We start from the raw sequence: 71215 nt of genomic DNA, 5'->3' as shown, positions 1-71215 counted from the left end.
AGAGACTCACAGGGGTCAATAACAATAGGCTTCATAGTTCTACAAAAATTATAACATGGCTTTGTATCCTGTGCTGACATGGTGTGAATATTTTTTACTATATGACTATTACCTTTCTAATAGATTTATTTTGTGTTGTTCTTTAACATAACTAAGTAGAGGTGTAAAAATGAAGCCTAATTCTGAACATCCAAATGGAATATACTGTTTACATGACCTGTATCCAATTCAGAATATTGTCATATTCACAGTAATTGTGGAAGATTAATGTGCATGTAAACATAGCCAGTATGTAGCAGCAATAAAAGAATAAGAACTGAATAATAGAAACTGAAATTATAGGGATCAGTTTGTGGACAAACAGTAAGAACGGGGTGAGTCACTATGTAACAAAACTGTGAAAATCATCAGTCTGGAAGAGCGCATAGAGCCAGCAGAGCTTCCAGATGTTCAGAGCACACACAAAAACAGGTAGACAGACAAATGTGACCCACCCTCTGAGCATCCATTCCCCAGCATGACCACCCACTCATTACTCCCACTGACTGGCTCTCTCCTTCTGTCTCAGCACTGTGTATGTGTGTGTGACTGGTGTGTTTGGTGGAGAGGGGACAGCTGTTTGGCCCTTACCTGTGTTCCTGTCTGGTAAGATACAGCAATGCTTCTGCAGAATGCCTGGCAACACCTTCCAAGAAACAACAAAGGAGGACGAGAGGAAGAGAGAAAGAAAGGGAGAGGAGAGGGAAAAGACGTTAATATCACAGCAGCTCAAAGCAGATAAACAAGGTGGAGCTCAGAGGAGAAGCACTGAGCCATGCTGTGACCTACAATTACAGAGTATGCAACAGACACCCATTTCTCACACCATTTGCATCAAAAGGAGCTGCTCCCGTATTTATCTGCGTCCTTTCTTCTGCACTGTGATCTGAGCAGTGGAGCACTAAATGATGGTTCCCGGTTGGAGTGGATATGTGTGTGGAAGGTTCATTTTCGACTGTGCAGCTCTGATTCAATCTACAAACAGTCAAAGGTGGGTTAAATGGTGTGTGAAAATATGATGCACTAACAATCCATTGGGATGGAGCGGCACAAAGATTAAAATATTGCTCTATTGAAATGGGAGGGGAGAGGTTGGCAATGTCATCAGTCAATCTGGGGTGGTCACGTCAATGGGCCAATTTTAGAAGCTTTCTCTGCTCCATCAGCAGCGTCGCCATGCCAGGAAGTTGTAGCAGCAAATACAACAGCCAATTATTGCACTATTCACAAGCCTGAGGTGGTCATACTAATCAATAATGCATGCTTTGCAATCTACTCTGTGAAGAGTCCTCTAAAAATTTAATCGATCCAAAGTTGCATCTTAGCTGCTAATATTTTGCTACTGTCACCTGCGAGTGAACAAAAGACAGGAGATGACAGGCAGGGGTCAAAATGTTTTTCCTCATTACATTTTCAACTGTCCCAGAATTAGCAACCCTTGTCCTAAATGTAAGTTCTTTTTTCATTCTACATGATAAATCTAGTTTAATAACTTTTTTCAGTAACTTGAATCAGTTCATTGACTCAGTCTGGTCTGCCTTGGAAGTCCTCCTAGCTGTTCAATGCACTTTGGCGAAAAAACAAAAAAACTAAATTTGAAATCACCCTAGATGTTTGGCCCTGGATGATCAGATGAGAACAGGTGAATTTTGGGACAGGGGAGGCACATCATGTAAGAAGGATTAAAACATCTAGAATACTTTAAAGTTATGTCAGACTCTAATTCTGATCATTTGTTATTAATATTATGAATAGAGCTGCAACAATTAGTAATTGACTATAAATTAATTATTAAATTATCACTATTTTTAAAATTATTTAATCGATTTGAATGCTTTTTTAAGAAACAAAATGTCCAATTTCTCTGATTCCAGCTTTATGAATGTGAATATTTCCTGGTTGCTTTACTTCTCTCTGACAGTAAACTGAATATCTTTGGGGTGTGGGCAAAACAAGACAATTGAGGATGTCATCTTTGGCTTTGGGAAACACTGATCAACATTTTTCACCATTTTGTGCCACTTTACACCGTATCTTTGTGCCCTGTGTGCTATTTTTACTGTCCCTGGGACAACAGGACATCCTTAATTTTGAGCACTGAACTATTCTGTTTTAATTTTTCTTAGTATGATAAGACTTTTGTTAAGCATAGTTATGACGCTGGATACCATTATGGGTGTTCACAAGGCACAAATATGCAGAGTTTCTACTAGAAAGAAGTGCAGAGGAACGGCAAAACAAAGGAGGAGATGCGGAGGTGGCTCAGCAGGTGCTATCAATGCCTCTTTGTCCTTGTATCTGACTGACGGGCTCATTGTTGTCCAAAATGACTTTCGCAACATAGACAGACCTCCTCCTCTTTCTCTCACTTCCTTTTTCATCATTACAGTGTTAAGATTCCTTTACATTAGCTACATCTGGTTATCTCACGCTGCTCTGTCTCTCAGAGCTATTTTACGTCTCTCTACGACTCAACTAGACTGATCAGATAAGTGTCCCTTTTAATTAAAGAGAGGAGCGTATATAAAGGTTCCTCTTGAAAAGAGAGCAGGAATAAAAAATAGAAGTGAACCCGACTGGCTCCTCTCTGGGGGACATTCAATGAGATATCAACCCACTACATCATTCATACAGGAGGAGGGCTTCAAGCACGTCGACTCTTGTCATCCAGTCTCATTTTCTACTTTTCCAGCTGCATATCAAGAGGTAATCCTGCCATAATTTAAAAACCTAATTAATGCATTTGTACTTGAATTTAGTCAACTGAATTCATATTTGACCGTTAAACTCAGTCTGAATGGACAAGTATGGACTCCCTTACTTTTATGTCTACTTAAGAGACTAATCAGCTTGTTCTGGTGCATGGCATGGTAGATTTGTATGATTGCTTAGACCACTGATTCCCAACTGGAGGATCCCCAGTAATAGTCATTAGTTTAACAAGGGGTCATAAGGCCTTCTTAATTTTAAGAGGTGTATAAAACCTTTAAAAAATATATACAGTAGGTCTGTACCTTCATTCATGTATATAAAGAAAATTAAATAAAATAGCTATTTTTAAAAAGTATTGATTATTATTTCTGACATAAAATTTAAATTAAAAATCTCACATAATAAGGACACAAGCTATACTCACAGAGCCTTCACTCTCTACTAAACAGCCGTGTCCTATTAGAAAAGTACCCAGTTAAAACAACAAAAGAGGCAGAAGAGCAATGACCAAGCATCAGGGAGAGGAAATCACTGAAAGAAGAAGCCTAAAATGATTGTATGAATGTATGATTAATGGAAATTATAAAAAAAAAAAAGTAACACAGACAGAGAATTGCATAGTTCCTAACAAATATCAGAAAAACTCATCTTTCATGCAACAGTCACAGAAAATAATATGCTCAAAATTCATCGCAATTGCTTGTTTTACCCAAAACCTTCAGTAGTTACTGCATTCAACATTTGAGTTAATTGTAGACTTGGTCAGTTGTTCTGTGCTGTTATTGTTATGCATTGAATTGCAATGAATGAAATATCCATAAAATATGTCATTTGGTCAGTTGTCAGTTTATTCAGTGATATTAAAGGGAAGGGTGTTGGGAACCACTGGCTTAGACTCACTGGGACACGAAATAAAACCAAAACTTTTTCTGAAAATTATTTTTCTGTGAGGTTTGCTTGTAGAAGAATTCCAAATCAAAATGCTCTCAACAGGTTTAACTTGTCAACTTGTTGTAAATTGCTAGTTTCAGCATGATGAATACCACCTGTTCATGCCCCTAAAATTGTTGCATAAGACCGGCTGTTCTGCTGTGTGTGTGGGCAAGTGTCATTCACAAAAAAATACCAAATGCAATAAAAAAAAAAGCCACAGAGCTTCTAGTCCTGCTTTTGAAAATCAGCAGACAAAAAGATAAAAAGTTTTGCAGGGTCAGCGGCTGTATTAGAAGACCTAAAACAATTACCTGAAAAAACAGTAACAATGTACCGTCAGACATGAAGATGGTTTGGCATCAAGTCAGATGCTAAAAGCATATTTCTAAAGCACAGCAGTGACACAGAAATATTAGGCTAGAGAATATTATTCTGTACAGTACATAGGACGATAATGGACAGAGACCTAAATGTTGCTGATGTGTCCGTGACCCGTGACATGGAAACAACATGTACACCACAAAAGATCAGGTTGTAGTTGTTATACTCGTTGAAGCATCTGGGTGATGGTTTGACTGACACTGGTGTTGCAATGAAGATTTATGCTGCTATCCAAGTATACAGTTTGAAGCTGTGTGAAAGTGATTTTGTCCCAGACTTGTTGCTGCGACATGTATTCCCTAAAACCACTAAAATGTCGCTTTAACTGGCTAATGCTAGTAAATAACCTTTTCTAACTAATCTAGGTGACTCAACAGGAACAGCAACTAATGGATACAACCCAATACCATATTACAAATAACAACAACAGCAAGATGTGTACCAAAATTTCCCAGTTGGGAATTCACATGAATGCAGTATAAGACCCTGAAGCAGCTTTCGGAGTGAGAGGATTTTTTTTTTTTTTACAAACCACGGCAGACTGAAATCAGTTGCTGTGCTAAAATATGCCAATAAAAAAATAATTACATCTAATAACAAACTCTCAGTAAATTAGCTTCCGCAATGATTGTAATATGGTAAACAGAATATTAATTATTTTTTCTCTTCACTAGCGAAGAGAAAATTGGTGAATGTCACAAATTCTCTTAAATCATATGTATGCGCCCCTTAAGAACAAATCTGTTCGGACGAGTGGTTCTTGCGTGAGGCCCTGTACCCCGTTGGACCATTATTAACACTTTTGGCCCAGCTTTATTTTTCAAACTGATTGTATCTGCAGTTGGCTACCCATCAGGCCAATGCCATTATTAGCAGAGACTACTCTATCAGTTGAGACTGCAGCCATTCATTCACTACTACATTAAAACTGTATCAGAAATACTTTGCCTTAGACACACTGAACATATTATCAGATTCCAGAGAAGCTGATTATGAAGTTGAGCTATTGGATCAGCAGTGACAGGATATGAAGGGCCCACAATTGCAGCCTGTACTGTACATATCATATAAGTACATATATTATAAATAAATGTATTCATTCAAATGATTTGCACAAAAAAAAGAGTAATTTTCTTATAATTTTATAGATAAGTATAGATCTAAAATGTCTGACTTGTAACCCTATTATAAAGAGAACTATGCTGAAGATAAGGACTATCATGATGACAAAACAAAGAATTCACATTTATTCCTATAGCGACTTCATTATGTGAAAATTTTGCTGGACAAAAGCACATCTTTGTGTCTCATCATTTTGCCTGTTTAACAGGAAAGCCCTCTCTGCATAAATGCCCTCTACTCCATGATATGTGACAAAATGCTATTCAGCATACAAGTGATGAAGAAATTGGTGTGATAGATTAAAAAAACAAGCCTGCAGAGATGAGAGATACAATGATCGCTTTGTAATGATTCAAACAGCTGCATGGTGTACAGTTATAATTGATGCTGGCTAGCTGGCTGTTTGGCAGAGGCTCGTAGTGGAGGAGTGTGGAAAACGAACTGTCAGGGACACTTTTCACTGTTTCTGTCACTTGCCTCTCATTTACGCTTTAAAAGGATTGGAGTCGGCAGGCAAGGCGTCTAATTTCACATGAGGAAATGCGTTAGGCATCCGTTTGTTTGTCTTTTTAAGCTTATCTTGGGATGAGAACAAGAGGGGATTTATGTCACCATGTTTTAACAAGACAGATTTACAAGACACACCAGGACAATCCCATGGACACTATAACTGGGACAACTGGAAATACAGGCAAGAAACTGTCTTAATATTTTGGGTATTTAAACAGATTTATTTTCTCAAACTATTCATAGATTTGAATAGCTGGTTTCATGAAATCACATTTTATAGCTAGCCTGATTTCATACAAAGACCAACCACATGAAATAAATGACCTTGATCATATCAAAACCTAATTAATTATAATAACTCATTAAACCAGTTATATAATTCAACAGTTTTGCTGTTTCTGTAGCATTCAATAGAGATTCTAAAGAAAAAACATAGATCCTTGAAGGCAATCCAAAGTAGCGTCCTTAGGACTAGAAGCCCAATCTTGTGAATGAGTCTTCAAACCCCATTGAGTCAGTGAGTTAATAAAAAGCTCCATTTGGCAATGTCGTCGCAGTTTACCATCATGCTCTTCCAATAGGACTGGTTGCCATTCTCCTGTAGCCTGAGGCTGTAACAAAAAGGAATCACTGGAGATATCATTAAACGCCCCTAAGTAGATGTTCCAGTCCATGTTATCACCCTCTTACATCTACATTTCTTGTGGCACTTGAGTTGGAAATGCATGAGATAATACTACAATAAAGTATGCTATTTTGGTCTTAAAGCAGGCTATAAAAATAAGCTGATGAAGCAATTCTTTACCTTTTTTTCTGTATTTCAAGTATATTTTTTTCAAGAATGCTTTGAGACAGATCTCATAACAGTCCCAGATTCCCAAAATATGACATAAGCCATCAACATTATTTTAACATATATATAGTAAATCATCCCACACTACAGTGTGGCGTCACATATTTCCACTCAACATCAGCAACAATCTGAGTCACCTTTAGAATGACTCATCATATAAAAATGCAGTAGCCCAACATTAGAGTAGCGAGTAGCACATGAAAATTCACAAGTGCATCCATTTGAGTGATTCAGGAGGGTTTTTTTCTGAGAATCAACAGAAAAACAAAATTTACGGATGTTTTTTGATTGTTTGTTTAAAAATAGTAAGACGTCTTGGACAAAGTAGGTACTGACCTACATGCCTCTTCTCACAGAGACATACTTTTCAGTATAAGAGCACTCAGGAGGGGTAAACAAAAAGAGGCAGAAGTCGAGGACGAGAGAAACAACCAAATGCATGCTCATTAACTGAGATGAACAATCAAATGGGATGACTTTGTCCATGAAGAAACTTGTCTGTTGGATGTCAGCTCTCTAAAAAAAAAAGGGCCCAGATATAAAAGAACTGATTACTTTCCCCACTGAAAGTCCATTTGACTGGAACTGGGAGATTTTTATCTAACGTTTGATGGAGTCTGCCTCATGAGACAGGAGAGTGAGGATCAGAAATAGCCTCTCTGATTTAACTTGAGCACAAACTGATGCCCATAAAAGAAAAGTTACAACATCAAAAAGTACAAGGAAATGAGTCTTTCTTGTTGTAGAACTTCTAATTTTGTTACCAGTGGTGTCCACGTTGAGATGTTCATGAACCCTGTCAGGGTTCAGCATTAACAATGGCCCATGGACACAAAGTTAGTTTGTGGCCATCAAATATTCTATGTAAATGGCCCCCTGTGGCCACCAAGTTTTATATACTTCAAGCTTTCGCCAACACAACAATTCCACAAACGTCCCAATTTCTTTGCGCCTCCCAGTTCAACCTTCTATGAAAAGAGCAAACAATACGGCAGCTAACTACTAATATGTCGGGACTACTTGGTGCTAACGCAGTCCTTTCAGACGAACCAAAAACACAAACAGCAGACTATTAAAAAACAAAATGGCAACAAAAATTTAGGAGTGAATAGAAGCAGGAGTTTAAGTGGCTAGAATTTAGCACATCTGAGGATGTAATGCAAGACGTGAGTCTGCCAGTGCATCTGCTGAGAAGAATAGCTAATTTTTCACTGGAAACAATGCCTTCTGGACACACAAATTGACAAGTGTCACAGTTAAGAAAGGTTATGTTAAGATTATGTCACATTAAATTACCATTTCTATATTGTTTTCACATGGATAGGTTTACAATTGTACCACCAAAAAAATGGGCCATCAACTTCACAGGCCTGGTGCTCCGTGGGGCCAGTGCTTAAAATTATTAGTGTCTATCCCTGCCTGTCACCCTATTTGTACTGGACTTTGGCGTGAATGCGTCAAAACAAGTTAGGCTCCAATGCACCACAATCATTTCTGTACATGATCTGAGGCTCAGGGCAACAGGGCGTCTAATTTGACCACAGCAGAGAGCCGTCAACAGGAACCACTTTTGTCCCAGTGGTCCTTCAGGATGCTCACAAAGCAAATACCTGTCTACATACCGGGCACATTAACGGACACAGACACATGCAAACGGACAGGCTCACCACCTATCCCCACACACTATTACTGCAGGGGGACAGACAATTATCACAAGTGGCGGTGTATAATAGGATATCTTGGCGCCTGCTGCTGAGGACCAGAGTGCAACTCTTGGTGAGCTAATGGAGATCTGAGAGGACGGACGGGAAGTGGAGTGACTCCAATGCATTTCAACGCTTTTCCCCTCTGCCTTAAGCACTCTCTGCTCCCTTCTTACCCAGGCAAGCTATCTAATGAAGGGTGTGCAGATTGAGCAGAAGATAAGATTTGAACTGTAACTCACCCCAGCAGTAGCTAGAAGAGATGTGACACACACAAGTGGACAAAATATCAGAAACACTGGCTTTTCAAAATAATGCAGTCAGAGAGTACAGCACCAATCTATAGGGCCTCAAAAATGACCAAAGAGTTCACTTGAATTCAGCTCCTTAATACTGTCAGGAACTGTAAGTGTCACACGACTTTGAGCACAAATGTATGTCTCCAAAACATGTAGCCTTCATCACATCCACATCCAGTACCCTCCACTATCATAGGAAATGTAGAAATATGAAATATGAACTTTACAGCAATCTCAGTCTGAGAAATAGCACTTTACTAAGCATTTGGTAGACATTTCTGCTAAAATACTCACAGTTTGTAGTTAGTTAGATCAGTGCTTGTGTGGGACACACCAAGGCAGCAAACTTTACTTGACTTATTCAGAACACCACCAGAGACATGGGTAGGCATGTAGATGAAAGGGATGAAAGTGTGCAGCTGAGATCCCCTCCAGATGTTTGGGCATGGAGGTGAAGGAAGTGGTGCATCTGGAAAGTGCAAAGATGTGTTTGCAGGGTTGGATGGGGGTCAAAATCTATCCTTAGAATCCAAGGGTGGAGCCTCTAAACAGGGCTCAAAATTAAGTATTGCCAAGGTTAAGTAAAATGTGACTTGGGCTATTAAATCTAGAAACTCACTTGCCCAAACAAAAAAGAATTAAACAGTTTTTTCTGGAGTTGATGATGGATGCAAGAGTGTTGTAGGGCCAGCAGTTTTTCAAATTTCAATGCTGAGCATGTTGTACAGAGATAGCTGTCACAACAGGGCAGAGACCAGTTATTTGTTAACTGCTAATAAATAAAACAATTTCTATAAAGACAAAGGAAAATTTACCCTGATTTCTGACCCTGACAAAAATTATATGTTGAACCCTGACCTATAAGAGTTGGGACTGAAACAATCTATTATAGGGTGCCAATACTGACATAACTCACTAGCCAAAATGCTGTCGTACAAATTAATTAGTAATTAAAGAGTTCTACAAAAATATCCTGTTCCTTTTTTTAGTTCAGCACCAGACTGAACTCCTCACTGTTTATCACTCTACGTGAGTACGTTTTACCAGCAAGACATGTTTTAATGCCTTTCACTCAGTCAGAGAGAGTAAAAGTGTGCATCTTGCTCATACTTCAGGTATAAAATCCCAAAGCATCATGAAGCATCTCTCCTGCCGTGCTGTTGAAAGCACTGCAGCCACTGTCCAGTGTCACGCTGCCCTCTGATTCTATCACACTTCTTCGCTTCTATCACAGTTTTGGTTTATGTTGTGCTGTGGTTTGTTCATTTTTACAGTCTGCCTTGCTTCCAATGAATTGTGTCATGTGGATTTTATTAAGTGTGCCAGCTAACATAAAAACACATTTATGAGTTCCTTTATTTATAATTCCTAATTGAAATGTTATCCCTGTGCATCTTTGTAAGTTTTTATCTGTTTTATCGTATCGCTGTGACGCACACAGACTAAACACATCAACAATAACACAAACAAACAACTTATGAGTCAACAATATCAGTCAGCTGAGGGCTGTACAACTGTTGATTTGACTCAGTGACTATCAGATGACAGCCCTGGTATTGTTAGATATCCAAACTCAGGTATCAGATATGGGTCAGAACTGTAAAAATGCAAAATGGTTCGTCGGTACCTATTATAACACCATATGTGCATAGTATGCTCAAAGTTGGACGGGGATTGTCAAAATGACCCATAGTTAGCTCTTCAAACTTGAAACCCACATAAATGCACTGTAATCATGGCAACATATAGCATTATGCTAAACATTTTGACCACATTAGAACAATTAAAGCACTAAGTAATTCTCTGGAGCCCAATCAAATCTCTTAGACCTGTCCCAATCAAAAATTCTGCTGCCTTGATGTCCTTCACTCGAGTGGGCGATTTTATTAGGCCGATATATTCAAGTTCATTGCTCAGTTTAAAGGGTCTGGTAAAGACTTGGTTGTAAAAGAGCTGGGCCCTTTGCCAACAGCAATGGTATTAGAACTTATGCGCTACAAGGGAGACCTCGAGCACACTTGGAGTTGTACGGGGTCTTGCACTTGCATTAGCATCAAATCTCACATTTTGATGGCGTGTTAAAATAGTGGGCCTTGAGGGACAAATTTATAATTCCTTTTAGACTATGAGATGATTTACCTTTGTATCCACTCAGACAGTTTCAAAGGCACACAGCTGACAGGAGACATGGGCAGTCTCTCTGTTGTGCCAGCTTTCAAAGGACAGCTGCTGTTGTGATGAAAATGTACTAGCCTGGCTGACATATGCTGCCTGGTGGAATCAACATAAATGATCATATTAAAAACAGGTATCAAATTGTCTGTATGTATGACTGTCCAATTAGAATAAAGAAGACATGTTACAGATATACCAGCTTGCTAATAGACCTCATAATGAGTCACATCTGACTTGGCTATGTGGCAGCTATTGCAGTAACAGTAACACTGGGAGAATGCAGTGACACCCTCCCACCTGCTTGGACGATCTGTGCCCACCGCAGCACAAAGGTGATTAACTGAGTAGTGCACAGGTATACACAGATGCACATGCTGTATATACAGAACACACACACTTGGCTCTCATGCATTATTAGATTCATAAAGCTCTGCCCAATCCATCCCCTCCGTTCCCTCTGCATCCCTCTACTGAAGCCAAGCTATTACAGATGTAGGGAGGCTTTCATCAGGGAATGAATAGACAGAGGTGGTAAAAGTACACACATTCTTTACTGAAACAGAAGTACAGATACTTTTGCTAAAAAGCCTCTAGTAAAGATAGAAGTACTGACTCAACTTCTTTTCAGAAGAAAAAGTGAAACAGCCTAAGTGTAAGTATAGCTGAAACATCGTTTTCATAACGTTATGTCTCTTTATGTTGTTTTAGTCTTGTGTCTTTTACATACTTGTTGTTGTTATGTCCTCTCCATTGTCAGCAGGGCAGAGTTCAGTTCAGTTATGTTGTTTTTGTCTTGCCATATCGTTTGATTTGTTTTGTCTTGTTGCATCATTTTCATGCTGTTACACTGTTTTCGTCTTTTGCATCGTTTTCATTTTGTTAAATTTTTTTATGTTGATTTTGTTCTGTCACATCTTGTTACATCATTTCCCTAATTTCTTCTTGTTACATCTTGTTATGTCTTTTACTTAGTTTTTGTCACGTTACGTCATTTTCATCTTATTACGTCTTGTCATGTCATTTTGTGTTGTTACGTCTGTCATGTGTGATAGACATTGATGGATACACCAAGGAATCTTTTCTATCTTTGTGTCCCATCTATTAAGGTTCAAAGCAGTCTTAATGTTGAAAAGGCAGCGCAGAATGATGCAAAATAAAAATAATCAATAATTTCCCATAAGTAAAATCAACTGCATTACATATTTCAGCACAGCAAGTAAGTATTTGCACTAAGTTATTTCACACCTCTGTGAATAGAGGCATAAAAGGAGAGGAAATACAGGAACGGGGGCGAGAGACAGAAAGAACGAAGGTAAATAAGACGCATTTACATGACTAGGTAAGGTGAGACAAAGTATCAAAGTGAGAGAGAAGAGACTGGGACATGGAGGGAAAAAGCAGAAACACATCTGCCACGGTGAGTAGATGAATAAAAAAAGAGCCTCCTGAATGTTTCAACATTGACTTTTAGTCAAACTAGTCTACATTCACCACCATTCCTCTCCCCCCGTGGACCAAAATGACATCACTGCACGCATTTATGTAGTGTTTCAAGTTTTCTATGCATCTTCAAAAAGATTATGAAAGCGTTATCGTGTCACTGCCAAGTAGGCAAAGTCCACACAAGCTTCCCTTTGACAACACTGCAAGAGTCTGTTTGTGTGGGCTTGTATGTGTGCATGCAAGCAATTTGACAGCAGCGTTGGAAATATCCTGAGACAAGCTGCTACCTTGAATTCCAAAGTGCTTCTGAGGGGGAATAGTGGCAGTTTCCAATTAGTTTTTTTCAGTCCTTTATTCTTTGTACACAGGTGGTGGCTTTTAATTAGGCTCTCATCTTTTTAAGTAAAGAAATTGCCTGGTAGGATGAGGAAAGATTTCTCCATTTCGCATGAATCATCAGGCTTTCATTGAATGACTGGCTTAAAGAAGACGGGGGTGATGCGGATGAGGTGAAAGGTGGGGCCCCCCTAAGGCTGGGAAGTGACAAGTAATTTATTTTTCAGTCACATAAGGACTTATAGAGGTGACATGAATTTCTCACCTGCCACCTGCCACCTGTCCACCCACAGGTTCCCTCTCTTTTTAGGTATTCACAAGCTACATATGCATACATATTCCACAAGCAGCTACTGTCAATTACCCTCCTTATTGATGAAAAGTAGTTACATTTGCTCCCTACCGCTTGCTGCCACTATCACTGCTCCATGCCACTTCTCACCACTTGCATAATGAATGATCGTAGGACACTTTTCTAGGAAAAAAAAAAAAAACATGCTTGTTACTATGGCAGAAAATGCAGTTTCCATGTATGAAATGTTGTGCAGTGCACGCTGAGAGTGCAAAAGACCATCACTTACACATCAAAGTTTCACCCTAGCAGCTGTGTGTCATTGAAGAAAGGCCAGCTGACCACGACTGTCTAAAAATAAAGGCTTTTTGTATTATTGAGCAAGGTAGGAGTACAGCATCGGGGAGTATCTTGGTAAAACTTCAAGTCGCGAAGGTGAACAGCAATAACTCCATTGAGCTTCTAAAGCATTGCAATGAATATGGTTCCCTATTTTTAGCACCTCTGTGATTATGATGTCTGACTATGTGAGTGCTGGCAGCCAGCATTTTGTCACTCACAGTGTGTGCTGAGAGCTGTGTATTTGCTGTGGATTCGGCAGCAGTGCTGAAGCAGACATTCTATACAACTTACACTTTTTTTTCCTGCCATTCAATCATGGGAATCTATTGGAACTGAGACGTTAATACTTGCAACTGCACTGAATCTTAAACAATGTGATGTGTCAGTGTATAAGTGACACTGATGACAAGCTTTTTACACTAACAGGCAGTTAACTCTTTCTAATCTTGCAGCAACAAAAGATGCTTGATTCTTACACCAGTAATCACCCATTCAAAGTCTCACTAATTGATTAATCAGATGGCTTGTGGGAATTGTGCATATGATGCTCAACGCCTTGTTTACTGCTGCAAGGTATTATGTAACATGCTTACACAGGTCCCTGTAGTTCCTTGATTCTTACAAAACCCACAACTCCTCCAACACCTTCTTTTGTTAAGCTGTATGGAGCTCCACTTTCATTCAGGATTGTCAGCGCTGGGCTTGGGTTCTGTCAGACACAGTCAGTGAAGCTCATCCACCCACAGATACTACAGTCGGCATGGTACATACAGCATTACATGACAGTGCACAACAGGAGGAGTCAGGGAGAGATCAAACCTGACATAACATCCATTTGAGAAGTTAACCTTGTACTAAAAGAGCTTTTATCTGCCTGAAATACTCTTCATCTAAGCCTTCTCCTACGGGATAAATGTGAGTGCAGGAATAAGGCAATGAGGCAAACCACAAGAGTGGTGAACAAAATCTATGTGCATGCAAAACTGATGCAAAAATCCTGTTATTTTCTGTTTATAGTGATAACTGATCATAATTAAGCAAATTTGAATTTTGGCACTTAATATTGCCTAAATTATGATAGAGGTTTTTGTTCTTTTGAAAAAGCCAAGAGTCCAAAAGTCTGAATACCTTACATTATAAAATCCTGCAACCAAACTGCTCAAACACACACCCATTTTCACTACTGCACACGTCTTCTTATTTACTATAAGATGACAACATATAATGTTTGAATCCTGCACGTCATATTAGGAGTTAACTATATGTGCTCAAAGATTGATAAGACAGAGAGGGAGATTTACCTTCTTCAGAGCTGACATTCTAGGTGGATCCTCCTCCCGCAAAGCCCGTTCACATGCTGAGGTCCCAAGCCAAGTTTGGAGGGTGCGCAAATCCTAACTCAACCCGGTGCTGATGCTGAGCCACGAGGTGCCTGCTTTGTATTCTCATCTCGCTTCCAGTCCGTCCTACAGCTGGCACTCTGTGCGCACGCCCAAAAAACACGCTGTTATTACGGTATTCAAACACATGGGGAGCTCTAGTCTGATGCATCACACTTATCAGACTTATTGAAAGAAAGTTTGGCAGTTTAAACTGACCGCAAAAATAAATTTGGCTTTTTGGCGTGCCAGCGAAAGTAACTATAAAGTGATTATTAGTCTCATTTTGATTCGTATCACACAAGCAATTTGCCTCAGTAAAATGCAAACTCATAGACTGTCTTTTTCATTTAACACAGAGTGACCTTGCACTTCTAAAGAAAGATACATATTCTATATATTAAGCTGGACAAGGCTGTTTTGAAAGCCGATTTGAAGAATGGATTCGACTGCCCACAAGAATATATTCATGCATGATATACAGGGCACATGCCTTTCCTAACAACTAAGGATACATTAAATTGTCTTAAGTTTGAATGGAAATCGGCGCGACTGATACAACCTGCATCTTCTATGTTGTCAGTCTTACAAGTGCCTGCCTGGCAGACGGGAGTACAGCAGGAGTCGTCAGAACATTATTGCACTTTTACAAGCGATTTTAAGTATATATAGCCAGTTCTTTACTTATTTTTAACATGACACGTTAAACAATTCAGTTATTTCCCCGGTGTGCGCGGTTATAACTTCTGCCGTGAGGCGAGCTGGTATTAAAAGCTAGCAAGCTGCGTAGCTAACTCACCTAGCGTGCTAGCATATGAGCTATAGCCACATGCTACATTTTAGTTTTCGTCCTCTTCGCTTCGACTCAGATAATATTGCTATATGTCGATATGGCACGTAGGAAAGAAGGTGAGCATCACTGTCGCCAAGGACAATATTATGATCCTTATATAGAAACTCAAAACGGTTGTATTGTGGGCGTCTAGCTAGCTAATGTAGCTAGCGGGCTAAGTCTCGAATAAGTAGCTCAGTTGTAAACAAATGCACGTGCTCCACTGTCAAACCTACATTATACAGCAATATGCCTTTTTCTCAGATGCAGCCATTTTGACATGTAGTGTAAACACAGGTGTTACAAATGATACTAATTAAGATTATTTTCCATTCAGGGTGGCTGAGAGAGTCAGTGTGCTACAGTTGTGCGTATTGGCTCACTAGAAATGTTCTGCTCAACTAAATGGATCGACACAGGACCTTAACTAGTATCATTTATGACACCTCTGTTTACCTTGCTGTTTCATATCAGCATAACTGCACTGTAATGTCTCACCGTGTTGATCAAATATAAGCTTCTTTTTTACCTGTGTGATTTTTGATGATTATTCTCTTAATGTTGTGCCTACAAGAGATGCAGTTAACACTGGGAGTCTGGGAAAATCCATGGATTAGGGGATGTGAAACACGTGTATACATGGGGGATATTCAAATATACTGGCTGTCTACAAGGTTCCTGCAGGTTCTCAAAAAGTCTAAGATCCAGTCATTTAAATTGTAGGTCTTAAAATGTGACAGGTATGTAAAATGTCAGAAATTTGACAGATCTTGAAAATGAATTAGATTATGATTATTGATAATTATTAGTCTTGTTTATAAATGTGTTTTTAGGAAAAAAATGCATTGATCATGCTGCTAACAACTACAGGACAAAACCAAAATTGAACCAGTAACCACAAATGCTAAGGATAGGTCTTAAATTGCATTTATAATGGTCTTAAAAGTATTAAATTTAACTTCCTGAATTCTCTAAAACAATGTGTTTATTTTTAAGATAACTGTTGATATGTAGTTATTGACATGTACTTTAATGATTACCTGGACTGTGATGATATGTACTATGCAGCTGATCTCAGTCTTCTGTTATTTTTATTTAATGTGCTTTTAATGTGATATGTTCTGAGCTTTACCTTAAATATGTCTCTCAGAGGACATTAAAGTTTTCTAACACGCACACGATCCATAAACCAGCATGTCTTTCAAGTTGGATAGTCAAGCTGGTTTCTTCTCTGAGTTCATCCTCTGTTCAACATCGGGAACACATATGGTGTTAATAACTTAATGTGAAATTTAAACCCACTCCACACTTAATTGTATTGCTTAGCATGAAGTTTTAAGAATGTTTCCTTCAGTACTTGGAGAAGTCAGGTACTGTACAAAGACAGTGCTTCTGATTAACAGATGTTATGTATTTTTGTTTTGTGTCTTGTGTCATATAGTGTTTCAATCAAAAGTGCTCCAGAGGCTTTACCCTGCAGCTTCAAAATTGGAAAACGAGCCCAGCCCACCATGCGTTGTAGAGGCCCTAGCCAAAAAAAACTTTGTGAAGACAAAAGCCTCCCCAGAGGACACTGCCACTGGTAAGATTACATTCAGTTCACCAAGTGATACTGCTGCTTAAATAAAGTGTAATTGTTGGAGAAAATCATTTATTTTCTGACTTTTCCCTTTAACCCATTTTCCCTTTTTTCCAATACACATAACATACCAACACATCATTCATGCAGAATTGCTACCACCCTGCTGCTCTTACCATTGGGATTTATTACTTTATTTCATTTACTGTGTCTGTCTTAGGAGATGCAGGAAAGACACAGAGTGCAGCCAATCCAAGCAGGCGACTGTACACGGTCCTACCTCCTCCTGCAGACTACACGGCAGATTCAGAGAAATCCGTCACACTCCCCCAGCTAGAAAGCATAAATAGTGCAGAGGACCCAGCTGGTAAGACGACGGTAATCTTACATTTATGTACTTGCGATGTGCACCATAAAGCCAGGAGAGATTTACGACATGGGCTTTCTCCAGGTTGGCATGCTCTATTATTAAAGTAACTCTTCTGGATTGTCTGTGCCACTGCACTAGCTAAGGCAAACAAATAGTGATAATCAATTGTGTTTCTGACCTGAGGAGAACTCGAATGCAGCACAGATGGTGTTTGAGCTGGGGAGAATTTCACTTTGATTTGTCTTTTGAATGTGTTGTTTGTCAGAGTAAACTTTTACAACTTGTCTAGGAAATGCTTACCCTTCCTTGATGCCATCTTTTCAGCTTGAATTGTGGGCTGACGTTAATGCCAAGCTGAAATGTTCTTGAGCTGTGATGAGTAGAGTTGGCTAGCAGTTTGATTCAAACATAAGTCACATGCACTGGAGTTGATAGGCATCATTTAAAGACTGTTTATTTTGTCTGCACTTTCTCTTGTTGTAAACCAGTAGAATGATAAGAGTGTAATAAGAGCCCTGGCTCATTACACGTGTCTTTGTTCCCATCATCCTCTTTAATACAAACCTCCATCCACCTGACAGGCCTCTGCTTTACCTCCATGAAATAGAGGAGATTTGTTGGCTGAGACAGTGCAGCGTCTTAAGGTGCCCACTAGAATTAATGATGAAGTTAAGTTTGATTAATTGCACTCGTCAGCCTAACAGAGCCTTAATTGAATCACATTTTTGATTTAGTGGGCACTGAGCCTTGATGGAAATTGCAAAAGTCCTGTTTAAGTTCAGCTTGGATTGGACTTCATAAAGGTTTTGTGATAATAAATCCATCAGTATAGTATTAGAGGAGCAGCACAACATCAATTGATTGATGGGATATAGTAATGATAAATGGATTTAAAGTCGGGTTCTCAAAATGGGGTCCATGGCACTCCGATTCAATCTTTCAAATTATCATGAAACTCTTTTTTGCACAAAACACTTCATAGTTCAACTAATAATATTTTAATTTTTAAATAGTTCAGAAATTGCTTTCTTATTTAATAATCTATAACTCTTATTTAATTAGAGCCAGACCAATATATTGATCAGCCTATATAATCAGCTAGATATTGGCCACAGTTATATCATCAACAGTACATCGGAATAGGTACAAGTGTTGTCTGATACTTTTTTTTTAACAGAACATAATTCTTATTTATTTTTTATTTTTAGTTTTTTATAGTTATTTCTAATTAGTCAAAAATACCAGTGAAAGTTTACTGTCTCATTTCCCTGATGTTATTCTGGATTTTAAAGTTTGATATTGATGAGATAACTGATGAATTCACATTTTTGTATTTTAAAAATAAGTTATATATATATATATATATATATAGCTGAATAGGCCAGTCGACTGCTAATTTATTGGTCCTGATATTTATCATGCATTCCTATATTTTATATAAAAAAAAAAGAATGTCAGCTAATATATCAATATCAAAAAAAAAATTCCCTAATATCAGTATTGACATCTGCCTCAACAATCCAGTATCGGGGAATATATATATGAATCTGCCTTCTGCCAGCCAAGCATTTGTCACACATTAATGGTAGAAACCTGCTCTCTGTATCGTATTTAAGTCCCAGAGTAGGCCTATTATTGTTCTTTTAATATTGTTCTTTTATATGATATATTTAATACATGTCTAATATCTTTGTAATACATTTCTCTTGTAGTGTTTTTCACAGGACTAAGTAGAAATGTAAAAAGTAAAAAATGCTACAAAAGGGTTCAGAAAAAAATTGAGAACCTCTGATTTAGAGTGAATAAGACACCCTGTATTGTAGTCTTAAATTACCAAATCCATCTCCACACTGTTCCAGTGCAGTATGAGCTCAGAGTTTTAGATAGTGAGATATGGAAACATAAGTCATCTAAACCTCTTGTGCTGTTGTAGGGTTCAGTCGGTTCAAGAACACGCATAGTTTTTACCAGGGAGAGAAATGTGGCTATTAAAGAAGTGCATTTAGGCTTGAAAGAATTCTCTTTTTTCCTGCGCCGAGCAAGACAATGACATGAGATGCTTTGGTTCTGTTTTTAGCTACCACAAAAGTACAGCATTAATAAAAACCGCCATAAATATTGCATATTTGTAGATGCATTTGAAAAGATGTGACTCAGTGCTCAGTGCGCTCACATGACTGCAGCAAACGGGGCAGTGCTGCCCAGATGGTCTCTCAGACGAGTAACAAAAAGACAGCAGTGATGACAGCAATGAGAGTTCAAGTTCATTTTCACCTCCCATTGACAAGTCCTTTAGTTTGTCATCACCACAGTCCATGTTAGATTATATTGAGCGGGCAGTGGCTCCCCTCGAATTGCTTTTCAGTATCGTTCATTGTTGCTCTGCCACTCTCCCAGCTGCATTATGTTCTGGCTGCTAGCCAGTTCACAGCTCACCAGTGTGAACGGTTCACTAAGACTTCGATGGGAGCTGGTTTTCTTTGACCTCTCAGCACCTCTTGAGTTGTTAAGGAGAGGGGAGGTGGAGAGGAGGCTGTCAGCCAGTGCAACCCCCAGCAAGCAAGAGATTTAACACTGATGGGATTTTTTCTTTAACCTAGAGCTGAAAAAATGAAAGCAAAAGAAATAAAACTGCAAAGGTAAAACAACCACAGGAGCCCTAATGATGATTTCCATAATGTAGGAGGAAAGTGGTAATTTTGTGTGCATGCGTGTATGAATAGCTAATGCATAACCTGAGTGTTGGTTCCCCCTTCATCTCTCTGCTGAATTCAGAATAAAGGAAACTGTAGCAAGTAGCATGGTAGATGTAGATTACTACATGATGATTACAGGGACTGAATTTGATATGGTGATGGCTAAAAACAGGACTTTGGACACTATTCTGTCCAGATGCACTACATAACATTGCATGTACAGTGTACTGATTATACTGTACTTTTATTAACCACCTGTGGCCTTAGGGTTGCTCCATGTATGACCATGATTCAGCCAGTTTCTTTTCCATCAGTAACCACTCCAGCTGATTTTGCTGATTATAATGCAATCAGCTAAGAAAATGGAGTATCTACTAAGTGGGATCAGGTGGTGCAGTGATTGGGTGGAATGAAACCTGCAATATCTTTGTCTTGGCATGGCACGTTATTGCACATTACTGGGTCTCAAACCCCCTACTGGTCTGTAGGCATTTCCTTCTCAATCAGATTGCAGGTGAAACTCACTCACTTGCAATATGTGACACAAACTCAAATATTATTTTCAGTTGCCTGGTGGAGATCTGCACTCTTCAGAGTGCACTCTTTAGTTTTTAACATGGCATTAGCTTGCAACCATCAGTTGCTGTCCAGGAAGAGTGACCTAGGTTAGTTAGAAACATAATTTATTAACATTAACCCTGATAACAAGTCAGGTAGCATACAAACAAATTCAGCATATAACATACTCATCCATGTTGTTTCCACCTTACAACTTAAAAGTATATGAACACGGGTGCCCCTATAGCTCAGTTGGTAGAGCGTGCACAATGTGTTGAGGCTGTCAGTCCTCTGCAGCGGCTGCTGGTTTGACTCCCGCCTGCGGCCCCATTTGCTGCATGTCGTCCCCTCTCTCTACCCCCTTTTCTGTCATATCTTCAGCTGTCCTATCACAATAAAGGCAAAGTCCAAAAATGATCTTTAAAAAAAAAATCTGACATATTAAATTTTGATTTAGGCCACTTTTACTCAAGAATAAAGATGCATGTAGAGATTGTAATGGATTGATTTTAACAGTGTTTTGAAACTAATCAAGAGTTTACAATTTTGTTGCCCACAGAGGAAAGCAACCATGATAGCAATGACCAAGATAAGGAGGGAGTGGAAGAACTGAAAAGAAAAAAGAGAAGAAAGAAAAGAAGACCAACACCTTATCAGGACTCTGGGAAAAATGGAGCAGTTCCAGTTAGTGAGTCCAGTTTAGGTCAGAGTCACACGGCTGTGGATGGTGGAGAAGAGCAGCACATTAGCAGGAACAAGAGGAGGAAGCTGAAGAAGAAACGGCACAAAGAGAAACTGCTGTCCATGGGCTTGATGCCCCGGGCTGCTGCCTTGGAGTTCACGTACAAAAAAGATCAGGAAGAAGAGGAAGAGGATAACAAGACAAAAAGTGTTGAGGTGTCAGACTTTCTCAGGACAACAATGGAAATCTATATGTCAGACTGTGAGTATTGAGCAAAGCGGAGCTCACCTTTTTGGATCAGCTGGTTTCTTTTGTACTCTAAACGTTGCAGCCTTTTCTGAGGCTTGTACTCATGTAGTGTTAATATTTGGAAAAATTAACACCCTGCCAAGAAATTGTTTAATTTTGGTTCATCTTTGTCGCTGTGATGCACAAAGCTGGTGGCTTTCTCAGATGAAGTTTGCAAACACATAATTAAATTCTGCCAAGAGCTGAAAGCATGTTAATGAAAACTGTCGACCAGAATTCAGTGCACATCTGTGCTTTTTTTGAAAAAAACAAGATGTGACAGTGCCAGCAATAGTCACTCACAAGCGTTGTATTAGTAATTGGGTGGAAGTGCAATAACTTAAATTGCGGTGCCATTAGAATGTACTAGAAGGAAAAACTAATTTTTTATTGCCAGGCATATCAGTATGACAGGTCATACTTATGAGATAAAAACTCTCATCATTTTAATTATTATTATGACTTACCATGGAGATATTTGTTTCTTTTACTGTGGGAAGTTGGCTTCCATATGTATTAACTAATCTATTTATTAATTTATTTTAAAGAAAACCAAAGCCAAGATAGCTGTAAAAGTTCTAGTTATTATAAGAGTTCCAAATCATATCTAATACAAGGATTATTTGTGGGAGACTGACAATACAAAATCCAGCTTACGGAAAGCAATTGCGCTCCTCAGTCACTGAGTTTTTAATCAAGGCTTTGAATGCACCCGGAGAAACAAGTTCATTAAGCTGCAGCGTGTGCTGAAGATTAGGCCCTGACCAGTGTTCAAAATAAGAGAAAAGCTCTGTGGTACCTGCCTACCTTGTAAATGATTGAAACTAATAAGAAATGGTGAGACTGCAGAGTTATGAGACTCATCCAATGTGTTTGTAAATGTAAACATAAACTGGTGACGTTTTCTCTATTGTGATGACACAGAGTCTAAACAGTTATGTGTAAACTGTTACTGTATGTTTGGTGCAACTTAGGAAGTTTCTTATTTTGTTTGATCAGTTCTTTTCTATTTTCTGTTCTTTTTTTATTTTATCTGATTTTTTTTTCTGTTGCTAGATACTAAAATAAGCTGTCGATGCCTTTGATGAATACACCACCTGTCACTTCTTCTGTCCTCCTCCAGCCTCTCCAGGTGTAAGCAATCTTCCTCTCCTGTCTGGGACACTGGACGACCTTCTGAGCGGCATAGCCAGCGGATGCAAGCCCCCCTCTGTCCTCAAACAGCTCTACTGTCTCAAGGCCTTTCTTCAGCAAAAAGAGACAGACAAGCTGAAAAAGGCACTGGAGGAGCTCCACAACACGTCTCTTCTGTCTGCAGGTCTGTGACTCATCACGTCATGAAATGTTACATCAGATGAAAATGATTGGATCTTTACTTAGACTTAAAGGGTAATTTAGATTATTTGAACAGAGTTGAGTGTACAAAGTACTTACTAATCATTAGCGAATTGCCGTCAGTAGAAGCTGGTCGATACACCCCCGGTTTGTAGATGCACTGAGGAGTACCAGCAAAGAACCAACCAGACTAACCCTGTCCACAGTACTACATTGCCCAGCTTCCTACACTGGTACTCCTCTTGCTTCCCCATACTAGGGGTGTGGAGACCGCCATCTACTGTAGGTAACACATATCAACCCTAACCTTAACCCTAACTACCTCATACAACACCACATCCAATAATTCACACTATCTCATGAGTGCTGCTCCATGCTTGTGACATGTATTCATGCCCTTTTCTATGCATACTGGCCTACTCTTACTGGGATTGGCCCCAGGCACTTAACTGACCTGTCCCTGCAGGTTAATACATGCCTCTGTCTGTCCCTGCTTGCCTTTTATTGTACATGCCCTTACTCTTTATTGTTCACCTGTGTATACCTGCCCTTACTTGCCTTCGTCAGCCTTTACCTGTACGCACCTGTCCTTATTTGCAATACTAGAGCTGGTCTTGTCCATGTTACATCACTGGTGACCTTACACTATTTGTTAACTAACATGTTTCAACTTGTTCATCTCGCCTTTACTCTGTCAACAGCCAAAACGTCTCATGAGTCCCCAGAGACGTTTTCACCTGTGCATGTTTGTGTTTGTGTGTTTGCATGGTTGGTTAGTTGGCTGCATAATAGGATCAGCGGGGACTTTGCTGCTGTCACACTCACAAGTGTACATGTGTAAGAAAGAGAGACCAGCCAGGAGATTCAGGCCACTGCCATAATCTGCGACCACAAAGTGACGCTTGTCTCTGCCTGTCTGTGTCGCCAAGACAACACCGTGTCAGAACCAGTTTGCTATCTTAGCCCTCAATAGAGCCTGCTGTAGTTGTGCCTATGTCGTCCATGCAACTGCACCACAGCTGCCTGAAAGCTCGTCTAACCCCCCACCTCCACCTGACTCATATTTTATGAGTCATGCTTCAATTCACTGTTTATAAATGCTCCTGTTCTTTGAATGCAACTCCACCAGCGGTTTGCACCAGAATGAATGAATCTTTGTAGTTTGTAAAGATTCACTTTACTTGAGTCATCTTTGCTTTGTTAGTATTTTAGGCAAGGGCCTTGGCATCCCTGCTGTGTATTATAGGATGACATGAACAGCATGACAGTTTTAAATGATTAAACAAAGGTCTAATGTGTAAGATTAAATATTCATTAGTGTGTTTTCATTGGTGTATATTCAACTGAAAATAAGAAATTTTTGTGTGTTTTCGTTACCTTAGAATGAGCTATTTTATAACTACAGAAGGCATGGGACTTCATAGTGTCCACAGTATTTCCATTAGGGGTAGAAATCTCTTGGCACCCCACAATTCAATATGGTTCTGATTCCATGGCTTATGATGTGATTATAAAACAATTATCTTGGATTTCAGTACATGATTTTGTCACTTCCCCGCTTTATATGCAAAAACACACTCCATTTATTTGTTCCTTTTATTTACAGTTCAGTGCCACACTAAACTCCTCTGTCAGCCCACAATGAGTCTAATGTTTCACCTGCTCTGTCAGCAGTCCAGCAGGAGATCTCAGTAGTGTGCTGGGATTTTAAAAGTGAACTATGATCTGGAAGTTGCACACTTTAATTTTGTCTGACTGTGTAGAAATCTGATGGTTTCACACCACAGATGACGGAAGGGCATTAATGACAGTCAGAGAGAATAAAAGTGTTCATTTGAGCACACTCCACAGCAACTCTCCTGTCTGCTCTTCTCATCAACACAAGGCTTTTTTCAGTGAAATAAACATCTTAATTAATCACAGTAAATGTAGAATTTACAAAAAGGCACAGGTGATTAAAGATTTGCCTTAGTGTTTACATAGGTTAGTAGTGTGTTCACAAACATCCGTTGCAGGTACAGTAAGAGAGCCCAAATATGAGATTTGCATTACAGCGGTGTACTTACAGGACTCCAGTTAAGCAGGCGGTCCTTCAGTTTGGCCCAGGACACATTCGCGTTCAGACTAATAAAAGAATGTGGTCACGTGCAACCCAGACCGCCTCCGATTCCTGAGTGTGGCATCAAGCTCACTGCTAGATGCCACTGAATCTTACACACTGGTCCTTTAACATTCACAGCATTCTGCATTTAAACGTAATCCACAATCACCACCATGCTGGAGCTAATCCATGTGCTTGTGGAGAGAGGTGTCCTTATGAAAGTTTTTCAAGTGAGTTCACTAACGCTCTCCTCACTCTGTCACTCAGCCCTTGCAGTGGCAATCAATTGAGTGCAGGAGCACGTCTAAAATACATTTCCTTTGAGCATATTTTACTGCACCCTGGAGTTCCTCTCACGAATGACATCAGCTTGACTGCTTCTCTTTATGCTACCCATTTTATGCTCTGCATAGATTCACTAAAAAGAATTCAAATTTTTCACGAATAAGTAAAAGAAAGATTCTGTCTTGGGTTTGGAGTTGTGTTAAGTTGAATGTCGACATGCGGCGAGGTGGGAAATTTGAACACTGTCTTGAGATTTTGATTTGTTAGGCTGAAAATACAACAGCAAATAAGTGTCTTTGGCGGAAACAGACCGTTCCTCTGGTATTGTGTTGTCAGCAGCAGTCTCGGCTGTAACTGAAATTTTGCTGTCTGTCTCTTTGTGTTTTAGAGGAAACCACTGCAGTCGTTTCACTGTTCCAATACTGGATCACAGACATTCTTCCCATGCAGGGAGACAAGAAGACAGGACTTTCTACAACGCACCCATGAGACTGTCAATCACACAGAAGCAGAGACTCCATTGAAGGATTATTTCCACTGTGCTCCACTGCTTTAGACAAGAAAGTTCTTGAAATTTCACTATGTTGTACTTAACGTGATGCTGTGTAAATTATTTTGTATTATTAAATATTTTTGCTTTTGATCTGTGCTTTTGTCTAATCCATTTTCATGCCTAACATTGTGCAAGAAGAAAACAAAGCCAGTTAAGCTGAGCAAAGCAAATCCTCCCACCCACCATGAATAAGCTGGAAGTTGTCATTATCGACCGAGCAGTTACTTACCTCCCTGTTTGTTAGAGTTTTATGTAGTTCAAATAAGTCAAACATTTAATTGTTATTAACATAAACAGCCATCCTTCTCATCTGACCTCCTAATTGCCAGAGAAGCAAATGTCAGTTCTGCGGCGCTCCTTGGATGTTTGCAGACGTTATGACATTTAAACCCGGCCAGTTAACCTAATGGCTTCTCAATTATCTACAATACACTCCCCCACAAATCAATTTCTGACCAAGTAGCTATTTCAGTGGTGGACTCAAGGGAGGGGGGGCAGCATGGTACCCCCTCGCTCCCTGGTGCCCCTGTGTTTGAAAAAATGAGGCAAAAGTGCCCTCTTGGATGTCCCTATGGTAGGTAAAACATGATAAAGTACCCTCTGGAGTGAAACAATGTCCAGGACAATGTGGTAAAATGCCCCCTAGGGTGCCTTTCCAGTGGATAAAATGTGACAAAGTGCCCTCTTGGGTGGACCAAAGTCCAAGACAAATGGTAAAGTTCCTTCTAGAGTGGGCCAGTGTCCAAGAGAGGTGATAAAGTGCCTTCTCAGGTGTCCTTCCAGTGGACAAAACATGATTAAGTGCCTTCTAGAGTGGCCCAATGCACAAGACAAATGCCCAAGTGCCCTCCAAGGCAGTGATTCCCAACTTTTTTTCCTTGGAACCCCCCTCCTACCTGTATCTAAGGATGTGTGCATATACACCAAAAAGAATAAGTGATTCATTCCAAAGCTTAATTGTGCATCAAAATATCCCTTCTCTAGTATAAGCTTAATATGTCTTTAAACAACCCAGTAGAGAGAGCAGACTTATACACACCCATCCTGAGAGTTCACAGAGACATGGCCAACTAAGTAGCCTACTATTTTTAATGGATCACAAAGAAATGTATCTTTTTAAAAAGTATAAATTGTGATTCTGGTTAACATGTGGAAGTCATGGCGACACCCTGTGATTTCTGGCACCCCCCTAAGGGGATACTGACCCCAGGTTGTGAACCAATGCTCTAAGGTGCCCTTCCAGTGGAGAAAAAAACAGCAAAGTGCTCTCTAGAGTGTCATTCCAGTTGACAAAATGTGAAAAAGTGCTGTCTTGAGTTGTCCAATTTCTAAGACGAATGATAAAGTGCCCTTTAGACTGGCCCTCCAATGGACAAAAACAAAAAAAATGCAGTCTACAGTGGACCAATGTCTCCCCCACCACATGCAGCTGCTGCCCTTTTTAATTTTTTGGCCCTCGCCTCTCTGACAGCCTGAATCATTCAGTGAGCTATTCCACGTCTTTTCAAATTTGCTGTTTCACCTAATGGAACTGGTCTAATTAATAGTCTTCAGGGAGATTTTACTGATGGTACTAATGGTGTCTCAGCAAATATTCATTATCGGGCTGAATGGTGAAGAACTAACTTGTCTCGTTACATGATCCCAACTTGTTGTCCTTATCTAACTGCACGCTCAGTATAGCAACACAGTATGTTGTTGACGGACCTTGGGAACCAGTACCACACCAGGGAGTCAGTAGCTTAACCTTCCGCATCACCATATCTGTCTACAGCTGAGATAATCTATTCTAAATACATTTACCCGTAGCTCAATGCCAGGGGATGAGTTCAGGAGAAGGGCAGAGAATTATCTCGGCTGGATAGTGCCCACTGTGATGACCTGACTGAGAGCTGTCTGCCCTGTACCAGCTCAACAGGAACTGTTGTCTTTCCAGAGCTGGGATACACCAGTAGACACCCGCAAGTTGTATTATACACTGTAACACATAGGTCTGAGTGTGTGTGTGTGTGTGTTTGCAGTATTATAGTATTGCACAATTAGCATGAGGGCCGCCATCTGTGGCCTTCATTCATGGACGGACACACCAGGTGCTGAGTCTGATGGAAGCTCATGGTCTCATTCAGCAGACATTAGCCAGATGAGAAAATAAGGGCGAAGAGCACATTGCCTGAAATGCTTATATAACATAATATAAAGGGAAGCATAATTGGTTTTGGTGCACTTTTTTAGCCATGCTAGTGGTGTGGCTCTTGGGATGGCGATGTCAGTCTGTCTGTTGTTTGATCAACCACTTTGGTCCAGACTGAAACAGCTCAGAGATTTGATTGATGAAATTTGGTACAGATATCCAAGGTGTGACTTTGGTGATTCCCTTACTGTAGCATCACCAGCAGGTAAAAATTTCACATGTCCAGTGAGGTATCCCAACTTCTATAGGATTAATTGGCACAAAACTTATACACATATTTATGGTTCCCAGAAAATTAATCCTAACTACTGACGTTTCCACCATATGATCCATTTTTGTGTGGGTTTTTTTTTGTTTTGTTTTTTTTGAAAATGTCTCAATAACTGCTGGATGGATTGCCATGACCTTAGTACACACTTTCATGTCCCCTTCAGGATGAAATGTAATAACTTTGTTTATCCCTTGAGTCTACGGACAATTACCATCTGAAGTTGCAGCTTGGCTTTACAGAGCTTTATAATAAGGTTAGGGTCACTGTATAGCTGTCCACCCAGCATTTACTTTTAGTACTCCCACCTCACTGTTCTCATGTAGGTGTTGGTGCAACAAGTAGAACCTCACAGCATTTTGAGATTAAACTGTAAACTTAATACAGGTGTCACAAAAGATACTAATAAAGGTTCCATTCAGCTTTTAGCCTCTTAGTCTTTTGCTTTGACTTTAACTTGCTTGTTCTATATTTTCTAGCACTGAAAACAGTGGTTTCATTTTTCTCCTGTAGTACTTTAAATGCTGTGTGCTTTCTTTTTGTGCATGTAACCCAGTGGGCATCACAGTTTCAGTGGCATCATGACTTTGCAGCATTAATGCCAGGGTTTGAGATTATTCATGGATGCATGAGTTGGGAGGCAGAATTGGGTCCTATTACCAGAGATGAGAAGAAGGTCATTGTTGGCTGCTCGCTGGAGAGAATTCCTCTGCAGCGAGAGAGACGTTATCAGCACAGCTACCTCATTATAAGACCTCACTTTGAGTCGAGGACCCCCAGGCCAGGAAGGATATTAAAGCTTAGAGAAAATTTGCTGACATGGCAGAGGAAGCCATTCTCAACATCAACAGAAAAACATCCAAATCAACCCACTTGGCAGATTCAAATGTTCTGACTTCAAATGACTCTGTATAAAGCTATTAAAGGAACTGCTGAGGTAAGAAATCACTTACACCTGATGCTAATGTACTGTACTTTACCTGAATTATTTAACTTTTCATTCATAATTTAGCACTGTGTTTGAAAGATAATTCTGCAATATATTTGCTACACTAGATCATAAAATGACTATGATATGTCATCAGAGATTAAAGAAACATGGTAAGTTGAAATACTGACTTCACTGAGAACAACACTAATGTCCAGTATGTTCTCCTATGAAATTTTCATTACAATGAGAAAGCATTTCACGCTTATTCACTTTACATAGAGTTAAAATTAAAACCAAATGTTCGCTGAACGAGTTAGTGTCTGTTTATGAGTTGTGTGTATTTTCAGAGCAGGTTTAGCAAGATCACATTTTTAGCCTGACATTGAGAGGTGACTGACAGAGTGACAATCAGCTGATGAACTTCACAGCGTAGGAGTCGCCTTCCCTTGTCAGTATTAAAGTATAATATCGCACTTGTCTTGTGCTTGTGTTTCCCTACAACCTACAGGCAACCTGACTGAGCTTCTAATCTAGGGAGGATGCAGTTGGGAGAAAGAACTCGCTTCAACCATAGATTCTATATTAAATAGAGCTTCAACCTATTTAATATAGCTTCAATGGCTCCAATTCACTATTTTGACTGCAATACTTATTTTGAATGGTGGGGTCCGGGGTAATGCTACTTTACTGTCTCTGTTCCCTTCAAACAGACAGATGTACATTATACACCTCTCATTCTCCACATATATTGACCATATACTGTACATATGGTACATCATGACTGTGTGGTGTGGCTGAAATAATCACATTATTGATTGACATTTTGGATTTTCTTATGCATTGATATTTATCACAATGTGGCAAATGTGTGTAAGATTACATAGAAAATACACAAGATTTCCACTGTTATGTAATGTACCAGACAAAATCCTGCATACATGTAAACCAAAAATAAACTTTAGTTAAAAAATAATTAAGGTTTTTAATTGCTTTACAGTGTGCTTAAAATCATTGGGGGAAAAAGTAAAACAACAGCACAAATCATTCCAATATGATTCCACTGGTATATGTTGACATTTAAACATGATCCAGCATGATCCAGCATGATCCAGCCTTGCACTCAGTTCTTTGTCCCTGTGTGCCAGCTCCTGTAATCCCCTTAGACACCACCTGCAGACTGTCTGTTATGTAAAGACTAGAAGGAGAGGTTATAAGGGCTGACCAAGCTGTCCTACATCAGATTGCTGAGCACAGGTTGAAGAGTCCAAGCAGAGACCGGGAGAGACCCCTCCGTCAGTGGGTTTCCCTTCCTGGGAGTCCAGGAAGACCATCACAGAACACTTCAGAATGTTTTTCAGAGTCCCAAGACTGACTCCAGGCTACATCAGGCTGCTGCAGGTCAGTGTGTGCAGTTTGGGAGGTTTCAAGAAGGAATTATTTTGTCAATTTGAACTTCCATGAAATGAAGTGAATGGTTGGTCATTCAGTGCTATTTTCTTATAAAGGTGAACATGATATAAGTCAAGAGCACTGTTAAAAAAAAAGATCATTTTGAGTTTTGAATCAAACTCAACTTTTAAGTTTGAATTAAACTTTAAAACATTGTAAACCTGAGTCTTTGAGCTTTAGAAATTAAAAAAAATATTTCATAAACAGATCACAATTAGCTGTGAACTCAATTTGTTATAACTGGGGTGCTTAAAAAGTCAATGTTATAATAATGTTATAAAAAAAGAGTGAAGACATTTTTTTTGCTTTTACAGTATACATACTGTAACCAGCTACACTGTAAAACATCACAGAGGAATTCAGTGGAATCTTTGACTTGAAATGGTGCGTTGAATGAATGCACTGTACAGAGTTCAATCAACTCATCAAGTTCAATTTCTAATGAAACATGATCAGCATAGGCAGACTTCCCAGCATGCATTGTTTGAGAGTTAAAACTTAAGCTTATTGAACACGTTTTTTCAAGTACAACTGAATTAATGTCAAATTTATTTCACTATAAACATTCATTTGTTTTGAATCATTACAAAATTACGTCTTTTCAAATTCAGTCATGTTAAAAATTTTATGACAACCCAGAGACCAACATTTTTAAGTTAGAATAAATGTTTTATTTTTACAGTGTATAAAAAATTTTTCATCTGCTGTGATTTTTACTCTCGGACGCATAGCGACACTAAAGCTGTCAATGCAGGAACATAAAGTGTTGAGTCACTGAGAGCTGCTTGCTGTGATCTTAGAAGCAGAAGTAGATTGCACTTTATTGCAGTTTTTCAGCATCAAGCAACTTGTTTTGATTTAGGACCTTTAAAACAAAAAGGGGTAAAGCGCTCTCAGTGTCTTGGATTTGAAGTGTAGATTACACACTGCCTGGTGTGCTCTGTCTCTACTGGCCCTTAAGGAGAAGAAGAAAGCGGCAGATGAAATAGCGTTGACAGTTGTGAGAGCAGCCATTGACATAATGAAGTGTTTGGAAGGTACTGATTTTATGGGTACACTGAGTTTTATAGACAGAGACCGTGCATACAGCAAGTTGGTTTCACTAAGCTTTGTGGGACCATTATGTGGACATTTTTTTGGTCAAGTGTCTCAACAGATGATGAAATACAGTGCTATCACATTATACATGCCGTCCACAAATATGAGTTTGTTCCAGTAACTATAGGATGCCTTTTGTTTCAGCTCACAAAACACAATCACCTTTTCTGTGGCATTTCCCACAAACAATAGCGAAATCCGAGCTGGTGACAGTCCATTGCACTGTAAATGGAAATGGGAACTGGGTGAGTGAGCTACAGGAATAGCTTCTTAACTGTCTGTGACACAGCTCCATTAGAAACTAGGAAGTTTCTATTATTTGCTCCTCTATGCTCTTTATAATTGTCAAGGGTCCGCTGAGGAAATTGCCCGTGTCGCAAAATAGACAAGCTTTTTGTTTGTCAAAAATAGACAGACCGCGATTTGGTAAATGAGAGAGGATGAGTTTTTAATCTCTCCGGGATTGGTGGGAGCATTTTACTGGGCTGAGGTGAGCATATTTGCGGCGCTCTCATTTGACAACTGTTTGTTAAAAGGGGTGTAATGCATGTTGTCCTCATGCACTGTATATGCATCTTTGTGTGTACTTTAACCATTTATGGGTAATTCCAATATTTTTAAATCTGCACTCCATATTTTACATTTCTGGGAATCTAAATGACTAATAGGAACTGGTCCTGAAGGGACCTCAGCCATCAGCTGTGAAACAGGCTGCAGTGGCTCCAAGGACTACATCTATTAAAAGTGCTCGTGTTGCCTTTTGTCCTGACAGGCTCAGATTGTTATTCTAACCTCATGTCTCGACTATAAGACTGTTGGATGCATTTTTAATTTGAACGTCTCACCCAACAGAAGCACCCTCTGCACCGCTTCATGTGTCTCAGGTACTGATGGGCATAAAAGTGGCCTGAGGTGTTTATTTAGACTTCAAGACAATTTTTTTTGCAAATGCCCACGTAAACACAAGGTGCCCAGTAAAAAAAACACTTGGAAACATATTTTATCCACATTTTATAAACATAGGCAGGGCAGAGTGTGCTCCAGAGCCAGATTTTATAATCCACAGACTCTTACTTCACTTCACCCAGCAGCTGGGATATGGGAACTTTTTGAACTTCTTCTGTAGTGTTAATTCATGGACAAACTGTACATTTACTGCCACTGGACAGCTTCACTGCTAAACTTTAATTTCTCTGTTCTGATCACCAACACTGCTCTGAACGCAGCCACCAACACTCTCTTTTTTCTATTTTCTCTCTCGCTCAACTACACTCACTATAAACACAAACACATACACAGAAAGTTTGGCTGCTTATTCACTGCTGGACGCTTTGAAATGTGTGGACAAGACAGATCCTACACAGACAGATGCTTCAATGTGGCATGAATAAGATCAGCACGCGAGTATGATGCTGACCTGACATTTGGGGTCTAGACAAGGGGTAAGTGTCTGACAACATTACAGAAGGGATCTCTGCAGAAACAGACCTTTTCAGAGAGCCCTTTGCAACAGGGAACTGAAGCTGTTATATCACTGTGTTTAAAGCCACCAGACTCATAACACAGGTGGTCTGTCACTGCCTCGATCACTTTGACTGATCCATTTGCCTCCAAAGATTATGTTGTAGTCATTGAAGCCCATTTTGTGGCTGTGGGCTAAGGCTGCACCAATTTTAAAACTTTTTATTTAGACCTAAAATCTTTAAAATAGGAACCAGGTTTATTATTCTTCAACAAATTGTGACTATTTTGTCATCGCTCACCAGGAAGTTGTGTTGTTTCTTGACTGCTTTGATAACCCTGACTGATTTGTCTTTCATACTCCCACAATACCAAGGAAATCCAACTTTCCTCTGATCACATTTCACTCTCTGTTTCTCTCCTCTTTCAGACCCAGGCCTACCACAATGTGTCTGTGACACCTCCAGCTGAGAAGTCCGTGCCCGGCATTGCTATGTTGCTGGGGGCCGTGGGGATTGGGATGTGTGGCTACAGCTCCAGGCAGTTGGCCCTTCACCACCGGCCCTCTGCTCGTGTGCTGCAGTTGGTTGGCACACACACTGACGCCAGCATGGTGGGCACAGCACCCCACAGGACCCCCTTCCTGGATGTTACTCACCGGGCTGGTGCCAGCCAGGAGATCCCACCGCCCTCCTTTGTGGGCCAGAAAGTTCCTTTCAAATACTGATGCTGGGTTTGATGTTAGGTTGGATGTAGATTTGCCAGAATCACAGGTTGAGCTCCAGTAACTACACTTATGCACACTGAAGATTGTAGCTATGCTGGCCCGCTGCACAAGTGTGGCCCATGTGCTCTCTGATGATGTGCAAGTGTGGATATTTGAATGACCTTAACCTTTGTGTTGGCAGAAATGCGCATATTCTTATAGGAATAATGAAGTCTGTAACAAGTGTACCACATATAAAATAGTTTAAACTACTGGATTGCATCAGTTAGTCACAAATGTTAGAATCTTTGATGCACTGAAATGGCACAAAGCAATATGAATTATTTGAACAGTTTGTAACGATGCTGGAACTTCCTAAAGACTGTTTCTGAATGTAGCTTGAATGAACTCACATGAGTTGATGATGCACAAGTGTGAATATTTGACTGACCTCAACCTTCATGTTTGCAGGAAGTTGGATGTCTTATAGTAGTAATGAATCATGTAACTAGTGCAACACAAATAAAAATAGCTTAAACGCTATTGGGTTGTATCAATTAGTCACTAATATTAGAGTCTTTGATGCACTGAAAGGGCACTAAGCAATATAAATGATGGATGAGTATGTAATGATGCTGGAACTTCCCAAAGACTGTTACTGAATGTAGCATGAAGGAACTCACATGTCTAATTTGGAGACATTGTGTGTCTTTTTGAGGGATGGTGTAAAAAGGGACTGACGCTTGGCAGTGCCCCCTCTGTTCACAGATGGTTGGCAACCCTCTCTCTGTACACCCCACCACCACCTCCCATTCCCTCCCCAGGCAGACAGCCATGTGTAAGTGCTTTAGCAGCCCATCCTTGCCCATGACTTCAATTGATTTCCTCTGAGGAGGAGCAGGTGCCATCCATCAACGAGCCTCGGCGTTTGCTGGCGCGGTCTGGTATCAGCTGTCAATCAAGTGACAGTGGCGGAAGACACAGGTTGGCTTTGTGGCTGAATCAGTGACTAGTGCTTCCTGCGTTCAGAAAAGTTGAATTTACCAAGGGTTCGGTCAGAGTGGCAGGGCCATTTTGGGGATTGAAAACACTTCTTTTAATAGAAGAAGCTTAAGTTCATTTGATACTGAAATCTGAGTCATGCAAACAACAGAAATACGGCTTGCTGGATTATGTATCCTGATTTACCTGGCTGAGGGTGGCAGGTGGGCAAGGTAGCATGGTGATTCCTCCTGGATAAGCCTGTGTCCTCTGTGGGGATTACCCCAGGTGCAAAATCAATCCTGGCACATGCAGTCATTCACCTAATCTGGTATTAGAGACAAGGACTAGTGAGAGGCAGACAGTCCCTGTGCATCCCAACTTTGTACCATTCCCCCTGCAGGGTCCACCACCAGTCATCCCACTGGGATCCATGGATTTATAGTTTATGGGATTGGTGTTTCCATTTGGGTTTACACCAAAAATGTAGCAGTGAAAAGGTACTTGGGATGTGGCGAGACACTGAGTGTGGTTGAGAATGCGTGCTGTGCCTTATGGAATGCACAGGGTCATACTAGAGTTGGGTATCGAACAGTCCTGAGACTGAGTTGGATTTATTTTATTGTTTTTTTTGAACATTTTTGAGGGAACTGGTTAATACAGAGAGTGTAAGGTACTGAAAAAAGGTACCATTGGGTACCAGTATCGAATTCCAGGTACCAATATTGTATTGGGCCAAATTTGAATAATACCCAACCATAGCTTTATTTTTACATCTGAAAATCTACTGAATGTAGATCTTTATAGTCTTGGATATCGTCCAGACTAGACCAGAGATAATTTTATTTTTCTACAAGCAGGGGACAGGTGGTGTAGAGAAGTTGTGGGGGGAAAAAAAAAGAAGATGGTGAGAAAGTGGAGTGTTTCATCACTCAGAGGTCAGCCAGACCTTGTAATCCAGTTTTTCATTGCTGAAGAGCCATCTTTGTCTGTCTGCCAAATTGGATCAGCAGCTAGTTGTTGCAAGTTGAGAGTTTTTAGAGCCCCAATTGTGGCCCTCCCGAACACTAGCACAGTAGGGTCACTACCAAAATGGTCGTAATCCACTCAGCGGAGGGGGCTAATGGTTCCAACTGGCATCAGAGGCTGAAAAATTGGTCACCTTACTCTGGACGGAGACTGACACCCATAAACAATTTCCTAATGGGGTCGTGATGGTCTCAGAACAACAGGATAATCTGTCATATTTATCTGAGGGAAACATACAGGCTAAAACGGGGTAGATCTAAGTATGTGATTAACATGTTCTTCATCTGTTCTAAAATCCAAGTCTGAAACTTTCTCTCATGCTGGCACCGAACTGCATTTCATAGTCACACTCTGGCATTGCACTTCCACAAGTGTGAAATCAATGTGGGTGGGGGCTGGAGGTTGTGTAATGCACCTGGCTGGTTTTGATGGATTCTCTCTATACTGCAGTGGTGCACAGTGAGCACAGAGCACTGTGGAAACCTATTGATCTCAATCAGAGAGTGAGGGAGAGCTTGTCTCCCCGCTGCAGCAAACTTCCTGTTTCGCTCAGCATTCTACAGTTTATGAGGGAGAACTGCCAAGACGGTGCTCTTAAGAATAAGGGAATATCTGAAAACATGTTTGCTCTTGGAATAAAACACTCAGTAAAGCTCAGTCCTCATCTGTTAGCTTCTTTGTGAGTGTCACACATCTCACTGCTCATTCATCTCAGTCTGTAAAGGTCTACAAACTCCACTTCAGCTGTGCTTATTAAAGGAGAGATTTATTCTGTTAGTAATATAATTAACACTTAATGAAAACATACTGGAAGAGATTTATGAAATAAAAGTATTTGGCAAACATACTTCTTAATCACACCTTTGGGTCAGATTGCTTTTGTGTGTTGTTGTGCAATGTTGCTTTTTGTAACATGAAATAAATATATTTTTAGACAAAGTGCAACTCATGCTGTTTTGCTGTAAGTAGGCTTAGAGAGATTAGACATTAATTTTACAACTTTGTAACAGATGAACCCCAAAGCACAGGTCACAGATTTCACTTAATGTGTCATCTTTGTTATTAGGGTAAATAATTTATACTTGAGACTTGAAAATAGCAATCAGACAGAAAATCTGTCCTAATTTTCATGAGTTACAGTACATTATCTACAACTTTAGAATGACTGAAACGGGGGAAGGGTAAAGTTAAAGGGACAGTCGAAAAAAAATAGTTTCTGCATGATTCTGCTCACAACAAGGTCTGAAGATTATGTTGGGTAACCGGGTCATGATCTCTGGAAAGAGACATTGCTGTTAAGTTTTTCAAATGTATTTTTGGTGCTTTAAGCACCTCAAGCCGAGTGTCATCTAGTTCCATTATGCTTGACAAAAGACAGACATCTCTATGGCCATTATCTTTAAAACGCAGCAACACCAAAACTATTGATGAATATAGATGGGTTAATGGCACCACAGGTAAGAGGAATAATTCAGTTGTGTTGGTGTTAGACTTACAACCTCCAGTATAGCTCACAGGTTTACATAATGGGTCATAATGGGTTTATTAGGTTAAATAATCTCTCAGTTATTCTTGGAGACAGTAATTACCAAGAATAATACTTGTGAATATGGTACATTATATGAAAAGACTTAGAATTACCGATATGGCAAAATTAATAAGTTAGGAAGGGGTGATGTGAGAGCCATAGTGATATATTATTCAATGAATTATGGTGAAGTAAGAAACTCTACAAACCTGTTCACAACTCTACATGTCTTAAAACCTCAGATGGAGGATTAGGTGAGAATTAACTCAAACATGTTTGGTTGGAATAGGTTTATCCAAAGAAAAAGAAACGAAATGTCACTGCAGTGAAGACATAATGCAGTTCTTTACATTTCTGATTACAGTAAAAGAGCCCATTAAAGCATAAACTATGTATTAGTGTTTGAGCATATTAAAGAGCGGCATAGGTGTAATACTAATAGTCAAATATCAGTCAAAATTCATAGATGTGGTTCCTTGGAGCTTTGGATCAGCTTGAAGATGACATACAATACTCAGAATCTATCAGAGTTTTTAAAATGGGTGTGCAAACTTTTTATTAAATGAAATGGAGAGTGGAGAGTTAGGTGATTGTACTTATTATTTTGGTGAATGTGCTATTAGTATAATGAGTAATATCTAATTAAATTTGCAAGTCACAACTCATTTAAATCTGTAATGTAGCAGAAGCACAGCAGCAGACCACTATGGAAATAGTTTCTATTAATGTTTAGTGTTTTTATGCACTGTTTTGCTTCAGGTTTTTGCATAATAACTTGTGTTTATCTATAGTCTTTTTGTTTTGTTTTTTTTTTTTTTTCTTGTCTTTTGTCGATAATTGGATTAGTGTGTTATGTGTATTTTGCATATGACAAAATTAAATCAAATCATATAGTTGCAGTAATGCCAAAGAGTAATCAGACAAATAATTTCAAGATTCGGGAGGATTTTTTTCCCCCCCGACTTGGTTTATACAAATACGCCTACAATCATGTAAAATAATTTCGCCAGGAGGCTCAGTTATGAAAAAAACTTTAGATTGAGGCAGAAATGACAGAAGAACAATAATAAAATGTACATAATAAAAATAAAATGTGCAATAATAAAATAAAATATTGTGTAAGAAGACATGTGAACATAAAATAATAAAGAGATTGCACACAGTAATTGTAGAATATTGTTAAAATTGTTCATGTTAATTAATGATTTTATATATGAGCAAAAACTTTAGTTCAAAGCACTCAAATTTCTAGGCATGCAGATGTTGCTCTAAAACTGTCAGCATCTTAAACTCTCCATAATCTGTGGGATGCAGAGGCCAGAAACTCAAAGCTGAAGTCTGAAATAAATTTTTTATCTGCTTAAAGCAGGTGTAACAAAAGTGCAACTGGACTTTTTCAGCCTGGAGCTGTCTGGCTCAGTGGGTGAGTGGGTCATCGGCCCCGTGAGTGACGATCAGCTTCACAATAAGGGAAGAGATTAGAGGAGCTCCACACCTCCCAGAGGCAACAGGTTCCTCCTCACTCTGCCTAACTGTGCCCTCCAGTGGACACATCCAGCTGTTATCGGCGCTATCGGCCATCGATGTTCAGAGTGTTTTTCGCCCTTTTTTTTTTTTTTTTTTGAAATCAGGTTTTTTATTTTCTTATCAAGCTTTTCCCAGCAGGCAATAAAATGTTGCTCGGATTAAACTTTGCTCTGGAGGAATGCTGCAGCATTTGTCCATGTGCCGTTCCCTCTCCTCCTCAGTGAGGACGCAGCAGGGCAGTGCGCGCTGCTCCAACAAGCAAAGCGTGGAGGAGGAGAAGAAGAAGAAGAAGAAGAAGAAGAAGAAGAAGAAACTCAGAACAAAAGGATTTGGGATTTATTTGTCCGCTTTCAAGGGTTTGTATCCACTTTTTTATTGCTCTTCAGATAAAGAAAGAGGGTTTTAGCGAAGCGGCCGAAAAGTTAAGTGACTTTCCTGAACACGTTTTTCAACTCTTGGGCGCACACTTAATTCGAGTGTAAAAGTTTGGATTGCGCGTTTTAGTCTGTGGCGTTACATTACATTTTTCCATCGAAATATCTCAGATTTCTTTTGTCAGCTTTGATCAGTTGTTGGTTTTTCTCGCATTCCTCAATTTATTCTCGTGAAGATGATTTTAAACCTGGCATGCCAACAGCTTTGTTTGTCACTGTGGCCACAGTGAAGAGTCCTGTTTGTGCAGCCGAGCTCATCCCTGTGATCAAACCTCATTGTCTAAACAGGCTGATTTACTCAAAACATTCAAAAGAGCACTCTTTGACTTCTTTGTGACCTCTCTTAGTCTGCCTCTCACTGTAAGAGGAATCAAGATTTCTTGCTCTGAGCTGTAGTCACTGAATTATTTCTCAGCTGGATAACAGTGCATGACTTCATCCATCATCTTTCTGCATGTCCTGTGTGTGTGTGTGTGTGTGTGTGTGTGTGTATAGCTGGGTGTGTGTAGGTCACCTCCACAGTGCAACTTTGGGCTGGACTGAGTGAAAGAGCAACAAGCACCTGCAGGGCCCCATCAGTGGCCCGAACCCCGTTCCTGCAGTATGGGCAACTTTTCCAGCAAGGACGGCCATGGACCCACAGGTAGGTCAAAACACTCACACACACATTCTGCAGTTCCCTTTTTTAATCTAGCTGTGGTCAGAAAGCTTCTGTTGAACGTCTTTCCTCTGTCTCTGACATAAGGAGTCTGAGATAATGAAGCCAGTAGGGGAGAATGGAGTCAACTATAATAGGGGGCAATTGTAATACGCCCAAATTCAAGTGATGGCACTTGCTCTGCATGAGCTCACAAGGATTCTCGCTCTGCCAGTGGAACAGGAGCAGGATCATTTCATCTCAGCAGAAGTTTTCAACAAAAAAAGTTATTTTTTGGATGAATAGTATTTTCTGCTGCCATCTTACATGACTGTAGTCTGACTCAATCATCCAATTAGCCATATTCACTATCTGAAATTGCACACCTCTGAGCTAGAAATCTGCACACTAAAAATGGCAAATTAGTAGTTGAATCGCTAACGGTACAAAGATAAACACTATAAACTTTTACCTTTGTCTTTTGCAGAGGTTTAGCCATTTCAATGCCAGGGCTTACCTCCCGACGTGCAAATGTTCTGTGAAAATGAGTTCCTCCCATCACTCCTTGGCTTAGTGTAGCCCAAGACAGGTGAAACTGGTTTAAAGAGATACAAATTTTAGCTCTATGTTGCCTCTGAGCCACATGGGCTAATTTAAGCACCTTATTTGTGTTGACATAGTCTACTTTTTCTGTTAAAAAGATGTTTTGCTAATTTAAGTGTAAAATTACTTTTAATTAAATTCAAATAATTAAAATCTAGTGCCTACAATCACTGCCTAGTCTTCTGCAAAAATAGCAATAGACTTTTTTTTTTTGATGAATATGATGCCTGACATCTGAAAGAATTTGAAATGCCCCCACTAAGGGGACAGTTGTAAAAAATGTTACAAATACCCCCACTCTCCCCTACACACATCCACCTGGCAGTGTGTGTGCGAGTGTGATGGCCTCCAAAATAAAGCCAGCACACCTCCAGGCTGTGATACATGTAGTAGTAGGAGGTTGGCACAGGGAAAAAGAAGAGAAATCCAGGAAGAACGAGGATGCTGGAGACTGTATGAAAGAAGGGTGGAAAAGGGGTAATCAGGAAATTGAAGGCAACAAAAGGAGAAGCAAGCGGAAAGGCTGTGTGTGTGTGTCTATATGTGTGTGTGTGTGTGTGTGTGTGCTGAGCGGCAGCAGGAATCTTGGCAGCCCTCCTGTGTGCTGCTCAGTGAGTGGTCATTCTCCTCGCGTCCCTATGTGATTCGTTCTGGCCCCGCCGGGCCAGCTGTGATGAATCGGCAGAATTCCCCGGCTCAGCACAAGGGCAGTGGATTAATCATAGGAAGCCTAATGCTATCTGACACACACACACAGACCTCAGTGGCACACACACATACACACATACACATACACTCTCATTCAGTCAATCTGCCACCCGTGCGCATGGTTGGACGAGCACGTTAAGGTTTGGAATGAAGAAATAAAAAGCAGGGGTGGCATGAGAAAGTTATTAGACGATCCTGTCATTCCTTGCCGATGATTTGGCCTTACAGCAGGTGGTGCATAACTTTGCAAATGTTCGACTGCTGCTCTTACATCACTTAAGAAGAAGAAAAAAACCCCACTTTCATTCTTCTAGCAGTGAGGCTTTTGTCCAAACAAGGAAAAGGAGGAAAGAAAAGAAAGGAGACATGATGTCCAGCGGTTCCCATAGTTTCTTAAGTGGCATGCTATTATAGGCGAGGAACAGTGTGCCAAAAAGTAAAAAATCACTTGTGTTATTGTTATTGTGTCAAGTTTGGGAATTTATCTGCGGCCGACTGCAGCAAATTGGTCTATCTATGGGGAACATTTGTCGTCTGTGTATGTGTGTGTTCCTGAATTTGGAAAATGAGCATGGCAGCAGCGTTGTGGATGAGCAGACCAAGAGGAATGTCTGTATTAAAACATTCATCTTCAGGGCCATGGCCTGGATGTTTGCTGGCTAATGAGGGCCTTGCTGCTTCGGTCACCTCAGTGAATGGTGTTTTCAGTGTCAACATGCCTGACTAGTGACGACTAATCTGTTTTTTTTTTTTCCTTCATTCTGTCCATGATTCAGCTGCTCAGTCACTTCTTTCAATCTGTTTTGTTGTGTCTCTCACATTTTAAAGTGTCCCGCCACTCAAAATAAGTTGTTTTTGGGTACTTCAGTTACTTCGCTGCTGAAGGGGGACATTTTAAGACGTGCACATACAGTGTATGTAATGTCAGAAATCCCTCCATTACAGATTGAAATTCTGGATCAGGTATCAGAAAGTATGCAAGTCTATGCACTGATCCAATATCACAAAATTGATTAGCCCTGATACAGGACCCTGCACTGTGGTAAATCACAGTCCAGTATACAACTTACATATGAGTGTTGCAGAAAATTTAAAACCTCAGGCCCACAATTTGGCACAAATCTTTTGTTTGTGCTCCCACGTTGGTTAGGTTTAGGCAGGAGGAGTATCAGGGTAAGCCAATAAGAGGCAGAGTAGGCTGGGTCATGATTTTGCCTTCCTGGGGGAAAAAAAGTCATCTGTAGCCCTGTGTAAAATAACCATAGTTCGGTACTCAATAAATATTTTTACTCAAGATGAAACTGCACATTCTGACCAGTCCTAGGCACACCTGTGCAATAATCCTGCTGTTGAATCAGCATCTCTATATGTCATACCTGTCAGGTGGGTGGATTATCTTGCCAAAGGAGAAGATTCTAGAGAAATAAACCTTTTGTGTGCATAAAAGAAGTCACACATTCTTTACCTCCGCTCATGAAAAATGGGAGCAAAAGTGTTGTATGTATGTTTTTTTTTCTAGGGTCTCATGGGGATAGTTTCCACACACCTCCTGCTTCTCCACAGGGTGAGGGGCCTTCTTTCATACCTGGTGCCCCCCAGCTCCATCACCCTACTTCACCTCAACCTTCCCCTACCGCCCCGGTTTCATCTCCACCTCCAGTCCCAGTCTTCACATCCAGTGGGAGGAAAGCACAGCCCAGCACCTCCCCTACTTCTTCCGGTCCTCCTCCTGATTGGAGGCCTCATCCACCAGCCAGCTCAAACAGCTCCACCGCTGGCCCTGGAATTAGCCTGGTGCACAAAAAATCGGGAGGTACGGTGGGTAAAGTAGAGGCTGCTTTGGGGAGGAATGGGGGTCCTCCTACCTCCACCCCTCGGACTGTGGTCTACAAGGCAAAGACTGTGGCCAGCCCTACGAAGAGCCCCTCTTCCCTGTGTAGCGCCTCCCCTGTGGTGGGCAACTCCTCAGGGCAGAACTGGAGAGAAAGGGACAGTGGTCTGAGTCAGTCTTTACTGCCCAGTCATGAAGCTGAGGACAGCCCGTCTGAGGAGCTGGAGAAGCTGCTGGAGGAGTGTAGGACAACACTGGGTATCACCGCCACTCAGGACGGGGCCAATAACACAGCAGGCAAGAGTCATGTCTGTCCTAGGACTAGTTCTTTGTTTTTCAATACATTTTTCCCCCTTAATATACATTATAAACTACTGATAAATAATATTCATATCTGAAGAATTTTTGTTTGATCACTAAAACTTTTCATTTCATCATGGGCCTAGCATTTCCCTGTTTTGAGAAGGGCAAACCCATTTCCTTGACATTTTTTTGTATTTGATATGCATGTGATGTCTTCTGACTTTCTGTATCTTTCCCACAGAGATACTGAAGCATCTACTGACAGAAGTGAAGAGTTTGAAGAGTACACTGCAGGTGAGGTATGCCAGAAAGCTGTATGCTTTTCAGAATGTTTCCTCTTCCCCAGGTTTTGGTTGTGTGCTCACTGTTGTACGAATGGTACAGGCTAAACTGAACTGTGATTGTCCGGTCTTAGCTTAGCAAACAGGTAGACCCAGTATACTTGTCCAGTTTTGGTTTTCTTTTAATAAGAGCAACACTCAACAGTGTGGTGTCCATTTTTTCTAGCCATTCCAAAACCAAAAATCCGAGAGCCAAACTGTAAGGTATGTGTTTATCAGTTCTAATGTACGCTGTAAATGTTAGCATGTTTGACTAAGTAGCTTACTACCTGTAGCAGCCAACTAGCTCCTTCTTTCTCCTCCCCTGGAGATATTTTCACATCTAGCGCACTGATTTAAGGGCTGATAGGTGGTGATTGGTGGAACAAAAGAAAGACGAGCCAATATGTTTTTGGTGAGTTTTTGTCGAGTTTAAATGATGACGATGATGAAATTACGGTACATTTCATGCAACAACAGGAGCTGCATATTAACTAATGTTGCTAATGTTGCTTGTTATCTAAGCCACTAAGTTAATTATCAAAATGCTCAGAAACACTAAGCAAAAATTTATGGTGAATACCAATATCTAATATTTACCAAGATAACAGTGAACAGCCAAGTAATGAACTGAAGGATGAAAAATCACTAAGGTTAGAGGTAGGGCTGAACAGTATGGTAAGGAAATTATTTGAGTGAAATTGCAGTTGTGTTATATGATATGATAAGTGGGAATGATCATTTTAGCATCACAATCTTAAGTTTTACTGAAAAGAAAATCATGATGATGTGACATTTGTTGAAATCTCTTCCAAACAAGCATGTTTGAAAATTTGTAGGCCAGAGCATCGTCTGCAGGACTACAATACATCATTATAATGCTGTGTTCTCACACATTTTTCCTTTTTCAAAAAAAATTCAAATTAGTTCTGGTTCTACGATTTGGATGTTGCACTTGGCTACTTTTGATTTGATTATGATTAATCGTGCAGTCTTAGTTTTTTAGTTTTTACTCTTAGAGGCGAAGTTAATGTTACTGTGCAGTTGACAGGAAGTAAACGGACGTGCAGCTCATAAAACTTGTCACACTACATTGTGTTGGTATAGAAAATAGTTAGTGCTCATCTTTGAAGCCCTTTTTGATGCCAGCAAAATCTTGAAAATGCAAGAAATAAGTAGCCTGCTTTCATCTGCCACTGTCTTAAACAAAGGACCCACTTTTTCAAAAATGATTGTAACTTTTGAGAATGGTAATAATGTGTGCTGCACAAAAGCAGACAATTCGACAAACATACTAATGTTAACTAAAAGGAGTGAGACATAACAAATGGTCCATTAGGGATCACACTGACAGGGAAAATGCGTCAGTCTTCTAAAAATTGTAGTTTCGTCTCTAATTTTGTTTCTCATTTCTGACTAAAATGTACACTTTTCCTATTTTTAGTCCCTTCTTTCCACACATGAAAGATGCACTTTTTTTGCCAGCACACTTGAAAGACTGAAGTGGATAAGTATAGCAAAGTAAACAGGAAGTCAACCAGTCCAATTATACATGAGTCAGAGTGACCTTGCATCCAGGAGATAACACCAACACACACCCTGTCACCCTCCAGCCCCCGACGTCACAATAGACCTTGGAATGGGTCCCCCTGGGACTGAGGCTTTCCTGTCCTCTGCTTCTCTTTATCGTTGAGATCATCTTCAGCTCAGGCTTCTTGTAGTTCAAACCTGTAGAGCTGATCAGAGATAGTTGTATATGGTTGTTGCTCCTTTGAAAGGAGAACATAAATCTTGAACGTTCGCAGTGCACCTGTTGCCTTTGTTACTGATTGTGTTTGGTTTTGTTTAGGTGGGAACCCTAGATTTGTGAAACTTGCGCAATTTGTGCTTGTTGTTTCTTCAGTGTGCACTTTTGTAGAAGCTTATTACGTTTTCGAACTCTGTGGTTAAGATCTGGTTTGGGTTAAAATGGTCAATCTCAACCACTTTTTTTTTTAAGTAATGAATAAGGCTTCCATCAAACATTTATTTCTCTTCCTTGGACTTTAGCAAAAGGTGCTTGTCCAGTAGGGACACACCAGCTATTTTGGATTGACCTATGACACAGTTCCCAACCCGAAGTTGAATAAAATACACAGAATATGAATAAAAATTCTCCAAGCATTGCTCAGTCCTGTTGCTCAGGCATTCTGTGCTCATATGAGGATGGTGATATGCTGCAGTAATTTCCTGTCAGTCGTTCATTCCGATTCCTGACCCTCCCTTATGAGGATTGTAGCCAGAGGCTCCCAGCTTCCTTTAGATCTGCCACAGATTACAACAGCTGGAATATAACCTTCAGTATTCCTCCCTCAACCCCATCGTTTACCTCCACTTTTCTTCCCCCATCGCTGTCCTCACTTCTGTTCCATGTATTAGAATCAGAATTATTTTACCTATGATGACCAGGCAGTTGGGCTGTTTTGGGTTGAATTGTGCATCACAGTGCTTAGCTGAAAAGTCAGATCGTTGTGAGAGATGAGACATTTACAGAGTCAGTACACCAATAATTACATTAAAAGGCAAATTTCCAGCGTTTTGACAGCATCATGACCTGCTGACAGTGATTTGCGCTTCTTTTTATACATGTTGCAAATATTAATGTAACTGCTTCTCATCTTCTTTTGTTGTGTTTCCAGTAGATTAGATGCTAGTAGTTCTGGATTTCAAAATAAAAGATTTGAAAGTCAAAAGTACAACTGCCGAGCATTTATTTAACATTAAAAATGAAATGATAAAACAACATGTTAACAAACCATTTGCAGGCCAGCCCCCATAACATTTTTGGGGAGCAAATTTGGAGGGGACTGGAAGAATGTGGATTGCGGGAATGGTGGGACACACAAATGCAGTAACCGCTTTCCAATTATATTAGTAGGGTTTCATTATATTCCAAGCAAGTGTGCTCCAGCTCCTCTACTCCACACTTCCCTGGTGTCACTTCTTTCTCTACTTGATATTCAATCCCTGTTCCCTCCTGCCTTTACTTCCTCTCTCCTCCACTTTCCCACATCCCTGTAAGAGAACTGGAAATACAAGCCCTGCACAGGCCAGCTAAACCTCAGAGAGACTGTGGTATAGCACTGAGAGGCAGCCATGTAATAGAAGTTGGGGCAATCCAACACTGTGTTTACATGGGCCCTCGATAGGGCAATATAAGCTAGCAAAGCTCAGCTTTATGAACCCTCTCGGTCTGCTCTGCTGTCCTGGGAGTCTTTTTGTGGAGAGCCAGGGAGAAGGGGAGTGCAGTGCGGAGGAGGGGGTTCACATTCGGCTGTTCAGGAGACAAAACTTGTTTTGTTTTGTGCTCTGTAGCGAGGTGGGTGGGGGGGGGTTGAGGGCTGCAGCTTGCAGTGACTGACTAGCCATGTGCTTTTGTGTGCGTGCTGCACGTGAGACAGGAGACTCACAAACACGTACAGATGCATTGAGAGTCTTGGCTGATGTGATAGGTTCTTTAGCTTTGTGGGGAAGCGTTCCTCCTCCTCCCCTCCCGGTGCCTCTCTCCTTTTTCTTCATTGCCTCGTTCTTTCTCCATCAGAGAGCTGACCGCTCCTCCCTGAGCACAAGAACTCAAAATAATTACCCTCCAACTTTTGCTGCAGTGCTCCTCTATATCTCATCCCTCCCTTCCTCTCTCTAGCCCTTTTACACTGGACAAAACAAAAAAACTAACATCTGTCTTTTGTCTTCAGTGGGAAAGGATACAACTGGCTCAAATGCTTGATCGCTTGAAGGTGTATATTTACTGATGAAGTGCTCATCTTTAGTCAAATGGCTGTAAAACTGTCAAAACATTGTATTTCTTATCATTTCTTCACAATAAAAGTCCTGTTATTGTTATCTCTGACCTTTTATTATGAAGCAGAAGAATCCAGAAATGTTCAGTTTTAATTTGCAGTAATGTAGCATGACTCGTATCCAGCTGAAAGTGAACATGAAACGGTAAAATAAAGCAGCTACCTGACAGTGCAAATAACAGCGCTAAACTTCACATGACAGAGATTCAGTTAGAAGCTACAAAAGTACTGAGAGCTGAACACACACTTCAGAACATTTCTCTCTGCTCTCCTGTTGACGTATGAGCTGAGTCTTGGCTTTCCAGTGCATATCCAAAAAAAAAATGGGAAATGGGTTTGAAACCTACAAATGCATTCTGATTTTGTTGTAAAAACAGTATCTGTCCTTTCCCCACCCCTCCTCTATCTCACCTCCTCACCTCCTGGCCCGCTCTTTCACTTCCATCCATCTATTCATCTGACCTTAAGTTGCTTAAGCCTTTATTCTTTATCTCTGACCTCTTGTTTTTGATCTTTTTTTTCATGTGGCCATTATTCTTCCAGTCACATTCTGTCAGCTAAGCCTCTCCTCCGCTCCTCTTCATCCTTGCATTCACAAATACTCCTCTTTCTCTGTTTATCCACAGTCATAATGTATTTCTTAAAGTGAATTCTGAAAAGAAGACACATGATTACCCAATGTGCAGTGAGCTACTAAAGGCTGTTATCTGATGTACCATCTGTCTGCGCTTATGTGCACCACGTGTTCAATTGTCTTAACCAACAAAAATGAAAACACTCCATTCATGGCTGGGTGGTGGGCGTGCGTGTGGGTGGCTGGTCAGATTTGTGTTGTTCCCCCCCTCTCCTGGAGATTTAGCCAATCTCAAAGCCCTGCTTTGGAATCAGTTCCAGGTGAATGCTGCTGGAGATTTCCAGGAATGATCTCTTCGGGTTCTTTCTGCTCCCTTTTCTTTTTGCTAGGCTGCTCCACCAACTCACCAGACTCAAGAAGGGCCTGTATCTGGAGGCCACAGTTGGAGGCTGTTCACATGTTGAAAGAAGATTTAGTGTGTTTGGGAGGGGTTGGAGGAGGGGGTCTGTGTGCGTGCTGCGTCCAATATGCACTACAGAGGTAAACGGCAGTGACTTGGGACCCTTTTCTTTGATGTCTGTGGGTCTTTAGATATGCAACTTGTAGGCACTACCAAGTCATTTTCATGTGCCAGTCGGGGGGAATTTGGCCATTTTCTACGTGTGTGTGACTGTTGAAGAGGGATTGAAAAGTCCCTTAATAGGTGTAACGTTGTATTCAAACACTTTTCTGAATGCACACCACAGGCTGTGGAAAGCTGGAGAGAGGAACCATTACTGAGTTGGGGTGTTTCCCCAAGTATGTATTAGAAAGACTGGGTGTGGAGGTGAACTAGGGACAGATGGTTGGAACACACACACACAAACACACACATATATAAACACTGACACAATCTCCAAGTGTGCTGGATTCTTTCCAGGAATTGTCGGGAACTCAGATGTGCATCAACAGTATAGACACTTGTATCTGTGTGAGTGAGCCTGTGAAGGCTGGATGCTACATCTGGTCTTGCAGTGGGGCACTAGGTCAGCCCTTGAGGGATTATGTGTGTGTGTGTTTTTAAGACTGACAGTCCACACCCTTATCTCAGTGTGACTGAGGAGCACCCCTTCCTGTTTCCTTAAACAGACATGCTCCAGTTGGAGCGTCCACGTCCAGATAACAACGCTCTCTGAAGATCCAAACGGCTGTTTCACTATTACTTAAAGGGGTAGTTCAGATTTTTTGAAGTGGCGTTGTATGTGGTACTTGTATGTACTCAGTGTGTTACCCACAATAGATGATGATGATGAGTACTAGTGAGTGAAGTTAAGTAAGAGTGAACAGGGCCAGCAGCAAAATGTGTTTTAGCTACCTAAAGAAAGGAAAAAAAGAAGCAAATTCTCAGTTTGAGTGTAAGCAAAACTGCAATTCAATAAGCCAAATACTTTGGTGTTTTAAAGGGTAGTCCATTGCATAAGCTCCGTGCTGGTACTCCTCTCTGCTTCTCCAAACTGGGGCGTGCAGATCACCATCTACTGTAGGTAATACACTGACTATGTATAAGTACCTCATACAACCTCACTTTTCATTCCTTGTTATTCATTTGACACATGTTGCCAGGCAGATTGTGCTCCAACTTACTCTGAATGTGTCGGTGTGTGAGAGAAACCTTAACAATGTGGTTTGGTGGTGAAGTAAAAGAATAAGGGAGGTGTATGTGTGGGAGGGAGGAAGGGAATATGATATGTGTGTGTGTGTATGTGTGTGTGTATCCAGTGTAATCGGGTCCAGCTGTGGTCTTGAGTCACTGGTCAGATGAGGGAGCGACTTGGCTCAGACATTGCCTCCTCCTCCACATCTCCATCCATTCTTCATCTAATTACCAACCTTCCCAGCCCCTCCGCTCCTCAGCACTCCCTCATGTCGCTCCACGGGCAGTTTGAAATCTGTGTGTGATTTTAACCACTTTTATTGTCATTCCTTTCTCCTTGTCCCTCTTTCACATTCTTTCTTACCTTTCATGACGGTTGCTTAACTTTTGTTTTAATGGTCTGGTATTGTTGGCACTGTCTGGCTTCAGTGGTTCAGAGGGCGTCTTTTGATGTCTGGGGCAGTGTTTGTGCTTGTCCGAGGTGATAATACTCTTAAAGAATGAAAACTGGGAACTTTTTCTCCATCACTCATCCTCAGATACATGAAACTGAGTCTGTGTCGCAGTCATTTCCACAGCGCCAATGACACAGGAGGCAGTTTCACAATGCTCCCAAAATGTTGCTTAAATCTGTTTTTTCCTGTCTGTGTCCAGACTTGTTAGGGGTCTTTTTTTTGCCCAGAATTGAACACATATTCTTGTTGACTTTCGATGACATGAGTAAAGCACTCATAGCGAAACCTTTTGGCTCACAGTTCAGTTATGCCTCATTAGGGTTGACTCCACTCCTCTCTGCTTGCTGAGGCTTGCTGCTCACTTCAGTTCAACTTGTTGTCTCCTAATGAAGGCCAAATGGATATTTGATTGTTGACTTGATAATAGTCACTGTCTGCTTTAGGGTTCATCTTTGTTTTTGGCAGTCATATCCAGTTTGCATTTAAACCAGTTGCCAGTTTTTATCCTTTGTATGCTTTGTATTCAGGTTGTAGAAAGTGATTTGCAGTGGAATAATGCTTGTCAAAGTGTAGCAGCATGGTTTGCCTGTTTGTACTGTGATGAAAACACAAGCTGCATGTATTACTGATCTTGGCCCAGAGGTAAATTTGAATAGGAAACAATGTCATTTTAGAGTGTTTGTAATATTGAATTTTGTTAGCCATGCTAGCGGCTCAGAATGAATTATAATGATGTTTGTTCTTTAACTTTTTATTTGGTTTATGATCAAATACTTGCAAAACTGACATTCCCATATGCATTACCTTTGTGAAGAGAAGTCAACATGAAAGACAAAACACTGAGAAAGATACGTTTGAGAAGACCATTTGAAGCAAAGTGTGTGATATCTTCAAAGAAAGACAGGCACCACAAATATCAGTCTGTGTTTAGGGCTGTCACAGTGACTGAATTTCCCCTGTGATTATTTATGTTGGCTCAACAGCATGATATGCAGTGTTACTGCCATTGTTTTGTTTGTTTTTGCAAATTACTTCATTTTATTATAAAATATGTAATTTGGTAACACTAAGTGTAATGTTGGATTGTGGATCTCACCTCACTGCCGCCGTTGACTGCTGTGCATATTTTATCTAATGTAAGGTCCCATGGTGGTCCACCAAATGGTGAGAGACAGCTCTCTATTATAACATCTCTATTTGTGTTCATGTAAAGTGTCATGAATCAGTTGGAATAACCGTTTACACCCCTTCAGACGGAGCGTGGGGAATGGCTGCAGTTCCAGGCTGACCTGCAGGTGGCTGTGTCAGTGGCGGACCGCCTGAGAGCCGAGGCTGAAGAAGAACTGACGGCCCTCCGAACGGCGCACAAGGATGTGGAGAGGGAGCTGGCTGCTGCCCAGCAGAGGCAGAAGGAGGCTGATATACAACTGGTGACCCTGAGAGGGGAGTTGAAGGAGAGCAGACAGAGACTGGCTACCCTCACCCAGGCTCAAGACAAAACTGCCACCCAGACTCCATGTCAGGAAGCAGAGAGGCCCAATGGAGAACCAACCAACAGCTCTGACAGCAAAGAAGGGATCCAGAGGGGGGTGTGCAGATTGGAGCGAGAAGGGGTGGAAAGCAGGAGTAAGAATGATATGACGAAGAATGTTGCAAGTGAAGAGACCAGAACAGACTGTAAAGGTGTGACTCAGCGTTACCTGAGAAATGTGACCAATGAGGATAGGAGTGCAGAGGAGGTGCGATCCAGCGAGACACGACGGACGGTAACCACAGAGAGGTCAAGGTGAGATAAAGTTGAGCTTTATTTTTTAGGTAATACACAAAAGCAAACAGTACTTATTATGTAACACATTATTAAGGCATCATTTTGTGTGGGAGGCGTTTTAGTGTTCAGACAGTCAGATATTTCAAGACAAAGCTGCTTCTTTGTCTTCCACATTTTTTGTCTGTGACTTGGCAGTCACAAACGGATATCAATCACCAAATTTGGTCAGGACTGTGATTGTGGTTTCTTTTTTAGTGTTGCATTCAACCCACAGGCCTTCACTGAGCCATTTGAGGACAGTTTGAACCACTTCATTTATAGCTGGAACCAAGTAAAACAGCTGTTGCAGAAAAAATGCCATCAAAAACAGTTGGTTTGGTTTATCGGGCCTGTTCACTGAATGTGTGTTGTAATGTTACAGAAGCCTGTCCAGATTACCTGCTTCCTCAGACTCCCCCACCATGCAGAATGGAACGTCCCAATCCAACACTGCCTCGACACTTGGACCTACAAACAAGGTGAGATACTTTACGATGAGGAAGATCTTTCATTAGAGTTTGGTTGGTAGCTTGGAAATGCTTACACATTTAATCCATGGTTTGCTGTTCATGTAATTATTTTGACCTAATTCGAGGGAATCTTCTTTCTTTTTTAAAGAACTTGGGGCCTCTCAGAGGCAGAAGAAATCTGGATTGGCAAGACAGCAGGTCCAGCACTGATACAGGTGTGTATGTGTGTGTTCAAAATGCTTGTGTACAGTGTGTCACAGTATGCTTGTGTTTGTTGTATAGCTGTTTTTTCACTTCACCACTTTTATCCTAGAAATGCTTTTAAAAGTATCCTATGGAGATTTTTGTTTTTTTACAACTGGGTCCCTGTTTTGTTTGTATTGTACATGTGTACAAGGACACAATATGTGCTTGAGCACAAGAATGATAATTGACAGCAGCAACACGCCAAGAAGTGCAGCAGTGTGCTATGAAAGCCAGTGAGGAAGACTGCTAGCAAGTCGCAAATGTAAACAGTGCAGGTTTTAGAATATTCAAGAAATCAGCTTTGCAAGTATTAAAGGAAGAAGGAAATTCATTTAACATGTCAGACACAATGACACACAAAATGCATTTAGGTAAGAAACGTAACTTTTATTTTGTTTCCAAGAAAACTCCATTGCAAAACTTTAAAGTTGCACTAATGAACATTTTCATACAAACGATGGCTCGAATTTTGGGACCCCCTTGAGAACTAGATGGTGTGTCTCATGAAGCTTATCCTAATGATGTGAAAGGGGAAGCTCATAAACAAACTCACAAGTAATTTAGTTTAGTTGTATTTTATTACTTTATTTGACAGGGACAGTGCATGTTAATAACATTTCTGAAAATGTGCTAGAGTTTGCCAATTTTCATCTGTAGTGGCAATTATTACCAAATTCTGCATTTTCTCTGGGTCTGCAGAGCATGTTAGTGTTTTTCAGCTCAATGTGGTGCTTCTGTTTTGATACTCACTGTTCTTAATAGTGTTGTTTTCAGGAGACAAGCTCAAATAAAACAGCTGTACGCTACCTGCTCAGCACTAAACAGTAGACACATGAAGTTAGCTACCAGTGAAGCTTAAAGAGTCACTTTCTCAGGAGTTTGACACCAAAACAGAGCCTGAAGGAGAGTGAATACTGGAAATGCAAGTCCAAATGAATGTTGCTCTGTGTCTGCAGGATGTGTAAAAAGGATAAACAGGTGTTACCAGTGATACTAATTTAGGCCCAGTTCCATTCAGGTAAGGTGAGGTGGAAAGGCTCTGCTACACTAAATGGTGTGTGTGCTGTGTTTACTTTACTATTTTATATAAATATGGCTGCTGTGATAAAGCGCTGTTCTCTTCTACCTACTGCTTTACTTCATACAGTGAATGTCAGTGTCGTAGCTTGTTCTGCTTCAGTCAAAGTGGCCAAAAATCCATTACTTACTTAAACATGTAGACGTTCATGTTAGCATGTTTGAGGGTGTTTGATGGTCTGTCCTTCAGCCAGTACTTGAAGTGTTCATAATGACGGCATGCTGTTGGCTAATGAAGTGCGGCTGCTTGTCTTTACAGGAAAGCGTGAGGAGTCTCTGAACAAGTACAACTCTGCTCTCACTGAGCTGCCTCCCATTAAGTGAGTCTACACACACACACACACACACACCCTGACAAACCATTGTGTCCAAGAGACCAGTCCAATTGCTACATCCTGTGTAAATCTAATTACCCGTTTTGACCCAAGTACTTTTGTCTGGTGAACTCATAAAGCTCAATTTCGGGGGCCAAAACACCTCTCTTACTTGATTCAATGTGTCAATTAGGGTTTCCGTTCAATAACGGAGTCAGCTGTATGACAAGATTCTTTTATACCTCCACAAAAGCCCATCTGACAACAGCAACTCCTGCAGTGTTTGAATTAAAAGATTTGAAGCCCTCAGCAGTTTGTATCTTGTTGTTGTCAGGTCCCAGGATGGTTTCAACCTGCTGCTGCGTCGCCATGGAGGCTCAAAGAGAAACTCGCTGCTGCGCTGGTGTCAGAGCCGAACACAAGGCTACAAGGTTTGCATGTCTTATCTAGAGCTATATAAACACACGCTGCTCTTAAGAGGCTAAACCATAATGTCATAGATGTAATTGAATAGCATTTTCCCAAGCAGCAGCTAACGTGGATGTACTGATCAACTGGCTGGTGCTCCTGGAATACTCAGACCATTGCAGCTTCCACACGTTGGCTCTCTTGTGTTACCATAATCTTCTCTATCTTTTCTCTGCATACAGAATATTGACATCACCAACTTCAGCAGCAGCTGGGCCGATGGTCTCGCCTTCTGTGCCGTGTACCACACCTACCTCCCCTCACACATACCTTACAGCACTCTGACTCCAGAGAACAAGGTGGGAACTGAGCCTGGTTCCTTTTTAATGAATCGCACCAAGTGATTTATGGTGTTCAACTTATCGATTCTCACTTTGCAGAGGGAGAATCTCAGTCTGGCATTCAAAACAGGAGAGACTGTTGGGATTGCACAAACACTGGTGAGTCTTTTAGAAATAACATAAATCATTTTATAGTAGAGCCTCATCTGACATTGCTATGACAGATGCCAGGTTTATTTTGAGGTTATGAATATATTTGAAATCTTCGTTCCACAGACTGTAGAGGAGATGTTGAGAGCGGGTGGTCCTGACTGGCAGAGGGTCCTGAGCTACGTGGAGAGCATCTACCGTCACTTTGAGATGTGACTGCTGGAGGTACTGACAGACAATCCCACCATAGTGGATCCTTAAGGACTCCTCAAAGGAACCAATATAAGTTGTTTATACTGATTTCTCCCTGAATACTATACTTTGTTACTACATTTGTTGGGTGTCTGAAAACTGGAGAAATCAACATTCTTCTGTCAGCAAAAAAAAAAGACATTAAAGGCCACAGTTTGCAACTTTTCAATATGAAAATAATTAGATTATTGCTTCCTTTACAGTGCTGGATGTCTTACAAACAACAATGATAAAAACTTTCATTTCCTTTCATTTTTGTGTGACTTAACAGATGCTGGCTCAGGCAAGAAAAAGAGTGTGTCAGTTGACCCTTGCTAAGCCCCGCCCCTTTTTGCTCTGTGCTCTCGTGACGGTTAAGCAAGTTCAGTGCCACAGTCAAGTTTCTCATTTTCCTTTAAAAGCTGCACAGGGTCACTTCTTAAGTTAGCAAATGTTAGCAAATACTTGCTAACTATCTAGCTAATGTTAGCAAGGCTCTAACCAACTAGCTAGCCAACTTGCTAGTCAGCAAGTGTTTTGTTAGCATTAGTTAATCTAAGTTATTTAAGATGTGAATTTATGCCACTTTAACATCCGTCTGTCTGTTTTCTTATCAACATAGATCAGCTGAGCACATAAGCATGTCTGAATACAGGAAATGGAAAGGAGAAAGTTGACTGAGGTACTAAGCTCGCTCAACTGTCAGTGGAGCACGGAGAAGAAAAGGTGTGGGGCTTAGGGAGGGACCACTGTTAGTGCACTGCACATACTTGCAGTATTATCGAATAATAAATACTGTTACTGCATACAATCCAGTATGAAGAATGAAGCATGCACTATGATTTCATACAAACAGCCATGTGTGTAACACTGGATGAAAATCTCTCCTGTTTAGCTCTTGTGTTAAAAACATCTTTTGCCATGAAACTGTTAAAGAACATATATATTGATACCTGAACCACAAATAATCTTTTTGATTTGCGGCTGTGGACTGAAGCCCCAGTCAGCTTGGCTTTCTGTCGTACATTTCAGAAAATGTCGTTGGAGCAGGTAAAGTGACAGAGTCAAAACAGTCCGTTTTGATTGGTTTGTTACCATTTGCTCCACAGTCAGCATTTCATTTTTTGTTGTATGCATTCTTACATCTTTCATATACTTAATCAGCTGACATTTCACACACATCAGTGTAAAGTGTAAGCAATTCCGATACAGTGAAGGAGGGGAACGCCACCTTTTAATTCAAAAAGTTAGACACTATAGCTTTCAAAATAAAGACATTAATCACCATCAAAATTCATTACCTTTTCTGAACCTGTAGAGTTGCTGTAAATGTCTCCACACTGGTACTTCACTCGCCAAATGTACTGTATTACATCATGTCCCTCATCAGATCTGTAAGCGGTCCTTAAAACTGCACATTGTTTTATCTGCCAATAAGTTTTGCCTTTTAACTTTTAACTCTCTGTGATGCTCTGCAAATATTCTACATTTTTCTGGACCTTTTCGCAGTCTGTAAATATGCACTTTTGTCAGCACTTTGTTGATGTAAGAATGTAATAGTGTACAGTACAGATGTTATGCAGCTGCTGTAGTCTTCAAACGGCTCGGTAGACATTCAGTAGCAAGGCTGCAGACCAGTCAGACGATTCTGTTTTCGAACAACAGTTGTTTTTTTTCTCACAGAAAACTCACTGAGTGTGTGGCAATGATCAAAATCTAGGAAGTGCCTCCATGTTATCTCAAGTGTGCCCCTGCTGTTTATGTGCTCAGGGATGTGCATCACAGGAGTGGCATCGAGCAAAATCAAATACTAGTCAGCACAGGCTTGAACATCCAGCTGCAACATCATGTCTCGTCACACCTGAATCCTCACAGATGCACCTCATACTACACCAGTGTTGAGAAACTAAATGGATTGATTTTGACGGGTTTAAAGGAATGGTTTGGATTTTTTTTAAGTGGGGTTCTATGAGACAGTAGATGATGTTGGAAAACCTCCAGTATGAAAAAGCAGCAGGAGTACTGGTGAAGGAAGCTAAACAATGAATGCTGTGGACAGGGTCAACAGAAACATATTTTTGCCACTTAAAAAGGTCCACCTAAAGAAAATCAGCAATTTGGTTGTGCACACTGTGTGTTGAATATTTTTCCACCTTACTTTGCCACCAGGGAGTCTTTTCTGTTGGGAAACTGCTATTATGTAAGCCAAATTCACTGATTCATATTCACCAAACTAACTAAGCAGTCAAGGCAGCTGTACACCAATAACTCCTGTGTTCTGTGAGGTAAAATTAGTGCTTTTGCCAAAGGAGTCTGGTTGGTTTGGAGGATCGATATTTGAATTATACAACAGCAGTGTCCTGTCAGAAAAGTCTGTCTGACAGCAAAATAAAGTTGTGGAAAATATTCTAAATATAGTTTGTATTTAAATCTTAGGTGGGCTTTTCTAAAGGTGACTAAAATATGTTTTGATGCTGACCCTGTCCACAGCAGTATATTGCTTTGTTTCCAACACTGTTACTCCTGCTGCTTCTTCAAACTGGGGGGCATGCAGACCACCATCTACTGTAGGTAATACACCGACTGTGGATATGTACGTCATACAACCCCACTTTAAAAAAAAATCTGAACTGTCCCTTTAAGACTGAGTTTGTTGCCAAAGTTATGTGTGCCAAATAATCCTTTTTCGTGGAAATAGACCATTGTAAAACATGTTTATATGTAACTAGTGTGAAAAATATAAATACCAAAGAAATAAAATGTTAATATGAAGCAAATGCTACTGTGTGACTTCGTGAATTTAAAAGAAAACTTTGAGTACATTCAAAACTTGTTACAAAGAAAGTAATGAATGCATAGCATCCATGTATGGGCTCTAAAGTATCTCCATCTCCTCTGGCTTTGTCAAGGTTCTCGTTTGGGTTAGAAGGGTTAAGGTTAATGTCATGAGTTGGCCTGGACTCTACTCCCCCCTGCTGGTAAGAGTGGGTTAATACAGGTTTTTATCGTCCCTGGATGTGCTGCAGCTCAGCGAAATTTTTAATTACTGCTTAGTTGTTAAAACATGGTCTCACAATGTCAGCTCATCTCCTCTGTGCTGCTATTTTTACATCTATGTGGGGACTGTATTTTTGAAAGAGGATATATCGCCAAAATAAGGGTATGAAACAGGGATAATCACTCAGATATACTCATTTTTAAAGCCTGTACTCCGCAGATCGTAAATAATATGAAGGTGTGACATATTTTTTTAAGTTTACACGTTTTTGCATTGTCTCTGGTCAACATGCTCTTAGAAACTTTTTCCCGTTTCCTCTGTGGAAAGGCTATTGCCAGTGTAGGTGAACCACAGGGAAGATGTTACTATAAAACAGGAATAAGATTCTTTGTTTATAAATGGTAATACATCATTATTTATTCAAAGATTATTTTTGTTTCCATCATGCAAAACATATGTGAATAGCTATTCCTTTTTTCAGTTTTTAAAAGTTTTGAAAGTAGCTAATTATTATTATTGTTTAGAAAATGTTTCAAAAGTTGACACCAAACTATTTTTTTAAAAAGGGGACAGGGAATAAAGTAATACCATGAATGGGCAATGTATGTGGGGAGGTTTGACAGAAAATCTTATTTTATCATAGATACATTAGGAAATAGCAATTAATATGTGTGCCCATGTAAGGGTTAAAATTTAGGGACTGCTTGAACAAAGAAAAGTGCATTTTGGTGACTGTCACCATTTTCTCCCAAGACAAAGCCTCACTGACACCCTGCTGTTCTGCTGTCCTGTGTTACCACGAGATAATTAAAATGTCAAACCTGTTTACCACATAGCTGCATCGTGATAATCCTGATTGGTTTTCCAAAGAGGCTGTATAAAGTATGAAAATGTTTACAGAAACACTGCAGAGTCAAACAGCAGCCTCTATTTTCAGATAACATGCCAAGATTAAACTCCCAGGTGGCTTTGTGTCACATATTGCATGCAGAGTTGTGTTCCTTCTGACATTCAAGATGTATTTTCTTCTCAGTATGGATACAGTAACACCACTACGTCTCTCTGTGCTTTGGACAGGACTGGGAATTGTCAAAAGCCTGAATAGACAGACGAGACGCATCCCCCTGGGCAAAGGCGTTAAGAGTGTGTGAACAGCGAACACCCCCCCCCCCCCCCCCCCCCCCAACCATCACCACCCCCCACTCCGCTTCTTCCTTTGTGTGTGACACAGAATATATGTGTGATAATATGTGTGTGCATCCCAGTGTGTTCAACAATGTGTATGGGCATGTGAGGGCAGCCCCATGGGGCGTCACTGTGGGGACAGTAGGTGGGGTTTTCTAACGCGTAGGTCACCTGTTCTTCAAGGAGCAGTCGCTGTCAGTTTGGATTTGTCGTGGTGAAGCCAGCAACAGAAGCATGGATGGGATCTGGACCCTGGTTGTGTGTTTGGGAGTCGTGTGTTCTGCTGCACCAGGTTCGACTCAGGATTCATCCAGGTAAGAGACGTGGTTTTTTAAAACAATCAGTGTCCCAATTATTTTTGCGTATCTGAATTTCTGTTACCTTCTTTGTATCCTAGTTATGTAACTCTGTGACATGTAATCAGTTACTGATTCACAGGCTTGGGGCTGACATTTAATAACAAGCCATTAATCTTCTTTTTACCAGGACGTTGTTTCTGATCTCGTGTCCAGAGGTGTTGTATCCTGGTACACCCACTCCATTGGCTGTCACAGTCCTTGCTGACTTCCCCGTCAGGGTGACGGCTGAAGTGGCACATGACAACACCAAAGTAGCCCAAACAGATGAATTCCAAGGAGGTGATATGGCAATTATGTAGAGGTTTAGGGTTGATTTGCAGTTACTTTATGACTTTCATAGGGGCTAAAAGTATTGTTCTGCTTTTCAAGGTTTGACAAGAGTCCTCACTCTCCCTCCTGTGAGTATGAAACTCCTCTTGTTTAGTCTTCCCTCATTCAAAATTCAGTTTTCTTTTCTCACGGATGATAAAATAATAACAACAACAATTCCAAAAAAGGGACATTGTGTAAAACATATATGAAAATGTAATACAATGATTTGCACATCCTTTTCGACTTGTACTCAACTTAATACAGTTCAATACATTATATTATTATTTATATTTTACACAGCATTCCAACTTTTTGGAAATCAGGGATTTGTACTTGTAAATGATTGAATGACCTTGTTAAGCTGATATCACTGACGTCTGTGTTTCTGAAAATGCTGAATCGCTCCAGATTCTTGGATTCCAGGAGCCCCTCTTAAACTTGACAGTGAGGGGCTACAGGGGTGACAATCTCCTCTTCACTAACACCACCACCCTCAACGTCAGCCCCTGGAATGTCTCCACCTTCATCCAAACCGACAGATCACGCTACCAACCAGGCGATACCGTAAAAGTCAGAATTGTGTCTGTTCAGTTAGATAACAACCATCCATACAAAGGCAAAGTGGATATCTCTGTAGAGGTAGGTCTCTGTGTCCTGAACAAAGCCAGAGGAGTTGAATAGATTTTTACCTGGGTATTGTTCTGTGGTGGGAAGTTTGACTGATGCTCTTTTGTCTAATGCAGGATCCCAGTGGGAACAATGTTGACAGGTGGGAGTCCACAGGGAATTTGGGGATTGTGTTGCGAGAATTCAGTTTATCACAGTCATCTCCTCTTGGATACTGGTGGATCAAAACCACAATAAATGTAAGATTGAAACTTAGAAATTAACCTGTGTATAGCATGATATTTGAAAGAATGGTGTTTCAACTGAATAAGAAACGCATCTTCTAACATTTTATCTCCCATCCTCTTCTCTACAGGGTGTGAATTATGTGAATCAATTCACTGTGGAGCATTACGGTAATAGATCAGTTTATTTGTAAAATATTTTTTTTCCCCTCTAGTACCACCATAATATTGACATTGCCAGTTTTTACATATCTCAACACTACCTAGTGGAGTCCATGGACTTTGGCACAGGTCCCTAAAGGATACAGATACTTTGTTATCAGCTGACTTTCCCTCTAGCACCAACATCAAAAATTCATATTTGTTCTGTGACCAAATCTCAGCAAAACTAATTCCCATCAGCCTCAGCTGTACTCTGTTTGAATTTGAAGTTAAACATATTTCAAACCATGATTCCTTGTTGGTGCAGCCCAGTCTTGTTTGCAAGTGAGCTTAATTCTCATAATTCTCATGATTTCTCTTCCTGTTGTTGTAGAGCGTCCTCACTTTGAAGTGTTGTTGAAGACACAGCCACAGATCCTCGTCGGAGATGGTATCTCAGGATCAGTGAGAGCACTGTGAGTTCAGATAGCTCACACGAATCAATAATATCTCATTTACACACATGTTAAGCAAGTGTACTTTGTGTTTTTCCCTCCAGTTACCCCAGTGGGCAACCTGTACAGGGAACACTAGATGTCTCAGTCACTCTGGCATCTGTTATGCACATTGCAGACTCTCCATTCAGGCTTTCACAAACTAACGAGGTGAGATTTTATCATCCCTGTAGCTCATTTATTAAAGAAGAGACAGTACAGGTTGTTTCTCTTTGCTACATGGCTATGTTGAATACTCAATTCTGATTAGTCAATTACAGCATTTTAAGGTCTGTTATTTCTTTATAGCAGACTGTTGCTAGGATGAACAGGGTGTTGCTATGGACACAGTTCCTATCATAGACTCTGGAGGAGTAATGAAATAATTTTAAAATCAAGAAAATCCTTTTTAAAATCAATGTTTTGTATCAGGGGTTTGACCTGCTTACTGTACATTATCCCTTACTTAGTTAAGGTATGCATAGTATCTGCATAGTAAACAGCATTGGCTAATGTTTGACTATGGTTTTTCAGATCTATGGTTCAACACAGTTTTTCTTCAGCAAAGATCTGCTTCAAGCCCTTCACACATCATCAGCAATCAGCAGTGACAAACGGTTGCATGTTACTGCCTGTGTTACCGAGAGCTCCACAGGTGAGATATACTGGGAACATATTTGTTCATTTAAGCATCTGCATCGCAGTTGTATCCTTACTTTCTGGGGAACACGTAATTTGAAGGGGTGTGCATAAGACTGTCATAACCATGCCATGTGGCCAGGGTTTGACTCCTGGCACCCTGGGGTTCAGTCAGCTAATTAGACAGCTAGCTCCACCAAGCTAATTAGCCAAAGGCAGCTACAGTTCATCAGATAGCGGTTAGCCTACTTTAGCAACCTACCTATCTGTCCATCAGGTGGCTGTAAATCACCATGGTACTCTCTGCTGTCAAACTGCCCTTATAACATTTAATGACATCTTTATTACAAGTCTAAATGGTACCACTGTGCTGGAGGTGAAGTAAGATATTCATGACACACTTATAATGGTCTAATGACAGCTAAATCAACCTTGTATGGTAGCATATTGTAATGTTAAAGTTGTCAAAACAATGACATAAACAACAAAGTCAACTTCACATTAAAATGTATATAACTGACCAAATGACACTTAAAAAAAACAGTCATAAACATTCATTAAGGCTCAGTCATGTTCATGACAGGTGTCATGACATGGTTATTGGTTATATGGTCATATCATATCATATGGTAATAATGTCATATCATCCCTTGTCACCCAAGGATTTAAAGTGAACAAAACAGTCGACGTCCACCTCATGAAGAACACATACCAGCTTGAGTTCCTTGATTTCCCAGATGCACTAAAGCCATCTTTACACTTCTTCTCAAAAGTGAGTGAATTAATATTACTCTGTTAATGTGACATCTTTTTAAATCATTATCTCCATGAACTAACTACTTTCTCTGCTTGTATTCCACAGCTAAGGATCTCTAGACATGACAGAAAGCCTCTCAGCTCAGCGGATCTCACACACTCTGCTGTGATTGAAGTCACTCAGACAACATCAGTGATGAACGCCGAACCTACAACTCTGACCCTTCCAGTGCCTGAGGACGGGAACGTCCACATTAAGTTTAAATTACAGGATCAAGTAGTGATGCTTTTTATTCGGGTGAGTATTTTGATTTAGAGGAGCTGAAAGGTTGGTCCTCTGGGAGAAGCAGTTTCATTGTGTGTAACATGAGTAGTTTCAGTACAGTAGGATTACACACACATTAAGCAGTAAGAAAATGACCCCAGGGCTTGTAACGTTAAGTAAACATCCTGAAACCGATTTACTTGTCTTAATGTCTGACAAAAAAAACATCAGCACAAAGAACACACAAAGATTGATATCTCTTATGTATCCTGGATGATTATTTAAGGCCACAGGCTCATGTTTTCACTTCATCTTTTGTGTTTATTTAGGCAAGATTTCAATCCAGTGAAGAGACTCTGAAAGTCTACAACAACTACTCCTCTCCCAGTGACTCATATATTCAGATCTCCCCAGTCAACACCTTACCTGCACAGGTAACTCTAAACATATATTTTGAAGCAATGTGATACATTAAAACAGGAACCCAGACGTAATTCATATTAACATTTTTAACTTTCAGATTGGATTGCCTCTTCAGTTAGACGTGGAGAGCACCTTTCAACTGACTACGCTTCACTTTGTGGTATTTTTGGTCAAATATATGAAATATATTTATATGTTTGCCATCTGCAAACATCATAACCTTTATTTTCTGCAGTAATGATCTATTGCATGTCTCCATGTCAAACCTCTAGAAGTCACATGAGTTTATACACATTTTCAGTGGATTGGACAATGAGGAAGGGAAAGTAAAAAAAAAGTTAAATTAACACTTTCCTGGAGTTTGTAGATGTGTGTGTGGTTACTCAGATCCTAATCTGATGTATGTATATTCAGTTCTGATTCCTATTTTACTTTGATGTATAGAGAACTAAAATTTTTATGGGTCTGTAACCCCAGATACAGTTTTGATTTTGTGCATCAATCATTGTGGAGCCAGCAGTATCTTCCAATAAACAGAAATTATGTTTGCAATAGGTGTCTCTCTGCTAAAATATGCTACACAGAATGCAAGTGTAGAGATCATTATGATAACTTATGAGGTGGGCTGTCATAATATTACACAAATAAATATCTCTCTTTTATTGTTGTCCTTCCAGGTGAGCTCTAGAAGTCAAGTGCTGGCTGCTGGGACAAAGACGTCCTCCTCTTTTTCTCTGACACCAGCAGTGTCCTGGTCCCCAGAGGCCTGTATCACTGTCTACTGCATCCTCCCTGACGGAGAGGTCATCAGTGACACAGTGCACGTACCCATCAACAAACACAACAATGTATTTATACTTGTTTTTCATTAAGTTTTACTCATTAAGTATCATTCAGTCAGTTGTGTCATTTAATGCAAAGTTGACATTGTTTAACATGCCTTTGTCATGACAACTTGAAATTATCGGACTTAAAGAAACAGCTTAGCTTCATGTTTTAATATTAACATAGACTGTATGTGGTTTCTCTTCCTCTTCATGAGACCATTGTAAGTGTGTATAAATATTTTCCTTGACCTCAAGTACAGTGGTACATTTTGGACTTGTCATAAAGATGTCATTAAGTTTTATTACATCGAGAAATGCTTTTATAATGGTGCATGAATAATTTCCTGAACTTCATCTAAAGTGGTAGCATTTGGACTTGTAATAAAGATGTTATTAACTATTATAAGGCCACTTTAATATCATCTTATTATTGGCTTGGTCAATGTCAGGTTGCCAAAACAAAAACAACTGTGCGAAACAAAAACAGTGTAAACTTTTAATTGAAAATGACTTAAGCTACTGAATGACACTGAATGACAAGTCATAAACATTTACAAAGACTCCTTCATGTTCATGACAGTTGTCATAATGTGGTTATGAGAGTGTAATGACAGTTTTATGCATGTTTGTGGGTTTGCTTTCCACAGGTATCTTTAACCTGGAGCAGTAACAAAGCCCAGCCAGGTGAGCAGGTATCGCTCACTGTGAGTGCGCTTGAACCCAGCTCCCAGATAGCAATCGTGGTAACGGCAATAAATGGTGACGCTCCGCGGGATGACTTCTTATTAACAGTGGAGCTGGTATGACAACTGTTTTGATTTGCCTGAGCCTAAAGGTTTAAATGTTTACATCTTTGGATAAAAGAGCAAAGTATAATCTCTGAAACTTAAACTTCTGTGAACCTGCTTCAGAAAGTCATCTGTTTAGATACTGTCATTTCTCCTTTGTCCTTTTCACTGTTTAATTACAAAGCACCAATTTTCCCGTCTCCTTAATCTGGTCTAAATCCTTCTCAGACACACCTTTTCAGAGTTAGATACCGTACGGGGATTCAGTGTGTGACCACTAAACCAGTTAGTCTGGATGTAACCTATCTGTCTGCTTTGTTTGGAGATGACTTCGCTCTTTCTAAGACCTGGTAACTCTAGTGTGTTGGCTGCTTGACCTGAGGGTTATTGATTGATGCAAGATGGAGGAAACAAAGCTTCACCACAGTGGGCTGTCTTAAGATGACCTTTCCTCATCTCCAAAGCATTTGCGGCGTGTATTGTATCTGGTAGAATAGATCATTTTAAAAAGCGAGACGTCCTGAGGACATGCAGAGCTTACATCACCTTCCAGGACCTGACCTATATTTCACTGGCTGTCACACTAACAGAGGATGGTTACTTTAAAAAATATTAATTATGGTAAAATGTCTAAGCCTATGTTCATTGTTAGGTTTACTAACTGTTTGTCCAGCTATTCCTGACGATAATGATGACAGTACTTTCATAGCTAGAAGGCAGAACTCAACCTGTACTGTGATGTCCCTCTTTACTGTCTTAAAGACAAAGTGTTGAAATTTCTGTCCAGTGAAAGCAAGTTTTCTTTAAACAACATGATAATGAATTGACAATATCAGCTATGGTTTCACTGAGACCAGACTGGTGTTGTGAGACTAATGTGCACATACTGCACATGGTATTGTTCTTTCTTTAAAAAGGACTTTTAAAATTGTAATCCTGCTAATAATCCTCATTTTTACTAAATGTATCTATAATCTGATTAGTGTCTTTTTTGTGTAACTATAATGGAATGCAGCTACCTTTTCCTTTATCCAAACTATGTAATCACATTACATGTAATCTGTTACTCCCCCAGCCTGCACATTAATGATGCATGATCTGATAGTGGACCTCTAAAGACACTGTTTAGACCTGTATTGTAACGGTTTACCATTGTATTCACCTTTTTCATGTCTTTCACACCACAGGAATGTAATATTAGGATACTGACCAATGCCAGACTTAATCAGAAACAGCCGACTGATGGTCCTAAAAATGGTATGATAATAAATAACACAGACTCAATGTGCTCCATTCATACAGCATTACTTTGTATTAAGACTCCCTCTTGTGGCCATGTAGCATATTTGATTGGTCTCACTATTTTGGTGCTGCTGGATGTAATCCTCATTCTTCAGATATTTGCACAGTCTGAGCTTCCTCTGACCTTCTCTCTTTTTTCTTGGGGGGGGGTTTCAAAAGTAGCTGCCCTAATGGAGGCAAAGTACTGGCACCGTTGGATGCATACCACTGAATCCTTGCTGTGGTTAGACACTAATGTTGGGTGAGTGCTAATGTTGAGGTGCATGACGGAAATGAGTTGTTGATTCAAATGACGATATGTTTTGTCCAGTATATAAGCACAGTTCATTACATATACACATTTCTTTTTTCTTTCATTTCTGTCAGTGATGATAAAACCTGGACAAGTGGGAAGATCACTGTGCCAGATGGTGTTACTTCTTTGAGAGCTGTTGCAATGGTGATGTCAGACAGCCTGGGTTTGCGCTTCACTCCTGTTCCACAAAACGTAACTAAATACTCACTATATGCCTCTATATACCAATGATGTTTGTATTTCCTTCAAATCCTGTTGTTTCCCTTTGGATGCTGTGCTTCTGTCTGTACAGAAAAGGAGACATGGGAAGTGATTTTTACATCTGAACTGAAGCAGACTTCAGCATGAAGTGTGCTTCCTCACTTGTTTGTCCCAGTTACCAGTTGAGTTCACTGGGAGGCTGCTGAGGCTGGTTCTGTTGCCCACAACAGCAGCTGGCAGCTAACAGTTATGTTTTGCTACTTTAGCATCAAGGAGACTAAAGCCAACCATCAGGAAACTCAGCAACTAGAAAGTATTTTCTCCGCAAAATACCACCCAGTTTCACCCAAATCAGTGAATAACATTTTAAAGTTGGGCTTTTGTACAGTGAGTTGAGGCGAGTTACCTGGAAACACTCTAGTCCGCTCGCTCCGTTGAACCGATGTATTTGTTTTCCGTGCTCCGCTGCATCACAAGTGAGAAAGCATTTCATCTGATGAAAATTTAGTAAGGCCCCGAGTGCAAGATCGTCAACAGTTTCAAATTGTTTCCCAGAAAAAGGCAAACTCTGAAATGTCATTAAAAATAACTGAGAATATCTATAAAGTGACTTTTTTTGTAAAGTTGGACCAGACACTGGTGTATTCTGTAGGTGACATATAGATCAATATTTTGACTTCAAGGGAACTCTAAGCCTTAAGACCGTAACCCTACTGTTAGGAGCTGTGTTCCCTAACTCTTAATATCTGCTGCTAACAAGGACAACAAAAGCTGCTTTTGAATTGGTTTATGTTCTGTCTTGCACAGTTGAGTGTGTCCAAAGTTTTTTCCTTGTTCCTGGATGTCCCGCAACACCTCATCAGAGGAGAGGAGATGGTGCTTGAGGTGAACATCATCAACCATTTGGAGCATGACATAGAGGTATGAACAGCTAAAACAGGACTGATAAATTATCTGACCTCTTCCATAAGTATTACTTTTTCTTAAAATGCAGCAATAAACTGAGTATTGATTGAGACCAGTCAGTGTCATTTATGGCACACAGAAAGTGACACTTTCTTTATTTTAAAAGATTGTGCTCCCGTGTGTTTCTCTTCACAGGTCATTGTGCTGATAGCACAGAGTGAGGCCTTTGAATTTGTTTTGGCAGACAGAGGAGATGTGTCCGTGGTTAATGCCCAAAAACTCACCTTAGGGAGTCACGTGTCTGCTGCAGCGCTGTTCCCTATAAGGCCTGTGGCTCTGGGCGTGATGGAAATATCTGTGGACACCATATCTGCTGAGGCCTCAGACAGCCTTGTTTGGAGAGTTCTTGTGAAGGTGTGGTATGACGGAAACGTTGGATAATATCTATGAATTTAGTGTGTGAAGTCTAACTTACTAAGGTTGAGGATAGCAAAGCTGTGACAAAGAAGGTGCAGGCTTTTTTTTCTGGCTGTGCATGTCTCAATAATAAATTGTATTTAGACTTAAAGTTCCCATGAAATGGCTTTCAGAGTGCTTACTGGTTACAGGTTTCCTTTCCTAAGGCAGCTATAGGGAGGAACTTGTTACAAACATCGATTAGCTTTTACAGTAGCCACTAGCACTGAATGTGCATTACGCCTCCCACTATGCAGCTAAAGCAGCCCATAGATGTAATATTAGGAGGCTGAACAGTCCTATTAGCTTACTCTTTCCAGACTGAGAGCTCCCAGTGAACATGGACCAGCACCAAAACAGCCTCTGAGACCAGTGGAAGTGTGGTGAAGTTTGATGACAGGCAACAGGCTACAGTACTGAGGTGGTGTTCTGGTTGGGTTTGCCTCCCCACCTCAATACTATACTTAAAATGTTAACTGCCGTTAGCTTGATTAGCCCTGATGTGCTGAGAGCCAAACTGGGTGCTGTATTCCCTGTTGTTCTCGGAGGCTGTGTTTGTCCCAGTGACCGGTTATGTTCGCTGGGAGGCTGCTGGGCCTGGCTCTGTGGCACATCAGAGGAATACATCATATTCCATGAAATATGATCCAGTTTCACCAAAATCCCTTAATAAAGTTATGCTTTGGTACAGTGAGGCCTGTTCCCCAGAAACATTGCACTTTGCTCAGCTGAAAGGATGTATCTGACCTCCGTACTCTGCTGCTTCACAAGTGGAGATGTGTTTGATTACACTCCAGTGCAGTAAAGCCTCCGAGTAGAGGACGTGTCATCAACCATTTCAAATCATTTTCCAGAAAAAGACAAACTCTGAAAAACCATTAAGAATACCCAAGAATATCTACAAAAAGACTTTTTTGCCATTGTTGATCCAGGTACTGGCATGATGTGTAGCGAAGTGATGTATAGATCAGTATATATATGATAAAAGCACACTGATTTTGACTCCATGGGAACTTTAAGGATGCAGTATGAAATGCATGGTGCGACGTGGCACACAGTTAATCCTGATAACAGTGAATTACTTCCATGCTCCCAAAGCCCGAGGGAGTTGAACAGTCCTTCTCAGAGACTCTGTTCCTGGAGCTGCCACAAGTGAAACACAACAATTCCAGATCCGTCGTCTTCTCCTTTCCACCAGATGTGATACCGGGCACCCAGAGGGCCCATGTGGCACTAGTTGGTACGTCTTCCATTTGTCCACCCTGTACTGCCAGTGGCAGTTACATCTGAATGATGTTCTTATTTACTTTTAGTCAATTAGGCATGTATAGGTCTAATACGTGCACGCATATTTCCTTTGTGTTTAGATGATGAGCTTGGGTGTGTGTGCATGAAGCTCAGCACTGTCCTGAAAACATTTAGGTACTAAATGTTGAAAAATGGAAACGATGGACATCAAACAGGAATGTTTATGACGGGCAGATTCTGAGCAGCTGTCAGACTGTTTGCTTGGCTCCATTCAGATCGAGGGATGTTGGGCATTTGTCATGGTAGAAAAACAAACCTCAGTATTTTCCTCCGTTGGAGCCAAATTTGTGGTTTTTGTGTTTGTTGTGATAGTGTGCTTTATTAAACACCAAGCAAATGTGCAGGATAGAATCTATGTCTCTACTGTAGCTTTCTGCTTTTGATGTTGTTGTATACTTTTTTCACCATTCATTCAAATTTTGTAACTGAAATCGCTGGTCTGACTTTTCAAGTAGCCATTTAAAAATATTTTTTTTCCTTTTACATGCAGGTCAATAGTTGCCACAATTAAAACATAGATTTTAGGGCAGTCCTATTCACTCGCTGGGCCATGGGCCAAATCCGGCCCTTTGATCATTTATAAATATGAAAAAAGTACAACCTAAATTGCAAAAAACACTGCATAAATCATAAATAATAACAGAATGCAATGATTTGCTTTTACTTGTATTATACAGTACAAGGACAATATAATTAATGTTTAATCTGTTGAACCTTCATAAATATCATACTGTATTTGTTTCAAAAAAGCTGGGACAGGAGCAACAAAAATGTTCACAGGTAAACATTTATAATGTAGTTATTGTGTATTTCTTACAGTAATTTGTTTGGCAGCCTTTACTTACCATTTTTATTGTGTAAGGCGGAGGCATTGGTAACTTGGTCACCTACTGCTTTTATTATCCAAGGCAACTGCATTTACTGTAGTCTGTGTTGCATTTTAAATTTTATTTATTGTGTCTACTTGATGGAAATTAGCCTCTCCCTAAATCTGGTGCAAATGTGTTTTCATTTCTTGTAAATACTCAGTGTCATTGCACACTGTCCTTTTACAAATCAAATATACTAAACTAAAATATGTTGATTGGTAACAGGTGATAGTATCATGATTGGGTATTAAAGGGGCATCCTTCACTTTGTGAAGAAGTGCACAGGCAAATAGTCGTTTCTCAACACACAGCTGCAAGAAATTTAGGGATTTCACCATCAACAATCCACAATATCATTAAAAGATTTTAAAAAAAGACAAAAAATAATCAAGTTTTTCAATTTGAACTTTAAATATTTCATCTTTGTACTGAATTCAGTTAAATACAAGCCTAAAAGTGATGTTTTCCTTTACGTACACTACATCCCAACTT

At 40.3% G+C, this 71215-nt stretch overlaps 4 protein-coding genes across 5 annotated transcripts in view; all 4 read left to right on the top strand.

Moving 5' to 3' along the window:
• Window positions 1–15078: 15078 nt before the first annotated feature.
• erich1 (glutamate rich 1) lies at window positions 15079–25888 on the top strand. Its single transcript, XM_084743081.1, has 6 exons — window positions 15079–15428; window positions 16793–16933; window positions 17151–17297; window positions 21114–21497; window positions 22648–22842; window positions 25634–25888. Exons 1-6 carry the CDS (start codon window positions 15410–15412, stop codon window positions 25732–25734), a joined length of 987 nt encoding a protein of 328 aa, XP_084599207.1. The 5' UTR covers window positions 15079–15409; the 3' UTR covers window positions 25735–25888.
• Window positions 25889–30367: 4479 nt separating this feature from the next.
• LOC146310553 (uncharacterized) lies at window positions 30368–34686 on the top strand. The gene is made up of 2 exons (XM_084743167.1): window positions 30368–30586; window positions 33627–34686. Exons 1-2 carry the CDS (start codon window positions 30536–30538, stop codon window positions 33921–33923), a joined length of 348 nt encoding a protein of 115 aa, XP_084599293.1. The 5' UTR covers window positions 30368–30535; the 3' UTR covers window positions 33924–34686.
• Window positions 34687–38758: 4072 nt separating this feature from the next.
• Window positions 38759–55530, top strand: LOC146310552 (uncharacterized). Its single transcript, XM_084742902.1, has 12 exons — window positions 38759–39323; window positions 39911–40044; window positions 42869–43477; window positions 43725–43777; window positions 51558–52090; window positions 52494–52590; window positions 52730–52796; window positions 54164–54224; window positions 54553–54649; window positions 54869–54985; window positions 55067–55126; window positions 55244–55530. Exons 2-12 carry the CDS (start codon window positions 40005–40007, stop codon window positions 55331–55333), a joined length of 1824 nt encoding a protein of 607 aa, XP_084599028.1. The 5' UTR covers window positions 38759–39323; window positions 39911–40004; the 3' UTR covers window positions 55334–55530.
• A 4150-nt stretch (window positions 55531–59680) lies between these two features.
• LOC146310551 (CD109 antigen-like) overlaps window positions 59681–71215 on the top strand; it is a 19858-nt gene continuing 8323 nt past the window's right edge. The window contains exons 1-21 of one of the 2 annotated variants that reach the window (XM_084743187.1): window positions 59681–59845; window positions 60018–60169; window positions 60260–60288; window positions 60611–60841; window positions 60946–61068; window positions 61185–61224; window positions 61589–61670; window positions 61754–61859; window positions 62223–62343; window positions 62990–63099; window positions 63190–63381; window positions 63678–63782; window positions 63869–63931; window positions 64449–64619; window positions 65246–65398; window positions 66574–66643; window positions 66848–66929; window positions 67055–67175; window positions 67992–68105; window positions 68286–68504; window positions 69645–69786. In XM_084743187.1, the coding sequence (XP_084599313.1) occupies window positions 59766–59845; window positions 60018–60169; window positions 60260–60288; window positions 60611–60841; window positions 60946–61068; window positions 61185–61224; window positions 61589–61670; window positions 61754–61859; window positions 62223–62343; window positions 62990–63099; window positions 63190–63381; window positions 63678–63782; window positions 63869–63931; window positions 64449–64619; window positions 65246–65398; window positions 66574–66643; window positions 66848–66929; window positions 67055–67175; window positions 67992–68105; window positions 68286–68504; window positions 69645–69786 (2506 nt within the window). In that variant the 5' untranslated portion in view covers window positions 59681–59765. Of the gene's footprint in view, window positions 59846–60017; window positions 60170–60259; window positions 60289–60610; window positions 60842–60945; window positions 61069–61184; window positions 61225–61450; window positions 61671–61753; window positions 61860–62222; window positions 62344–62989; window positions 63100–63189; window positions 63382–63677; window positions 63783–63868; window positions 63932–64448; window positions 64620–65245; window positions 65399–66573; window positions 66644–66847; window positions 66930–67054; window positions 67176–67991; window positions 68106–68285; window positions 68505–69644; window positions 69787–71215 lie in introns of those variants that run through there. The other variant, XM_084743186.1, reaches the window with a different exon arrangement.

The sequence above is a fragment of the Lutjanus erythropterus genome, chromosome 18 (genome assembly GCF_056507025.1).
Source record: "Lutjanus erythropterus isolate fLutEry1 chromosome 18, fLutEry1.hap2, whole genome shotgun sequence".
Taxonomy (NCBI): Eukaryota; Metazoa; Chordata; class Actinopteri; order Lutjaniformes; family Lutjanidae; genus Lutjanus; species Lutjanus erythropterus.
The sequence above is the reverse complement of the archived record's forward strand: the minus strand, read 5'-3'. Positions and strand labels throughout refer to the sequence as shown.

What these genes read in the sequence shown, in the direction of transcription:
- LOC146310552 (XM_084742902.1), top strand. Translation starts at nt 40,005, where the DNA reads ATGGGCAACTTTTCCAGCAAGGACGGCCATGGACCCACAG. An exon ending in GCCGAACACAAGGCTACAAG is followed by an intron (nt 54,650 to 54,868) that starts GTTTGCATGTCT and finishes CTCTGCATACAG; the next exon opens with AATATTGACATCACCAACTT. An exon ending in TTGGGATTGCACAAACACTG is followed by an intron (nt 55,127 to 55,243) that starts GTGAGTCTTTTA and finishes TTCGTTCCACAG; the next exon opens with ACTGTAGAGGAGATGTTGAG.
- erich1 (XM_084743081.1), top strand. An exon ending in CCCAGAGGACACTGCCACTG is followed by an intron (nt 16,934 to 17,150) that starts GTAAGATTACAT and finishes TGTCTGTCTTAG; the next exon opens with GAGATGCAGGAAAGACACAG. An exon ending in GGAAATCTATATGTCAGACT is followed by an intron (nt 21,498 to 22,647) that starts GTGAGTATTGAG and finishes GTCCTCCTCCAG; the next exon opens with CCTCTCCAGGTGTAAGCAAT.
- LOC146310553 (XM_084743167.1), top strand. Translation starts at nt 30,536, where the DNA reads ATGTTTTTCAGAGTCCCAAGACTGACTCCAGGCTACATCAGGCTGCTG. An exon ending in GCTACATCAGGCTGCTGCAG is followed by an intron (nt 30,587 to 33,626) that starts GTCAGTGTGTGC and finishes CTCCTCTTTCAG; the next exon opens with ACCCAGGCCTACCACAATGT.